Raw genomic sequence first — 64,472 nt, forward strand, 5'->3', positions numbered from 1 at the left:
TTTCTCATCGTTTTAACGTCCGCAACAAGCGTCCGCTCGACCGTCCGCGCATTCAATTAGATTTCACGCGCTATATTTTTCTGTTTAAATGTGCGCAATATATCGCCCCGGCCCGCCTTCGGAGAGAATTTATACCTTCGCGCGAGTGCAAGAAGATAATAAGTGCTGTTTAAGAAACAAAAAGAGCCGTCTCTATCGAGGAAAAGGAACAATACCGTGACGCTGACGTAACGTGTTAGCTTGTCTCTCAGACAGACAACAGATCAGACTGCTGCTTGCTCGTTGCGCAACGCGCGCGCTGGTTTTTGTTAACAAAAAAGAAAGAGGATATGTGAATCGCGCGTCGCTACCGAGCGTAAACGACGGATATCCTAACTGCGCGCGCTCGGCGTTCTCTGGGGAATTAATATAGATAGATTTTAATTACATGTGCGTTTCGCGCGCGCGATTCCGAGAAAATGACCAGAATTGAAACGACGACAGCGGGTAGACGTTGCTGCAAGAATAGAATACCGCCAACCGGATATTAGCTTTGTAGAGGCTGAAGGAGGCGCGTAGTTGTGTCGCGCACACAACGACAACGGAATGCCCGTATCACACTAGCGATTTGGCGATTGCGTTTACGATTGCGTCTACGCCTTTTGACGAATCAGAATAAAAATCGCGAATCGCAATCGCCAGCAGCTACTTTCTGATTGGTCAAGAGACGTAAACGCAAACGTAGACGCAATCGCCAATCGCTAGTGTGATACGGGCAGAACGCCCGTTCCGTTCGCGAAAACACACCGGCTATATCGTGCTCGACGCGCGTATTACGACACAGGAAAGAGACAAGCCTTTATGATACACTTCGAAACGTTTACGAGTCCACGAGGCTTGTTTCGTGCCAATTAATTCATATTGAAGATTGATACAATGATTTAATGGAGAGCAACATTGCAGACGTTGAAAAACGCTTTATCGGCGATACCACAATTTATTGGCGTTACAATATATAAATCGTAATACGTAAACGATGAGATATTCTTTTAACACTGCGCAGCTATTTTCTTTAATGCCTACCTGCGTCATCGGTTAATTCGATAATTTCCGATTATTCATGCAAACCGTACATGATACAACGTGATTCGGTGTAAGAAATGTTGGTGTAAAAAGAAGGCAATTGTTTTTTTTGTCACCGTGTCTGTTTAATCGGTATTGAGATCGGTAAATTGAGATGAATCACGCCGTGTTCTGAACTTCGTCCGGTTGATGCGAACTAAACCTCGCCGATCACGCCCCAAGTTTGAGAGACTCAAGATTCGCGCTGCTGCTAACTGCGCGACATTTAAATAATCTTTATTCAAGGGCGCGTCGCGCGGTCAATATTGGTCGCAGGAAAAAAAAGTTCAGTTTGAGTCAGCGTCAATAAGTCGGCAAGAGGCTCACGAGGGATCATTGTTTGCGTATGCACCGGTCGCTCGCGGGCAACACGCGCAACTGCACGCACGTGCACGCGTGTATGCGTCAATGTATGCGCGTACGTTTATCTACTCGCGTGTATAGATGTTCGTGTGCAAGAATATCGGGTAGAAGGAGGTTATCTGGTAACGCCGGAGACAGGCGGCCGGCCAATAGTTGTATACGAGCGCGATCCACGACTGAATGACCGCGCGATTTCGCTTTTTCGCGCGCACGAGTGTCGATCGAGGAGACACGCCGATCCCGTAGATTCCGTGAAATCTTCCCATAGAATCGTTAAATGAAATAGATCATCGATCTATCTGTGCTGTGTGCTATCATGCCGCAGGAGAGCGAGAAGATCGGCAACGGCGCCGGGTCGAGGATTCTAACGAAAGAACGCTACGGTCCTTCGATCGAAAGTGACGCGGAGGCACAGAGGACCCTCGCCAAGGAGAAGCCCGATGTCAAGAGGCAGGAGGATCTAGAGCTTCGCAAGGGTGCCGACGACATGCCGGAACTCAAGAATCAAGAATTGGAGGACGACGAGCAGATCACTCTGGATCTGTGCGAGCCGCCGCCGGAAGTCATGGAGTACGCCAGAAGGGAGTTAGGGGAGACCGACGAGGTCAAGTGTCAGACGCTGCAGGAGTTCCGCGATATGATCTACGGTAATTCGAGTTGGAGTATTAGCCCCGAAAGTGACGAGTGAGCGTCAACGAGAAGAGGTGTCAATGTTATAAAATCGGCGGTGCAAATTGTTCTACCGAGAGAAAAGTACAATCGCAAAGTTTTAGATTTGATGGGCGCAACAATTGTTTCTTATTATTAGTCTCGGTCTACAATAGGTGTTTTAAGCCCTAAGCCCTAAGAAATTGACCAATCACAGTCAATTTTTCTCCTCAAATTCAACTGTGATTGAACAATTTCTTAAGGCTTAGGGCTTAAAATACCTATTGTAGACCGGGACTTAGACAGCACCATGTCCAAAATATCGGAACATTAGACATTTTAATAAAGATGTCTTAAAATTGCTTTTAAGACGTTTTAAGCGTCGTCTAAAATGGCAGCAGGAGTATGCAGTAAGACGTAAGCAGTAAGCTATTGACCAACCACAGTCGATTATTCTTGAATTGTAAAAATCCCATTAGTCAATAACTTACTGCTTACGTCTTACCGTATACTTCTGCTGCCATTGTAGACGACGCTTTATGTCGCAATTTTGGACATGCTGTCTGGGTTTTGTAACACATTGATGTTAGCAACGATGCTGATGTTTCTGTAAATGTACATATTTCTATTTCTGTTATAATTAATTGGGACATCAGATTTAAAGTAAATCTTTTGAGTTAGACAGATATGTGCAAAAATGACAAAAATTTCGTAGAATTCGCAACGCTTCGCGATCAGGCAGAAATATTGTATTTATATTATTGTTTGGCGCAAACGAGTTTGTGATGTATGCGTTCTTTCGCAGAGAGAGGCGAGTGCATGCCGCACAGGATGGACGACGATTTTCTCATCAGATTTCTTCGCGCTAGGAACTTTAACATAAAGAGCGCACATAAGCTGGTGAGTTATAGATGTATAGGCATTGACAATGACATTTGCGATGAGGCGGACAGTTTAAATCGATGAAAGAGGCGTACGCCTTTATTATTAAACGTATATGCTTGCGTCGATGTGCTTTTTGTCACGTAAAGTAAACGATAAGAGTTTATCGCGTGCAGAAATAGAACGTCGACGAAAAAAGGAAAATAATGTAAATGCATTAAATTTTTTAATGCATTAAAATATTTTGCTCACTATACGTTACCGTTGGAAAATTTATGAAAGTAAACACTTATTGGCAATCGTAATTTTGCAATGTTTTATAAGTCAATGAAAAGTTATAATATAATGATTGTGAGATAATCGATTAACCTACTTTTTCTGGAGTTCTATACTATTTCTTAATAATTTTATGACGTGTTTATTTGATCTAATCATATAACATTATTCAGCTGTTTCCTGTAACGAAAACAGTAAAGAAGGATCTTGAATTTAATACAGATTACTAAACCGGATTGTGTATGGAACCTAAAACTATTTGCATAAAGCTTCTAAAAAATCAACTTTTATATACGAGGCAATAAAAGTTTTACGTCAAATCAATAGCATACCGTCTCTAAATTACTGTTGTTAATCTTTGACATTTGTCGAATCGTTAAAATACTCGCAAACATCGATACGAGATATAAGCATCTCGTCTACGCGCGTCTGAATAACTTCTCGGCATCAAGAAGCAGCAATAAAATTCTTTTTATAAATCTTTTAAAGAGCAAATTAATTTATGTAAAATACGCGCGTGTAAAATTTATTTATGTCCGTTTTAAACTGGAGGATGAGCCGCAAAGTAGGATCATCCTCTAGTCTAAAACGGGCATTAGAGAGAAAGTTGAACATTTTTTAAAAGTTTTACACTTTACTCTGTTGTGCTTCTAAATTTTCCAACAATATATATATATATATATATATATATATTATATATATAGTCCTCTCTATATATACAGAATTAAAGAAATCGCATGAGAGATTTAAAAGGATGAGTTAACACACAAGATTTAATAATATGTACTAGGCTATCGTGCCCGGTAGTGGATTTTTCCGTAATTATGAAATTGGATTTAGAAATTTATAAAATTAGATTTTATAATAAACCTCGCTTGCTTTGTAATTAAGTATACATATGAATTTACACATTTAGGAGCATAAATTTAACAATTTAAATGTTAAATATGTTACGTAGATAAGTGATACTTGATTTTCTTTTCGAATATAATGAAAGACTCCTGTATGCCCAATCCTGCATAATTAGTAATTTTTTCCTCGTTTAGAGAATTGCGTCATTTATGATCATTAGCGGAATTACATATTCAGAAAAATAAGAAAGTGTATTATACCCAGTAGTTATGTCCAATGTAAGTCAACCAAACTAATATAATTGTACCGACAATTTGAATCTATATATATTTGTTTTTTTTCGTTTCTAATCTTATCGCGAACAAGTAGACATAAATCGATTTAATCGCGGTATACATTTATGTCTCTTTTTCTCTTTCTTATATTTTTATTATCTTTCATTAACTTTTATATTATCTTGGATTATTCTGTGTGTAATTCAATCCAAAATTGCTTACGCAAAGTCGTGAATTCTTTTTCGAGTGTGATTAGATAAAACAATGATTGCAGAGATTATTGTGTGTATCAATATTTTCGTTTGCAATATAAAAACGTCATTTTCAATTATTTTGGATGGTATTGGTTACGAAATTTTAAAAAATGTCGAAATAATATTTATGAACCATTGATAGTGAAAATATATCGAGATGAATAAAGCGCGAACACGAAGTGAACCTTCTAGTTGCACAATTATGTCAAGGTGAACTGATCTACCTTTCAAGATCTGAAATACGCGGCGCGCTGGTATTCCGCACGAAAATTAGAATTAGTAAAAGCATGTTGAAAGGATCTAGCCTTTTTACCGAACACTTATTAAGCTGCTTTCAGTAATTGGCTCAACAACCGTGGTACAATTGCGACATTTTAATGAAAAAGTGGAACGAAAATTGGTATGAATTTAAAATAATTTCTTCGTCCAGACCCAGAGCTTTAAGGCGACACTATCGTTAATTTTCCGATCTCCATATGCATAAGGAAACAAACGGGCTATTCATAAATGTATAATTGCCGGGGAATAGCCGATGAATAATTGATTAACGATATAATTTATGCCTGTCTAACGATCAAGAATTCACAATGATATTTTATCTTAAACCGCGATAATGAACGACATGGAATGTTTATCCAACGTACACGAAACCTCGAAAAACACGAATAATTGGGTTGCGTGCTATTGAAAAGCGTATTACTCGAGACTTAGGATTCATACAATTTTAGAGATCACCCGCTATTGAAAACCGTACAATTCGAGACTCCAGATCCGTATAAAAGTGGGTATTTGAATCCGGGGAATTATCTACAAAAAAAACTTTTGAAAAGTAAAATGTCACAATTTTCTTTACCGTGCTACTCGATACTCCATGCAATTCAAATACCGTATTATTCGAGGGGTCACCCTGTATTCCCGCGCGAACGACAGAGCGCGCGAGGTCGATTTCTCTCAAGAAATTTTTCGATAGATAGTGAATTACTACAACTTCAAAGAGGAACATCCGGAGATCCATCAGATGATGAGCTCGACCGAGATGAGGTATATAGGTGACGACAACGTGATCACGGTGCCGCCTTATAGAACCCAGTGCGGTAGACGCGTAATGATCTACCGTTTTGGCAATTGGGATCCGCGCAAATATTCCACCGAGGAGCTCTTCAAAGCCACGGTCGGGATCCTCGAGCTCGGCATCCTCGAACCCAGGGCGCAAATTATGGGCGGCGTCGCCATTTTCGATTTGAAGGACATCTCAATGACACACGCGTGGTCCGTGACGCCTCAGGTATATCGTTATCCATTTTCTTTCTCCTTTTCTTGTTGCACATGGGATCTTTACATTATTCCCAGGTTTGCGATAAATGTATTAATTATGAAATTAAAAGGCGGAAATAGTGTGCTAATATAATCGCACGCGTGTCGGCGATCCATTTTCCAGGTGGCAACTATGATGCTGTCTCTGATGGTGACCGCGTTTCCCATCAGGATACACGCGCTACACATCCTCCATCAGTCGTGGGTCTTCGACGCGATCTTCGCGGTCTTCAAGCCGCTGCTCGATGCCAACATGCGAAACAAGCTGTTCTTCCACGGTAGCAACTACGAGAGTCTGCACAAGCACATATTGCCCGAGTACCTGCCGAAGGTGTACGGGGGCACGAGGAACGAGCTGCCCTATTACAAGTGGATCGCGGCCATAATCAAAGATCAGAAGGTCGTCGAGGAGATGAATAAAATGGGATACTTCGTCACGGACGATATTCGCGACTCCTTCATTCAAAAGTAAAATCGATCGAGTCCTGGGGAGAGAACGGGGGGCTTCAGGGAAACTTTAAAATGTGCATGATATTCTTTTGTATACATGGTATTACTTAGTAATTAGTTCGCACGCTCTTATCATTAGTATCGCCATTTAGTCTCTTATTACCGTATCTTTTTGACTTTTTGATTAAGACACAAGACGTCTTGAATGCGTTTTGCGTAGATCATTTTACGTTATTTTTAGATATAATCTTAAACGTTTTATGTTATTTATATATCCAAGATATATCGTGCTTGTGATTTTGTATTCAAGGTTGGTAGCTAAGGCCTTAAATAAAAGTTTTACCACGATCAAATGGACCTGGAGTAATCACCTGTATCAAGCTACGCGCTTATCCGATATCTCGTGTACACGATACGTTGCAATTGCAGTTATCATGCCTCACCGGTAATGCCCGCGATAAGAATCGCGGGTTGTGTTTCTCCGCACGCTTCCACCTGATGAACCTAATGCTATTTTGGCCCTACGCCGAGTCACTCCCATCAGTCCCATCGACTCGTAAGTTGATTTCCGTTTCCCGCGATTTATCAACGGCCGTTGATCGAAGCGATGTTATTGGGAAACGATCCATCCTACATTGTGACTTTTGATCCACGATACGTCGCGATGCAGGTTCCATCAGTTAATTGAGACTCGGACGCGCGTCGGATTTCTTCCTTCCGTATAGCGAGATCGCCGACGAGTGTGAGGAGAATCCACGAACCGTGACTCGAGCTCGAGAGTCAATTGGATTATTGGCATTTTCAGTAGAAACAGACAAAGTTGATTTCTGTGACGGATTTCTGCGATCCGAGGAAATAAGGATAGCGCGCAATCCGCTCCGGATGGTAAGCGAGTGGTTATACGAAAATTAAGCGAAGGCGTAAAAGGACGATAACCGCAAAAAAGCGAAAAAAGAGTCGCGTTAACTTATTCAGCGGGTAATTGGGATTTAGAGCGAATCGTTGAACGTATCGATGAAAGTTAATCGAATGGCGCTCTTGAAATAATTATTTATTTAGTTGCGCTCGCTTGACCTCAAAAACGGATAACCAAGTTGCAATAATATCCGCGGTTGGAGATCGCGTAAACCGATGAAGGTATAAATTGATAAAGAGAATCTTTCGCAATTTTGGTCGGCGAAATATTCTCGGAATATAACGTCACGTATTACCGTACGCAAAGTTATAAAATTTTCTTAACATGATAAAAAGGAAGGCAGTAACGGGAAGCAAAACAAGATATTCTGCAATTACTGTGAAAAACTGGAATGTAATTAAATTAATGAAAACTAGATTTCGTCGTAGAGTAACGGTTAATAAACAGCTCATCCTGATCTAATTGATACTTTTAAATATTTATAGCAGACGCACACATCAGCGATCAATATTTAATAGCACACGTTTAAAGCAAAGTACAAGTAATTTTTGAAATTGTGAACGCTTTATTAAAAAAATTAAAAGCAATAAATATCTATGATTTAGAAACTATCGATGTCTTCCATTAATTAAAATGATTTAAATGATTTCGTTTCTAATTCAACTTTTTTTTTGCTCGAAAAAAGGACATTTGACTTTTGATACAGTTTGCGTAATTAAAATCAGCTGGGAAATGTTTCTAATTATCATTTTTATTTATTTTGGCATTATTTTATTCTGCTTTTATTATTATTTTTTAAATATAAAATTTTGCTCGCCGTAGTTTCAATCATTCACGATTTGATCATAAAAAATTTCTGGACTAAAAAGAGAGAAGCGATATAGAGTATAGAGCTTATAGTGCCTGAGGGATTCACGCGAGCCAATTGTGCTCGCCTGTCCTAAAATAAGAACTCGGCCACTCCGGGATGAACTCGAGATAGAACCAGGAAGATGAGGCCGCGCGCCGTGCGGGGGGAGGGAGGGGGTGCAGTTAGGTCGGCGGATACATAGGTAGGACCGTAAAGGAGGCGCAGGTAGGGCCTGGCGTCAACTGCTAGGGTTTGTGGTGGTTGATATCGACCCGGGTCGGAGGGTCGTGTAGCAGTCAGGATCGCAAGGCGCACGCCTGGACGTGGACGGGAGCGGTGGCGCGAGAAGGAAAGAGCGGCGCAGGGTGGCGAAGTAGACGGAGATAAATGGACAGAGAGACGCGCGGAGGGTGCTGAGGAGGGTGGAGAAGTATATCAACGTATATACGTACACACGATCGTGGAGGCAGGTCGTGCAGAAGAGGTAGTAGGAACCCGCCGGTAGTAGCAACTCGGCTGGCTAGCGCACCCCACACGCGGGTGCCAGGCGCGCCGTATCCCCGAAAAAGAGAGGCTTGTTACACAGTCCGGCTCGTCTTGGCGGCGCGCATGTGTGCGTGTACGTGTGTGCGTGAGTGGTGCGAGAGTGGTTGCTCGGTCCGAGTGTATACCTGTATCGCGTTATCCTTCGGGTAACAGCTGCGTTAACGGGGCTCGAAGGAATTCTGGCCGCTGAATCGCGTTTCGTCTGGTCGTGTTCCGGTGCGCTCAGCCACCCTGACTGAGTCACGAGCGAGACTACGCTCACCCCGTTCGCCCTCGTCTCTCGGCGAGGTGGTGGAACGCGCAGCGCGAGAGGGATATCGCTCAGGATTTAGGGTGTAAGAACGGGGAGCGTTATCCCGGAAACCACGGGGGCTCCATGTGCATCCACGAGGAGGAGGAGGAGAAGGTAGCCGTGATCGGTCGATCGTCTCCATAGAGGAGGACGCGGCCGGACGCGATGTTGCGGTAGAGTGTGGACGAGAGGAGTAATGTGACGGTGCGTGGCGCGCACTCAGCGGAAGAGGACGAGGACGACGAGGACGACGAGGACGAGGACGACGACGACCGTTAAACCGGCGCCATGTCGCAACGACAGCAGACCCCGACGAACGAGGATTCCTATCTAAGCTGTGGCAGGCCGTCGAACCTGCTGAAGACGAGCTTCAGCAGCGCCCGCCTCGAGAAGCTCTATCGCGCCTCGTCGCTGCAACAGCGTCGCGGCGGCCTCACGTGCTTCCTGATGTCGGCGATCCTGTACGGTCTCTACACGTTGTTGACGCCGGGAATGGAGCTGCCGGCACGTTGCGTCAGCGCCGTATTTGTCGGCCTGAACTCCGCCTTGTTAATCCAGACCGGCTGCATCAAGCTGAGCACGGCGCGGAACTCGGTCTGGTCGGTGGTGCCGTGCATAGTCGGACAGCTGTGGATCGTGCACCTGCCCGCTCAGCTGTTCCTCAAGTCGACCAAGGTCACGCCGGGGGACAGCCTAGCTTGGATGTTGCTGCTGCTCTACCTCCTGTTCGCCACCCTACCGCTCAAGCTGTGCCGCTGCACGTTCCTCGCCCTCGGCAGCGTGCTCGTGTACTTCATCGCCGTCATCGGTCTCTCCAGCACGACGTTGGAGGAGCTTAAGACACAGCCTGTCGATATTCTGGTAGGTAACAGCGTTGTCTCTCGCGTGTCTCGTCGCGGATCAGTCAGATCCACGGATCTTCGAAAGAAAGAGTTGGAATTTGAGGACCGCAGAGAGACAGAATTGGCCGACGAGAGGCGACAGAACTCAAGCACCGCTGAGAGGATTTCTTTAACTCGCGGACGCGTGAAAACACTTGTCGTTTAATCCACGTTAGCTAGCCGAAGCTAGCGTAATCCACCACGTGACCTCTTTCCATTTATAGCGCCCCTCTATAAAGTTATTAAAAATAACTCGAATACTCATATACACTGCATTCTATATTTAATAAGTTAGTCCCTTCGATCGTGCCTAAAAACGGCGATAACAAGCTTAGAACGCGAATATATATATATATGCCGCGGCGTCTACATTGTCGTCAGAAGGGAGACCGGATAGAGACAAAAAGAGAGAAAAAAATCCCCAAGTTTGAATAAAACGTGCCTGTCTCGTTGAAATCATTTCGAAAGTGACGCGAGCACAATTGCGCGCGAGTTAAAAAAAAAAAGAATAAATAGACGGACTAAAATTCCGCGTGCGCGCGCGCGCGTTAATTGCGAGCAAGGGGATGCTTTTCGCGCTTTCCGATACGCGCGATGGACAGAAACGACTGTGTTGTCGGCGCCGCGACTTCGACAAACTAATTCACTGTCAACCGTAGACCGGCGGCGCGTGCACCAACAATCGATCCAAGTTCAACGAGGCGTATCTCCGCCGCTTTTATGAATACGCGACAGACACGGTTGCAAAGAAAAAAAATAATAAATTAAAAATTTCACGTTGTAACTCGCGGGGATTGTTTATTCTCTCGTGAAGAATCAAAAATCGGGTAAAAAGTCGACGTTGAATAGTTCACTCGTAATGATTTTATCTCGTTCAGAATTGTGCTGTTAATTGAGTCGAACACGTACCGCGATAAAATGTCGTTCTGTTAAAACATACGGAGATATCTGCGAAACGTGTGGGCTACGCTGACGACGTATTTAGCAGCACTATTAATTGCAAATCATACTATTTTTTATCGTAACTCTTGACCTTAGATATGCACTGTTAACGTTCAGCGCGACCGACACGAGTTACGCTATACGTTTATCGCACATCGATACGTCGCGCCGAAGATCAAGGATACTACAACTGACTTCTTCTCCATCGCGGTTTTTGTAGGTGTCCGATAATTAGCGATAATTTAACTCATTTGTTTGGAATAGCTTTTTGTGGCAATTATTATACATATAATAAGCATCGTAATAATTATAGTATTTATATATAATTATATTAAAATAATAATCGGAAATTGTGTGTGTGTACATAATTATATAAAGTAATTGTATCGGTGATTATATTCTAATAATTATTACAATAACAATAATTTCAAACAAATAAGTTAAATCATTGAGAATTATCGGGCACTTACAAATACGATGATTAATCGATAAGAGGTCAATTATTGAATTAAAAAACTGGTTGTATATTTGCACATCGGGAATACCTATTGAAACTCTCTATGCCATTGTTAAAGAATTTCTCAACAATTATCGCTATTAACTTACTAGATTCGTTAATCCAACAGGTAATACGGATTTTAACGAAAACGAAAATTGATACATACGCGCGATACGACTCGCTGCGCTTATTACGTGGGCTTGTCTTATCGATCCCGGTACACGATGTAATACCATTGTTAAAGTGATAATAAGTACTTGCGCCGCTATGTATCGTCGGGAAAGTTAAACTCGTATATATATATATACACCTTTGTTGCGAAGCGTGGCATTGAACGCATCGCGCGATAACCGAGCCGTAGTTTGTCGCTCCCGTGTGTCTTGCGTATCTCGCGGTTTCGCAAGTGCACGTGATGCGTCCAGTGAAAAAGATATAGGTATCTCAGGAAGCCGGGAAACTCGCGAAGCGATTGCTTCATCACACTTTCCATCTCTATCTCCCTTTCTCTCTTTTTCACACTGTCTGCAATATTTGCTTTGCAATATTTTCTCTGCCAATCTATTTCATCGCAAAAAATAATGCAATTATTGAATTAAATGAAGCGGCCGCGCTGGAGAGTGTTTCAGACTCGAGAAAACCTTTTATTAAAGCCGTGATCAGACTACGGATTGGGATTGAGATTGGATTGAAATTTGACCAATTAGAGCAAAGTTCACTAAACTTGAAGTTAGTTTTCTTTATTCTGATTGATTAAATTTTAATCCAATCTCAATCCCAATCCGTAGTCTGATCACGGCTTTTATTATTCCGCTGAAATTGTCGTGTGACGCAAGATATCGTATTTAACACTTTTCATTTAGCTGTGATAATCAACTTTTGTTGGAAAAAAGAGAGAGAGAGAGAGAGAGAGAGAGAACTTCTAATATTCAGGGCATGTAAGAGAATGATGAACTGATTACGCGGGTCTGTCGATTGCGTTATGACAGAGCGTTTCAACAGACAATTGGCTTCATCGATCAGTACCTAATAGCGTAGAACGGCTGATGTGGTAAACAGTACAGGTGCATCGGCCGAGGCGTGCAAAACTTTTGGCAGCAAATATCGTGTGAAAGCGAAAGCTGGAAGTGTATAGACACGCGCGTCACGTGGCTCCTGTCGTTAGTAACAGTCGAGTAGAGTTTGGTCAATGGTAGTTTAAAATAGAGAGCGACGAAGATAGAGGCACGTAATGAGAGCAAAATATAGAGTGAAAGAGAGCGAGAGAGAAAGAGAGAGAGAGAAAGAGAGAGAGAGGACAAAGAGAGCGAGAGAACGGCGCTGCGCAACGATGCGAGAGGTTGCCTTTCGATATGCGACGCGCTCGATGCTTTTTCACTGGGATTGGAACTGACTACCGTTCACCAACATGGTGGAATACCATCCGGAAAAGTGACCTCACGATCGAGATATCGACTGGCGTTTGTCGCAGGAAAATACCGTGAAAGATGCAAATATGTTAGCCATTGCGAGACTTTTCTGTTCCATTCTGAAGATAAATGTAGTTGGCTATTTTGTTTAATTTTTTACATAAAATATTGTATTAAAACAGTACAGTTAAATTTGTAGTGTCAAATTATACTTAATTTGAGTCAATTTGAGTTTTAACTATTCCTGTCACTACTGCACCTACTCAATATGTCGTTAATTTAACTAAAGTGTTAATTTAACTAAACCAATGGAGCTAAAATAATACTATTTTGTGTTAAAATAATACATTTTGACACACATGGTTAAAAATATAACAAAATGTTATTTGACTTTAGATTTAAATTTTATCCTTTAATATTTAACAGTATATAAATACTAACATTTCGAAAATATTGCATGCCAAATTACAACTCCTTATAATTCCATTGCCAGATATTGTTTCGCAATTTGTCGTTTAGACGCGACATAAGTAGCCGACGCGCAATTTGTAATCAAGGTCTTAACGAAGGGTCCGTAACAAATTCTCACCAAGTGGCGCGACTAGATTGCTCCCGCGGCGCTAGACGCTCGTAAAATCAGCTTCGTAAAAAATGTCCTGCAGATCCTGACGCTGACGCTCTTCGTCGGCGCCTCTATTTTGGGCGCTTGCGGCTATTGCCTGGCGGAGTTTCAGCAGCGCCGCGCCTTCCTGGAGACCAGGCAGAGCTTGGAGGTCCAGCTGATGATCGAGGAGCAGAGCGCGGAGCAGGAGCGGCTGCTGCTCAGCGTCCTGCCGGAGCACGTCGCGGTCAAGATGCGGCAGGACCTCGGCGCGTCTCTCGACACGCAGTTCAAGAAGATCTACATGTCCAGGCACGAGAACGTGTCGATACTTTACGCCGACATAGTCGGCTTCACCGCGATCTCGTCTACTTACAGCGCCGGCGAGCTGGTCAAGATACTCAACGAGCTCTTCGCGCGATTCGATCAGCTCAGCGAACGGTACATATTTTCACAGTTCTCACTTTAATGATGCATTGGCATTGCTATTAATGAGTCTCTTATGTTAATGCAGAAAAGAATATTTAATACCAATTTTAAGAGCTACATTTTTCTCATTACATTTGCACGTTTTTACTTTCGCTCTATATCGATCTTGCGAGTAAAGTACAGCGCGCACAAGGTGAAAAACGCTGCGGTTTAAGCAGATCAATATTGTAAATTTAAGTCATTTAAGTCATTTAAAGTCGCCAGTGAGTTTGGGATATAGTGGAATATTGAGGAAAGAAATTAAATATTTGTCATCCGCGTAGCAGATTTATTTTTGTCTTCGCCCGACATAATGCATGTTTAGCGAGAGTTCGCGTGCTATCGAATGCTAATCGTAAAACGGCACGGCAAAGTGGTAGAATTCCGTAGCTCGCGCGTTCCATTTCCGCCGGGGATAATGAAAATTGTATGATCGGTTCGACGGCGAAATTGATTCCATCAGTGAGCTTCCCCGTCGATTTTGTCTTCGGCTATTCCGACTCCGTAAATCCTGCCGCAGGGGGAGGTCCTTCGAGGACACGACGGCAATCGATATCGCCGGGGACCAGAATTTTCCATTGCCGCCAAATGCACTTTGCAGTTTATGTGATCATCATCCGTCGTCGCGTAAAATTCTATTTATAGTCAGAATATCTTCTTTTCTTCTTCACCTACCCACACGCACACATATGTCATTAAGAAACGTTTTTCAAACCGATCGAGCGGGCAAAGAAAGTTTGCGACATGGAATCTCATTTACAGATACGAGCAAATGCGCATCAAGATCTTAGGGGACTGTTATTACTGTATAAGTGGTGCACCCCTCGAAAGGCCAGACCACGCGGTCCTCAGCGTGCACATGGGACTGTCCATGGTGGAGGCGATTAAATACGTTCAACAAAAGACGAACAGCCCGGTCGACATGAGGGTGGGCATTCACACGGGTGCGGTACTCGCCGGGGTCCTCGGACAGAGGCAATGGCAGTTCGACGTCTACAGCAAGGACGTCGAGCTGGCGAACAAGATGGAGAGCAGCGGAAGGGCGGGGTAAGAAATGTTCCTTACAAGACCGTTCAGTTGGAGAATGCGATTAGAGAGATGCGTTTATTATAACATTTGGAAATTTTTATCGCAACCGGATTAAAAAAAGATCTTATCCTTCGGTTTAATGTCAAGCGTGCTCCGTTTTATCTTAACTTTTGAATTATTGATATATCGAGAAATATTTCTCGACCGGATGTTAACGTGATCGAGAGCGAAAGGACGATATGACATTCTTATCCGTCGAGAAAGGGCCGCGCGCCTGCACGCTGTAGTGCATAAATAAATAAATGCTTTAAGGAGAGTACACATCTCGAATGCGACGCTGAGCTTCCTAAATGGGGAATTCGAGGTCGAGCCGGCGCACGGGGAGGATCGGGAAGAGGCACTCCAAAAAGCTGGCCTCGTCACTTACTTTATCGTGAGAGCCTTGAAGCCGTTTAAGCCAGCGATAACGAAAAGCCTTGCGTCGCTGGCGGACGCGGAAAACACAACCGCGCAAAGAATAATAGACAGCGCGCAAGACAAGATGGACAATATTCGAGAAGATTCCGAGGAATTTCAGCAACGTCTGAGAAAGAAGCTTGACAGCAGAGGTAAAAAGTGAAAAAAAGTCAGGCATTTTTAGTCGAAGTTGAGGAAACGTTAACATAAAACTCGGCAAACGTGAATTCGAGGGGGATCGGGGGGTGGGAAACGTTGTTTCATTTTAACTCGGTAAGCGACTTAAAAATCCGCGCATGCGTTCGCAAAGTGTTACTCTCATCGGGTGTTGCGAATTATCGACGCGGGCGCTGATTACAATCGACGCTCGAGCGAGCGTGTCGTTGTGTTGATTAACATTCAACTTACGCGACACAAGCGTCGGCGAGATCGCGAAAATAATCTTTTCTTTAGGTATAAAAATTAGGTTTGAAAATTTTTAGAAACATTCGAGGGAGGCCGACAATCCATTTTACGTTTGCAAAATAATCTTTCGTTTCTAAATTCATTAAAGTCAGATTTTTCGGACGTCATTTCGCGAATGAAAGCGACATGTTAGCCTCAGCGGGAATCCGCCCGATAGATAAATGATAAACTCGATGCCAATCGTCGCACATCCGGCTTATTATATAACGACTCAACCTTACGTCTGACGCCAGTCTATGAACATTCGTAGGAGATGGTGGTACCGACCTGAAAGGTCATGCCTCCTGGTTGACCCTACGGTTCAAGGATCCGAACGTGGAGACGGCGTTTCACAGCGTCAAAGAGGCCTTCTCGCCCCTGTCGCTCCTCGGCGGGCCCCTAGTCACCATGTGTGCGGCTCCAGTCTGGAGGCTGCAGCCCTGGGGACCGTTCACGTGGGGTGGCGCGGGAGTGGTCACTCTCTTCGGTGTCGTGCTGGCTGGAGCTACCTGCTTGGGCAGCGCGGTCAGGGCGATGTGGTTCAGAAGCACCCTCGCAGTCCTGATGACGTTCTCCCTCATAATCTTCCTGCTGTTAGACATGGTACGAATTCGGACACCTATGCTGCTTTCAATCTATACTTGCTGCCGCAGCTCGACCGTTCGCACAATTGAATTTTCTCTCTCAATTTGTTATCTTATAGAAATCTCAGATTTATTTTTCTACGAAAATTCAGAGTTATTTCAATAAAAATTTAATAAATGACGCTCATTACAGAATCTTCAACGTTTATCATCGTTGTTTATCTCTTTAGTATTTCAAAGCGTTTAAGTTTTTGATAAAAATGTTTCTCTAGCAGAGAGATATTAGCTCCACGTTATCCTTACTATCCGTTTCGTGTAGACTAACTGCGTGATCATCGACGATATCGAGCCGCCGAAGAACGCCTCGCTAAATAACTGGACCTGGCGATGTCCGTACCCTTCTTATTATTCATACATCGGCGTCCTCGGCCTGGTCGCTATCTCGATGCCGACATACCTCTGTTACCTGACCAAGGCGTGCCTGATGTACTTCCTCGTCGTCGCGCAGTCCTGCATCAATGTCCTGTTCATCTCATCGAGCCTCGACAGGGAGGATGTGGCATCGAACCAAGGAGCCGTGCCCTTTAAGCTGAAATATTCGCTGGCGGCCACCTTGTTCACCATCGCGACCGCACTAGTCATCGTAGCGAGATACGTAAGTGTAAAATATTTCGCTTATTAGAAAGATTTTAGATCGCTACAAGCATCGTCGGCCTCGTCGTCGGCACTTATTCTATCTCATTAGCGACTCGTTAATGTAAAAGAAATTAATATGGAATATTTTAATAAGTAAAATCGACCGATAATCGAAAATATTAATATTGTGTGTGTGTGTGTGTGTGTGTGCGTGCGTGCGTGCGTGCGTGCGTGCGTGCGTGCGTGCGTGCGTGCGTGCGTGCGTGCGTGCGTGCGTGCGTGCGTGCGTGCGTGCGTGCGTGCGTGCGTGCGTGCGTGCGTGCGTGCGTGCGTGCGTGCGTGCGTGAGTGCGTGCGTGCGTGCGTGCGTGTGTGCGTGCGTGCGTGCGTGCGTGCGCGCGTGCGTGCGTGTGTGCGTGCGTGAGTGCGTGAGTGCGTGCGTACGTGCGTGCGTGTGTGTGTGTGTGCGTGCGTGCGTGCGTGTGTGTGTGATTTATGCATGATATTAAATAAATAAATAATAATATTTTTAATTATCAGACGAAATTTTAATAATTTATATAAATTTTATATATTTCTGTATGCTTTTGAACCATTGATTACTATTCGATCTAAAAACGTAATTTTATTCAAAAGCTAAATATATATAATACATTGTTAAATTGATATTTAATTTAATATTATTGTGACGCTAATAAATATTTTATAAACCTACAAAGAATTTATATCAAGAAATATCACCCCAGCCAAGGTTCGAATCTGGATTTCCCTATACTATTCGGAGCATCTATACCAATAATAAATTGAATAAATAGCGAAGAAACTTGCGCATGCTGGAATATTTCGACATTAACGGCGGTCGATTGCTGCAAGCTATAACGGAGACATACATCGGCCGCGGCTTTACGTGCCGATCGATCTACGGTGCGTTGCTGCAGCACGCGAGAATGGAACGACTCGCGAAAATGATGCCTTTCTTCAAGGTCGGCATGTCGATAAAAGAACAATCAATTCTCACGGGTCTATAAAACTGCGCCGACGATTGCCTCGACGATCCATTCCGTGTCGCGTTAAATCAGATATCAAGAGCGGTATGCGGTATTGCGAACGCTTTGAAAATGCAATCCCACGTTATTTGTACAAATTGATCATGTCAATGCACGTTACGTTTTTTATAAATTATATACTTTATTCTCAACGTTCCAACATTAAATTATTTCTGTTAAATTATTACTGAAATCATATCCCACTTCGCGTATATCGGAAAAGTATATATATGAAGCCATAACGCGGTGTTGTAGTTTTCCCGAAATAATCCGACAATTATTTGGGTATTTGGGCGCGAAATGGAAACATAATCCATTTGCGGACGGCGATGATGATGGCAATCGAGAAATTGGACCTCGGGTAGTTCGCGATTTTTGAGTGGGCTTTTCACGGCGCGTTGAATGACACTCTATCCGCCTAGCACGATCCTCTATTTGCTATCGAAAGCGTCGAGTGAGAGAATGGCGAAAGCAATTTCACAGAATTTTCGTCCTAACGAGGCATTTTCCTTGACGGAAACATAATTTGCGTGCGAGTTCCATGGAACGCGAGGGAATTCCGAGTAAAGGCGCTTTTAGTTTTGCTATAAGCTGTAAGCTAATTAGCTATTTTGTAATATCAAATTAATGTAAAAATGTACAACAGAACAATCAGAGATTTAATCGCGATCAAAATTTCAATCTTTCCAGTCGTTTAATAGTTTAATTTAACGGCAATCTTGTTAACGACCATACGATTATTGTGTGCAGGCCGAAAAGGCGCGAAGGATGCTGTACCTGCGAGGGCGAGAGGTGATCGCGCAGAGGGAACGGGCAGCGGATATGAAGCGACGAAACGGTGCTCTAATATACAACATCCTGCCGCCTCACGTGGCCGCTTATTTCCTGTCGCGCGAGAGGCACCACGACGATCTTTACAGTCAGAGCTACGCCGAGGTGGGCGTGCTGTTCGCCAGTATGCCGAACTTCGCGGACTTCTACAGCGAGGAGAGCATCAATAATCAAGGCCTCGAGTGCCTCAGGTTCCTGAACGAAGTCATCTCCGACTTCGACGCCGTAAGTTTCTCGCCCCGTTCATCTCAATACCGCAAAGTTTTCTCGTTTACAGTGATTACAGCTTTCCTTTATACTCCCCTGACTTACAATTCACTCTATCCTGCCCTTAGATCCTCGATCAGAAGAAATTCAAGAGCATCATCAAGATCAAAACGATAGGATCGACCTATATGGCCGCTTCGGGAATATCCGAGGTGCAAACGGTGCAGTCGGAGGACGGCCCCCGGTGGGGCCATCTCGTCACTCTCGTGGAGTTCGCGCTGGAGCTTAAGAAGGCCCTGTCAAGCATCAACGAGCAGAGCTTTAATCACTTCGTTTTGAAAATGGGCATCAATCATGGACCGGTGACTGCCGGTGTCATCGGCGCGCGGAAGCCTCACTACGACATTTGGGGCAACACCGTCAACGTCGCGTCGAGGATGGAGAGCACGGGGAAAGTCGGCTGCATTCAGGTATCGATCAGTAAAGATGCATTAGCAGTCGTTTCTAAATTCTTTGCTTGATAAACACAATTTTTCAACTAGATTTTCACTAAAATCAAACTGTCAAATAATCTTTTAATCCTAGCTCGCCACACTCCGGTCCAGTGAATTTCTGAACATTTTTCGGTTTTGTAGTTTTCATATAATAGCATATAATTTTCTAGTTTTCTTATAATAAGTTCTGTTCAACATTTCATTCAAATCATTTTCTTGACCTGATTATCATAAACATCTTATTCAGAGTCTGTATTTCCAATTTCTACAGAGTACAGGCTTAAAAATATTAATTAGAATTATTAGAATGAAAATAACAATGCGACAAAGTCGAGCGGTCTGACGGATCAAAGTGTGGCGAACTAAGGACTCGAAAATAAGTGTGGTTAGCTAGGATTAAATAAAAAAAAAAAAATAAATAATAATAATAATTTTCAGGTCACGGACGAGACGCGGAAGATACTGGAGCCGTTCGGTTTCGGCTTCGAGCAACGAGGTCTCGTCTTCGTTAAGGGGAAGGGGCAGCTCTTAACGCACTATCTCGTCTCCAAGGACGGCGTCTTTCTCGATCTCGACAGCGATCTGCCCGTCGAACCTACCCACCCGATAATCTATCAGTAATGTACTCGAAGGCTCTAAACTCGAACGAGAAACAAAATCTTTCACCGAGGGTATCAAGCCGGTTGTTCAGAAAGAACCCGTGACGATTTTTCTCGGCAGGTATCGGGCTGGATGTTCTCCAACGTCCGACCTGATAGTTTCCGGGAGCTGGTGAATCCACGAATCGTAAATTAGACGACGTCTCCCTGTTCACCAAACGAATTTTTTTTCAAGGACGTTCGACAAGCTAAGTGCGTATTGTCGTAGAGAACTCTCTAAATGTTAGCATCCTCGTGTCCTTAAAGAGAGAAAATGGCATGCGGAAAGAAGGACGGGGAGGATCGGAAAAAGGGCTCGTGATCGACGCCAGGAGATCGTTCGCGACTGTCCGCGAGTGTCATCGTACGTCGCCATATCATCATTCATCATCATTGATAAACGTAAAGGAAGAAAAGTTTGCACACGGCTGCCGTCGATTATTCATTGTCACACGTTCGCACGCGCACACGCACGCACGCACGCACGCACGCATCCATGCACACACAGGATCACGCGTGCGCGCGTGTCTTACGAACGGCGGGGGTGCGTTGAACTCGTACAGGGTAATATTCGAAACAAAACAAGTAATAGGTTTAGAAAAAAACGCAGCAGGTTTGAAAAGCGCGAATGAAACGATATTTTGATGTCGCCGTGTAAATAGCAATAGATACGTAGGGGTGAACACAGGTGTAATATCGTTAACAGAGATATGTAATATAGTAAGCAGATGGAACGCCGTCTCGAGGATCTGGATAACGTAGAGGTAATTTACTTCGTGTGTGGTAAATCTCATATTTTAGGGCTAAACTTCTTTCTCCAAGTCGCACTGATCGGACACGGTTGCTGACGCGGAAGCTGCACGAGAAACAATTCGCGAATCCTAATATCGTTATTCATAGGCCGGTATTCATAGTCAGATCTTATATTTAAGATCGTCTTAAGTCTGGTCAAAGGTAGTCTTAAGACTCCATCCAACCAATGAAATGGCCGTATTAACATCTTACGACATTACTTAAGACAATCTAGAAATAAGATCCGACTATGAATACCGGCCCCAGACAGCACAATGTCTAAAATCGGGACATAAGACGTCTTACGTCCAGATTTTGGGACATTGTGCTGTCTGGGTAGTATCGGTATCCCATATTAGTGTCCTTCTCGATAATTGCAATAACCCAAAGAATTCTCATCTACAGCTCTTCGTCAGTTTCCGTGTCTGATCTACACACAACTCGAATTCGATCTGCGACATTTCGATCGCCGACATACGAGGATATAAAGAGAATCTTGAGAGAGGTGTTGGCAGAAAAGCGCGAAGTTTTCCGTTCTCACGTCACCACTTTTGGTTATCAATGACGCTTTTCGTAACATGGCATAATTTTATTACCGTTTATTCAATTGCAAATCAACGATTTAGCGCGGGCGACGTCTTTTTAGGAGTCTTAGAGAACTGTATTCTCCCGGATACACGTCACCTGATGTAGAGAGCGCACACGAGATATACGTATATATCGGAGACAGTATATATATTATATATAACGGCGGTACTCGACAAAATGAAAATATAAGAACATTAGGGAACTATAAATGTGTGCAAATATAAAAAAAAAAAAAACGCAACAAGGAAAACGAACGTCGCCGATTACGGTAATAATTTATTTTTCTACAGTCGCCGAGAGTTTATCACAGACCAAGATGACTCGAATACGTGCGTAACGCACACGAGGAACCTTATATGAAATTTTCTACTGACTCTTTCGTTACGTACGACGGCATAAATCTCAGCACAAAAAGAACGTGTTCAAGAGTGTAACTTTGTATGTGCTTACTCGCTCTTGACGAGATTCACGTGACAGTTCGAGTAAAAATTGCAACGCAATTCGCGACGGCGTTGAATGTAACGAGAGGGTTGCGGGAAAAAGAGCATCGAGAGAGAATGAGAGAGTGGGTATGAGAGATTGAATGGGAGTGCAAAAAAATACAAGTAGGTATCGGCCTAAATGTGAGAGAAGCTAACAATAAGCAAAAAGGTTAAAAATGGATCTCCTCATTCGGAGAGAGAAAGAGAGAGAGAGAGAGAGAGAGAGAGAGAGAGAGAGAGAGAGAGAGAGAGAGAGAGAGAGAAGCGATATACTTCCACGATCGTTCCACGAATCGCGTACTTCCATTTCCGGCCGACTTCTCGCCCGCACAATCATGCATGCGCGCAGTAATAAAATACGCGAAATTCGACGTGTACACGCGCAGAGACGCATCGATCGGCACGTTTAAATGTACACACGCGTACGTATAGATCGGAGAGTTATCTTGTAAGATAGCAATAAATGAACTCTCCTTCGCGTACATATACGCTATATATTTTCATGAGTCGATATAGGAAATATGGATGGATTGACGTGTGACGTAAACTATCTATGAAAAGTTGATTAATTAAGAGAAATTAATAGAAACTCATTTTGTAAAATTTTGAATTCTTAATCCTCGAGATTGGGGAATTTTGTAAAAAAAAAAAAATATATATCTTTTACCCCCCTCCTTCGTTTTCTTCGTTAGAAGAGATATAAAGGGCTGTCGTTGCATGGAGAATAAAAAGTAATAGAAGAGTATCTAAAACATTTTTAATCTCCGACATCGAAGATCCTAGAAGAGATTCTACCTCGCAGATTGAATTTCTATTAATTCCTTTTGATTCATTGATTTTTTTTCCGCAGCTGATGTAGGACGCGCAAAATGATCCGCGTGTAATCGTGTACTATAGTCATGTAAGGAGAATATATCACTGTTGATATGTTAGCATTTTAAATGTGACGGAGCAAATTTGGAGCAAGCGAGAAAATAAACTTGTAAAACTTTCGACTTTCTAGCGCGGCAGGCGCAGCTGCACGCGAAAAATCCGAGGGTGACATGTATAAAAACTACGCGAGAAACCCCACTCCTGCGTCGGCGAGATAATAAATGGCGTCTTTGCCTACGAGAAAATATGGTATTATCTTTTTTTTTCCAAACGGATGCTTGTGATGCACTTTCGAGATTTATTCATCGCGAGAAATCCAAGAGATCATTATTATTTATTTTTTTGAACTGTATTCATCCGGGATCCTCTTGGTTGCTGGTGCTTAAGACAGGTTTCGAGATGCCATGGATACAGTTTATCTTAGAGAAGGTAAAACGACTAACAAAATCCTGTAATGAAATTAAGCTACCATAAAAATATAAGACGAGCTTTTTAAACATCCAAGGATTGGCCTAATAAGCACCGGTTTCAAAAGTCGCAAGCAATTTATCACGAATTCAAGAAATAAAGTAACAATCACGAATATTATTTCACGAATATTATATATATATGTATGCATATGAATAAGTTTGAAAACTTCTATCGGCAAATTTGGAACAAAACTTTGTCTCATCCTCTTCAGTTTAATTTTCTCGCAGTTGGTTCGCAAAATCAAGTCTATCTCTTAAGTGTCTAGGATTATACCAATCAGAGACGACAGGAGTAGCAAATGTTAGTATTAAAAACGACGTTAAATATCTTTGTAAATAAATTTCGAACTAGAACTCTGTGAGTTTTGTGAAAGAGAAGTAAAATGAAGCTAATGAAAGAGCACGATTTAGTTGAAGCTCCATGGTCCTGAAGCCTAAAACGAATCCCTTTAATTTCTATTTGTTCGTAATTAAAAAATTGTTAATATCACGCCATGTTTAAGAGATTGAATTACAGAAGAACACAAAGGTCAAATTAAAGCGGCTGCCGTCGGTTAGTAATTTTGTAGCCCTTTTATTTTTTTCCTCTTTTGTTTCGCTGGAAGAAAGGAAAGTAATTTACCGCAAAATGGGACGATCGAAAGGAGGTAGTTACAACGTTTACAAGCAGTATACATTTAGCGTAGACGCGGTTAGACTCGGAAAACGTTTCGGTGAGTACGATCACGGATACATATTGGCACGATTAAATTCAACGCGCAACACTTTTATATCGAATCGACCTATTTTTCGCGACTGACATTGTGGCCGATACTGGACAGGATGTTGAATGGATCTCTAAACAGAACAGTAAGTATTATAATTATATAAATACGGAAACGTATACCGCCGATTGAAAATCTGCGAATGCTATTTACGCGAAGCTCGAGCTGAACGTTCGTTCCACAATTAATTTGCACACTTCACGTCCCTGATTTAATCTTATTATCAAAAATTTATTCTTTAATTTTAATTCGTAATTACAGTCTTCATCTAGACATACAAAGAAGATAAACTTCATAAGATTAAAATATTTCAATTTCCCCGTTTATTATCGCTGCATGAATCGATGGCATCGTCACAATGAAAAAACCACAGAATAATTTAGGTCAGCTTTTTCCAGCTGTCTTTTTCACGTTCCCGCTCTTCTTCTTCTGTATTTTTTTTTCTCGATAGATATGATGATCTATACGCTTGTTTTTCACGTAAATACCGAATGTGGAACTGAAAGAAACTGCTCTATTTATTTTCTCTTCAAATAGCATTTAAAAATGTGACATTTTAGCATTCTCACGTATTGTGTCGCAAAAAACCTTGAAACCGCAAAATAAAAAGGTACAAAAATAGTGGAGAATAGAAATCAAAATGTCAGAGTTGATATAAATTCTAGAGCGAGAGATTTCTTCGATTTCTTTATTAGCAGAAATTTAGGACAGTATACGTCTCGTAGAGTTGGGAAGTGGAATGTGACGTGATGACCTTTTTACCGATTCTGGTTTTGTTGCGATAAGCACGAAAACGTCATCGCGAGATTCATTTTGAGTGTGTCGTCGCGTATCACACAAGTGAAGTAAAGAAAGAAATTTTGTTCCTTACATATATTGTAAGTGCAACACATTAGCGTTACATATATGTATACATCGTACAATGCGATAGTTAAAAAAAGTAGAGAGCGGTAGTTCCGCTATATCGTGACGCGTCTTGCGTATATAACTTTTAGAAATTTCGTTGCTTCGTACAGAGCACAACATCAAAGTAAAGAAGATATTCCTTCGTTACGCGCGCGCGCGCGCGCGACCATAAATATATACAATATATATAATTATGTATGTATATATGTATTTATATATTTAATTATATATAAAACAAACGCGCGACTCTCTCTAGGCTGTACGAAACGAGTTCAAAGATGCCCGTTTGAGCTTTCATAAGCTTGAAACGGAATCGAAATCGATTTTAGGATCTAGCAAAAATAAATGTACCCTTTAGAAAATTCTTTAATGAGATAGTGTATATAACAAGCAAGTCGAGTTTATTTTTGCTATACTGACGTAACGATCGATATGAGATTTTATAAAAATACGCGATATCCTTAACGCGTTGATCGCAAGTATCACGACTGCGGCTGGTGGCATGAGAAACTATTCAGTGTCTCATCGGATTTCGATTCGATTTCAAGCCTCGACCGTATTTGCGACCAAGCATAGACGATAAGCTGACCTCAGATTAATTTTGCATCGTCGGAAGCTCTGCTTAGTTTATCGCGGTACGTTGGTCGTTTCCGGCCCGAAAGCCGGAATTTCCACCGAGTCGTGTTTTAACATTATAAATTTAATTTGCCGGGAATGAGCGCTTCCCGGCCGATTGTCATAGAATAGAAGTCGTGTAAAGCACTTGGACAGTCGTTTAGCGGTTCCCCCAAAAATTCGCGAGATAACGCGTTTGCATGTGCGGCGTCCGTGTGAGATGGCGACTCTGCTCGCGGACAAGGCAACGTAGATTGGCCAAGGGATTTCGGTATTGAGTTAAATAATTAACTAAACGGCTAAAAGAGTTCTAGAATGGTCAAAAGATCGTTTTGTGTCCCTTACTTTCGCGCATCTCAACCGAGACTTTTCTTTCAGATTACATATGGATCCCCGTCCGGGGCGAATATTGAAAAAAAAAAAAAACGCGCTGAAAATTATCTAGGAAAGATTCTGTCGTCTTATTGTTAGTAAAAATTCGGAGATATAATTCCAAAAATACGGCGATCATTTAATTCGCGGTCGTTTGATCTTTATCTCGCGCGAGAATTGCGATTAAAACCGCGCGATTGAATTTTCAAGCGTTCGCTCAATTGCATGAAGCGTATCCTACTCGAGTGTTACCGAGCAGAATAGACAGTTCAACGGATGGCTCGATCGACCCACAATCGTTCTCTCCTCGTCGTCACAGCTGCAATCCGGCTTATATTGACCGAGGATCGCCCCAGTTACCCGTCTATCATCACGGTGCAGTAAAATTTGCCGAAGAACATTTTAATGGATTTCCCGCACTTCAAGTACTGTGGAAAGCGACGTCGAAATGTTTTCTTCGATGACGATACCACAGATCAAAACACAAGTTTATATTCATTACCGAGATACTTAGGATCGAGTGCATTCGTCGATGTGAAAATTCCCGTCAATATAAATTCACGCGCGGAACTATTTTTCAGGAAATAAACCAGCTAGACTCGCAGCAAATATGCATTCTGTAAGCCTTCTCAGACCACGCGACTTTCCCATTTTACATGTTCTCTCCACATCGAAATTCTTTCTCGATTCCAGACCTAATACTATTTATGCATATTCGCAGTATGTGATAACTATATGTATATATATCGCGTATTTCTTGTCGATTCAACGGATCGAATAACTTGTCGATAACGTTATTGTATGCCCTTCATTATCAATTTTGCGTTTATTCTCATGGCAGCGTCATCTTCGCTGAAACTTTACGTTAAATATCTAAATACACATATCGTTACGCGACAAAGACAATAAGACATATCGTATAAAATTGTTCTACAATCTGTCTGATCGCATCTAGAATAAGTCGCGTATCAACAGTCGCCACCGTCTCTTCATTCATTTCTCATTCATACGTTATATTTCGTCATTAAATGACCAATGAACACTCGTTGTCAGTCAAAACGTCATCCTAAGACGTGGACTGTGTCACGCAGTGTCACGTGTCTCTTCCGTCGCTTCACAATACTTTCTCTCGCGCGGGGCGAGTTGAGATCCAGACCCTTTCTCAGGCCTCATCAGACGTTATCGCTGAAGGCACCCAAACGATTGCTATCCTGCGCCGATTCAGGATACCGGCCGGGTGCCAGCAGCCAGCCTCACGTCTTGGCGAACTTGTAGACCACACCGAACACCAGCACGCTCACCAGCATCAACACCATCGCGGTCACCACTTTGGCGAAGGCGTTCAGCCCGCTCTCCGTGGGCTGCTGCGATCTCCCGCTCGGCACGCTCTGTTTCGCGGCGAGACCGCGCGCCAGGGCGGGAAAGGCCAGGCTCTGGGTGAAGGTCAACTTGTGGAGAGACTCCGATAGGGAATACGGGCCCACGGAGCCGCGGGCCGCGGCCCTCAACAGGGCGTATTCCAAATCCAGAGCATCGAACATGCTGTATCTGCTGAAGAAAGAAATATAGAAATATCGTGATTATTTTACCCTACGCGCTATAATTTATATTTCTTACAGTCGTTTTTATTATATTTAATTACTATACACTATATTTTCGGCTACTTTATATAAGCTAGCGTATTCTTAAAAAGCATCGAACTTTCTTTTCTTCTTAGAAATTTTGTTGTTATTTTAAACGCGTTACTAATATAATTGCTATAATTAACTTCAATATTTGCTCTAATTATTTATTTTATATATATCTAGAAATATATATATATATCTAGAACATATATATAGAATATATATATCATATAAGCTATCATACTTTTCTGGCAATTTTTTTTTCAAAATCTCCCTCGCGACTTTAACGAAAAGTCTGGCACGAGTACGACAATTCCGGCGCGAGCTTTTAGAATTGAAATAAAAGCGCAGATGAAGGTGTGACGAAGGAGAGCATAAAAGCCGGGCCTTTATCAAGACGATCCAATGTCTTGACCTCGCACGAGGTTCGGCGTGCTCGCACACGAGATTGTAGGATTGCGACAAGCAAAAAGAGAGCGAAATTGGGGCGCGGTTGATCTCAAGACGGGAGAGGGGAAAAAAAAGCGATTTTCTCGAGGTCCTCGTCGTAGAAAGAACCACTTGACGTTTGCGACGGGGACTCATACAAGTGCGAACAATTCTACGCGCACGTGTGCAATCGTAACGCTAATAGTACGTCATTGACGTATACCTTCCGTACATTTGCATCGTGTCAAGGTCGTTCCTTGACACGAGTCAAAACCAAGTCCGTCATCGAACGCGTGTATCCTAACAAAAGATTATTTCTACCGTTTGGACCTCTGGGACCTTGCTCGCAACGCGCATACGCGGCCAAGGATAAGGTCGGAAAATAGATATTCGCGTTGCCGATACTTTTACGAGTATAAAGAACCGTAGAAGATAATATTTCTTACAATAATACTTGTCGAACTTGTCGTGTGCAACTGCTTCGAAATTCTGTCCACGATGACAGTCTCCGCTGCGTCAGTATTACTAACTTTGCTCATTCATTGTGATTACAACGTAGGGGAAGTTACCACCCTTTGTTTATCGCACACGATTTAACAGATGGTCAAAATTTTATATGTTTGCTATAATTTTTCTAATTATTTTATGCGCATTATCAAAAAGAATAAAAGTATATTATAAATTTAAATGAAAGAATAGAGAAAGATATAAAGAAACAAGATCGTATTTGATAAAGATCAATGGTCGAAACGTCGTGAGATTATACAAATAAATAACTTTTGCCAGTTAGCGTCGAACATAATTTATTTCTTGAAACAAGATCGGTTCATCGGCCAAAGATGTCGGACGGAGCGCGAGCCAAATGCGTGAACGAGCATCAAATCAATTAACCTGCTACTGCGTCTCCTGTCCTGCGAGTGCATCGACACGATCGCTGAACTCGGCATCGATCGCAGGCTGCCGGTGGTCGAACTGGAGGGACTCGGCGGCGCGCGCCGGTCCTCGTGGTCCTCGTCTATCGACGTCCTATCCGGCGACGGCGGACACTTCGCCCCCGCGTTATGGTGGTTGTGATGAAGATAATGCAGCTGCAGTCGCGCGTGATCCGGATGCAGCAGGCTGGCGCGACGCGATTGCTGCGGCGTCATCGCCGGGCTGTTGCAGGTGACACCGCACGGCGACGGCGATGCCTTTAACGCATTTCACAAAAGTTATATATATAATTTTTTTCCACACGATATATGTTGTGACAAATCGCGAATCGACAATTCTCGCGCGCGAGAGGATCTTAATAAAAACATGGTTAACTCTTTACGCGGAAAGGACAGTTGACCATCATGTTTTTATTAAGATTTGCTCTAATTATCATTCTAATTATATACCTAAACATTTTCGTGTTAGAACGTTCGATGCCCGGTAGAAATTTAATTTACGGCGCGTGCAAGAGTGTCTCGAGAATATTTATGTTTGTTCGATTCACTCAAGCACACTCGAAGAGTATTGACCTATTGGCTTTATTGACGTACATGTGGGGATTTGATGAGAAAATATACAGTATCGCGTAAAACTCGCACCTGGATGGATTCGATGCCGCTGTCGTTGACACTTTCCTGCACATCTGGGAATATAAAAGCTGAAGCCTGTCCATCGGCATCGGCTCTGGGCGAGTCGCTGGGCCATACCTGAAGAAGGGGTAGTCCCCCGCGCGTCTCGTTGCAGACTTCGGCGATGACAACGTTGCTCGACGATACCCCGGCATTGAGGCACAAACCCAGCTCTCTCAGTGGTTTCTGCTAAACGACTTACAATTAGCAGTTTTATTTATATGATTTTTGTCATAAATTCTGTATATCTTTTTGCGGAACAAAATTGATTTATTTTGTGTGTTCTTCGCACACACAGAGATTAATTTGTCGAAGTAAAATGTGCTTTGAAAATACCAATTAGAATACAAACGAGATTTACTTATAAGTTTTGTTGTTTGCGGCATGCACTCAGAACTGTATTGACTTTGAAATATTACGTAGGCTCGTATCGTGCGAGAACACCTTGCGACTTTTAGTTACCCGATGGCTCTCGATAATAAATATCGCCGCTGGGGAAACTTGGTAATGCCGTCGTGGCACGAGACAAACATTTTCTCGAGATTTTCTGCGTTCGCGCCTTATAAAAGGCCGATCCTTCACGGCTGGATATTAGCATGTGAAATATTGAAAAGAAATATTTTTAGCCACGGTCGCGACGGTCGCGTTTCAAGAGCAGATTAATCGATCCGATACTCGCAGTTATTTCGCGCTGCCGCGAGCTTTACTTCCATCCTAATGACGTTTAAAAAGAGTATAACAAAAGTAACGGAGAGAATCTCGCGTAGAATTTTCTGTTAAGATAGAAGAATATCTCGAAGCTCCTGACACACGATTGAAACATCAAATCTTTTATCTTGTTGCATAAATAAAGCACAGATTTCACAGATTTCGCAGATTGCTATTGCAAAATAGTGAAAAATTGAAACTTCCGTGCGATTATACGCTATTCTCGGCGTATTTGTCACGAAATATCATGCACGTGCCCCCTCACTTATCGTTCATTCGTAATCTCACAAAATATCTTCGACGTCATATCGGTGATATAATTATATTAATTTTCGTGGAATATGACTATAATTACAGTTAAGAGTCCGATAAATTCCCCGAAAGATACTGTCATTCTTTATAAAATTAGTATCATAATTAATGGGTCACGTAAATTGTTAAATAGTAAATAGTTGTTAAAAATTATTAAGAATATTATCAAGAGATGCGTCCCACAAGTATATATTTTTCAAGTTTATTTAAATTACGTATACATTTTTTGTAAATCCGTTCATGAGCGAGACGTTATAGCGTATCCGTTAGAAGAAGGAAAACTTTGCTAGAAATAAACACTTGTTGTTTTTAAATAAGTCGATGTTATTGAAAGATGCAGATATAGGAGAATATAGATTTTTCTGATAATATTCTGCGATCTTTGAAATATTAAACTATTAGAGTACAACAGACTTTCTATCTTGCTGAAATTGGATGCTTTTATCTGCAAATATATTTTATTAATGTAATTCTTTTATAAATACAACCTTTTATTAATACAATCTGGGCACGTTTGCGGAACTTTTCGAAGTGGATTCCAAACGGAATTGTACCTACAGCTATTTCCTAGATTTTCTATTGTGTTTCCTAAGGAAAATGGAATAATTCCGACCGGAATTCATTCCGAAAACGTTCCATAATACGTGCCCCGGATTAATCTTGGCTCTCGAATGACGTCATTGTGCGCACGTGGAAAAAATAAATTCCTATATGTTAAAAATGGTCCATCTATTTTCAAGTTACTGAATAATGTCGGTCGATATTCGCCATCGTTTAATTTTATGTATGTATTCTATGTATATATTCTATGGTATTGGGTTATGAATCAGGATTGAAGAAGCGGCGTTATCGTTTACACCGCCGTCATGATTTACCAAAATGAAGTGTAAAGCGCAATCTGAACCGTCATCTTTTCATAACTTCTCAATGAATTATTATTTCTACCCTCGCTCGTGCCTCACCTTCGGCCTTTTCGCGCCGGGGCTTATTCGTCGCAAGGGCTCTCTATCCGTCGATCGAACGATCTTGATTTTTATTAAACCCTGCCGACGACGTGTTGTGCGGACAACACGATGGATAATAATAAATAAACGGTTTAAAGTTCAAAATGTCTCGCACGTCTCGCTGACCGAGAATCGCATTCACGCAGCAGGATGGCGCGCGTCCACCGAGACTGGCCGCAAACTGGGGAATAAACGGCTCGCTGGTTTCCGGTGCGCGGCGAGCTTGCAAAGGTCGCCCCGGTGTACAAAAAAGCGTCGAGAGAAAAAGGCGACGGGCCGCAGAAGCAATGCGAAATGGATCGATGAAGCGCGAGCAAGAGGAAGTGCGGTTGCTGAAAAAAAAAAAAAAAAAAAAAAACGCGTATAGCTAGTCCCGAAATCTGGAATCTGTTTTGCCCTCTTTCGAGAGAATTAGAATAAAGAGAGAGAGAGAGAGAGAGAGAGAGAGAGAGAGAGAGAGAGAGAGAGAGAGAGAGAGAGAGAGAGAGATCTCTTTCTAATTCTGAATCGTTTTCTGCAGAATATTTTCACAACAATAAAGAATAATAATATTTCGAATATTTTTCGCTATTCTATAAAAAGAGGGCTAATTCGGGACCCCTCGGGAAATAGAGTCAAGGGCTGGCCACGGAAGAGTGCGAAACAGATCGATAATGTGCGAGCGGGAAGTGTGTCGGGCGATATGACGAGAGTCGTATCCGAAATACACAATATATCTGTTAACAAATCGAAACGAAACACGAAACTCGCAGTTATACCGCTTCGTCGATAGGCGAGAAAAAGGAAAACAGTCGCCGATGAAACGAAAATGTTGAAAACCTGTCGCCCGAGATGTCTCCGCACAATTTCTCCCCTCAATTCCTCTATTCCATTGCCGTTTCTTAATGTTCGCGCTAAGCAAAACCCATCAAACATTTCTTTTATTGCTGCGCGGAATGATTCTGAGTCACGCTAAAAGTCGTAGGGGGGAAACGCATGGTGTTCAAATCGATAATGCAAAGTCTCTCTTTTTAAAGTGCGAACTCGTTTCCGCTGTGATAAAAAGTCAACTCGTCGCAGATGCGAATTCTTTTCCGTAATAGATCATTGTTATTGAGCAATAAAAAGACTTGACTAATTCGGGGGAAAAAAATCACTGTTTTATCAGAATTTTTGTCGCATCTCACTCGACGCATCTGACATTCAAGATCTCCCGCTCGAATCAGACCGCGCGAGAAAAGCGGCGCAAAATATCGAACGTTACTTTGCATATTCGAACGCAATTTGCGTGCCAGATGTGTGTAAATGTTTTTCTTCTTCCTTTTTTTTGCGAGACTACTTCCGCCAAATGGAAGCTGCGAGATGCGTACTTGGCGGCACTCCAAATTGACCAGTGGAAAACCCCGCGAAAGAGCGCGTGGAAGATTGCGATGGGGTAGCTGCGAGAGTATCTTAGAGCTCTTCCTTTCATCTCCGAATTTGATTAATTCAGAATCAACTAGGAGTCGAGAGGTCTGCAATCGAGAGAATATAGACTCACAAAAATGATCAAATGTACTGTACACATCAGTTACATATCAGACCGATTTGAAAAAAAGCAATAAGTAAAAACGACTTTTTACCATCAACATATAAACCAACAAATATTTATCGTCTTATTACGGATATCTTTGTTCTTTTTTCAAAAACAATTCGTAACAATGGTGCAATTTGATTAGTTTTGTGAGTGTATGTCGCGAATCCCTTTGGAATAACCGCAACGTTGAGAGGTCGCGAATTTTAAACAATTCTTGCAAACAGAAGTTACGAAACTTCAAGAGTCGCTCTCAAGTCAAACAACCTAGCGCAAAAAGTTGAAAGTATATTGTTCCGTACCGAGAAACTCCGCCGTAATGCAAATCTCGTAATGCATTTTCCCGAATCCATTTAATCTAACAGCCATGAAATGTGGCAATCAACATGTCGTATGCACCACGCTAGCCCCGGCACGATCGGAAACTTTTGCCCTCCATTAATTTATCTTGCAGATTGACACGTTTTTGGAGCCCTCCGTTGAAAGGTATCTTGCGCGTCGCGTGTATGTCAGTTTTCGTGGGCAGGTTTAATTAATACGAGATCACACACTTTGCGTTGCTTATAGGCCCAGTTTCACAAGTGTCGGTTAACTTTTAACCTTAGATTAACTCACTCTTCGTCTCTTTCTAAGGGGGACGTTAGATTAACTCACTCTTCGTCTCTTTCTAAGGGAGACGTTAGAAGGAGACAAAGAGTGAGTTAATCTAAGATTAAAAGTTAACCGACACTCGTGAAACTGGGCCTTATTCGATCGAACGTTCTACGTGAAGGAACTGATGAAATTTTAACGTAACATACTCCTTTGTGATTCTTTCTGAGGTTCTGAAGAAAGCTAATCGATAGCTAAAAGATAGCTAATCGATTGGAAACTCGAAAGGGTGGCCGTTAATAGTACCATCAGGACGGAGTATACTGATTCACATAATATAACTGCATAAAGAGACACGCTTGTGTTCGTGACCATGACTGTAAGATCTCGTCTTCCTGTCTGGCCTTGGCACGCGTCGGCGGTCGATGAGGGCAAGAAAAAAGGCACGGAGATCGTTTTCCTGGCACGATGCCTGTCTCGACTAAATGAAAAGTTTCCTTGCTCGGAACCATTATACTTTCCGACACTTTTCCGTGCATATTTATTGCGTATGAAAATGTTTTCAAACAATAGACTCACGGTCTCGCAATCTCGCGAATTTCAGACAGATTGATCCTGTCCAGCAAGCCATTTAACTCTATCACAATGGATTTGTATCTTACTATAGATATTTAAATTATCAGAAAGAATAAATATAATTAGAATAATATTATTTACTAGAAGAGTAATATTATTTTAACTTAAGAATTTAATTTCGCGATGTATTTTTATAATTTTATACGGCCTGTTGATTATGATTTAAAAAAATAGGAGAACAAGAGAACTCGACAAAAGAGCTATGAAGTAAAACAAAGTAGAAAGGTATGGCAAAGAAAGTTTCTCACATGGAAATATAAAGCCGTTTGCCGTGTGTGTAAAAGTTACATCAACCTTTTAAATTTCTTTAGTTGCTTAGTGCCGCCCATAAACTGAATTCAACAAGTTTTCATAGCAGCCATCCCGGTGTAATTTAATTCAACATCACAAAATGTATTCCAGAAACGTACCGAAAGCGATAAAAGTAAAGAAATGAAATGCAAAGTAAATTCATTTTGCGAAACGCACATTTGTTACATTTGAGCGAGAAAAATATACTATGTAAAAAAGTATTTTCAATTTATTTCACATAGACGCTCGATTTGTTTTAGCAACAACTGTTATTAAATTGGTTTGTCCCCCACGATACCGAATGTTTGCGTTGCAACAGCAACGGTTTACCGATCGCTCAGGACGTTCTCCCCGACCCACCTGTATGCTTCTTGCATAGTTGACTTTCGATGAGGGACGCGATGGATTTTCAAGCAACAAGCAATCGACGCTTTTATTTTAAACGACACTGATTGTAAAAGCAGTTTGTGCACCGACCGTGTCCCGTAAAATTTTATGTAATAACTTCACGAAATAATAATTTCAGCAAAAATATCGATCACACAAAAAATCAGATCACTTCCCTCAGTCACGCTTAACAAGCGGCTTGATTGACGGAGAAAACCGAGGATCTCGTCTACATTTATATTCCACCTTCAGAAATCATTTTCCATAAGTCATGATCATTTCAAAATGAAATCGAGAGGGGATCAACGGACGCGAGAGAGTTTATGGTATCCACTTCGAGTTTAGAGGAAGGGGCGCGCGTCGCGTCGGCGGTCATCGACAGCAGGCTCCTACCTGCATGCTCCTGATCGCATGCCAGAAGATTCCGGCACGATCCTCCGAGGCGTCCGTTTATGTGGTCCAGGTTTACGAACGGGTGCCCTCTCGCACGCTCGGTCTCCTCGAGGTTCGAACTGTGACTGGATACTGGATCCGGCCGCGCGCGCGGCAGGACCGTGCGGTGTGCTTCGCCGCGCGCGCGGGGATTGCCAGTGGTGGTCCGGCAGTCACGGGTACGGGAAGGGGTAAAAAGCCAGGCGGCAGAGGAAGAGCGGACTAGGGGGTTGTTTTCACTGTGTGCCGCTCGGGGGGTTGAGAGTGGACCGACGCTTATCGGGCGCTCGCGAACCGCATCGGCAGGTGGAAAGATCGGACGTATAGCTTGAATTTTAGCCCGAATTGAATTTTTCAGGAGGAGCCTTCTTTTACGCGGGGGAGGGGGGGGGAGAAAAAAAAACACAGGAAGCCCATCGTACATTCTACTTGGTGATTATTTTATTTCGCTGAATGTGTAACTCGCGTTGTGTTGTGTAAACTTTATCTTCGAAATGGACTTTCCTCTTGCGCGGCATTGGCTGGAGCGTGATATCGCAAATAGACTTCGCACTCCGCGCTCGCTCCGTTCTTTTAAATTATTCACACACACGCACGGACTTTAATTAAATTCTTTAGATCCGAGCTAATTTTCCTATGTAAAGCTCTTTACACTAATATTGCTGCAATTAACTTTTCAATTACATTAACAATTAAATTAAAGCAAAAAGTAGAATGTTAATTAATTTTAATTGAGCAAGAAAAATAATTATGCTGAGATCAATTATGCTAATGAGTTTAATTGATATACGTATCCATCATCGAAAGCCTATAACGAGCAAAGATCGTTTTCATATATCGACATCTGAATTCGATAAAAATCTAATGAGTTTAGTTATGTTTTCCGTCGGCTAATTGAATCTGTTATCTCTTCCGCAGCAGTCAATTCGATTGATTGTTAATCCACGGCGCGTTCCAATTACATTTTGCTAATTAAACTAATTACGTACTCTTACAACAGATGTGAGATGGGAATATCAATGATCCATCGATTGATGTACTTTAATACATTTATCAAATGGCGATTAAATATTTATTTAGATCCCCAGTAAGAACATAGATACATTTTATATAATACATATATACAAGTGATAAATATCAAATTTTAGTCGTACTCTTCACTGATATTGCATTATCTCGTCACGAAATATATTTTACATTTATCACGTGTCTCGGGTTCTAAGAAACGTGCGGATTAAGTCGAACATGGATGAAAGCAGAAAGAAAATTGAAAGATAAAAAGAATAAAATCGGATTTAACAGGGATTTTCGAAGAACGGACGGCAGCATGTCTTTGATCATAAGGATGCTATACTGGGCAAAGACAAAAGTACAAACCTGTCTAGCTCGTATTTTATAATTTTATAAATTAAAGATAAACAGAGAGAAACTTTTACCTCTTATTGAATAAGAAGGTAATGTATGTGTAAAAATATAGATGAAATCAAGTAAACAAATAACAATGAGCGAGTGAAAATGCAAAAGAGTGTTATTGCTGCATCAGGAATCAGACTGACTCAAGGAAACTGTCAAGGTTGACATCTGGAGGACATGACGACATATCGAGAACCTTCGAAATTTGGGACACAAGTTTAAAAATATCTCCTGATCCGGTGCACACACGAGCGTCAAATCCTGATAAACTGAGAGGAAAAAAGACAACTGCGCAAAAGTCCGTCCTTTTCCTGTTTTAGTCGTTGCTCTTCGAACGTCCTGTCCGTTGCATGACAACGTGGCGAAATTAATATGGAAACGCCGAGAGGCGTCCAGAAATGGAACACGTAGGAGGAGATTTAACGCTCGGTTGTCATACAAATCAAAGTGACCCCAACCAATTTTCAAAAACAGTTGTATGCTGTTCAAAAACTAACAGTTTAAGTGGATCGCAAAAAATTCTAGAATTAAATTTAAACATTGTAGAATGTATTCTCATTAGAAAAAATTAACTTTTTGAGTAGCATGTCCAAAAAAATCCTTCAAAAAATGTTCGAAAAAGAGGTGTGATAAGAGGATTAAAACAGATAATAAAACGCGCTGTAACCGGTGAGGAAAAACGCGTATTTGTGATCAAGATAGATGCAATTTATTATGTCACGGGAAGCCCGAGAGAGCTGATAAAGCGTGCCGGATGAATGTACAGAATAATGCATCTTTACGCTTGCCGAGGTACACTCGAAGGGTAGCACCATTAGTATTGTCGAGGGTGTGGGAATGGAGAGGTTGATGGTGTATGGGAAAAACGTGATTGTGCTACCTCAAGAAGAGAAAAGAAAAATCGTGAGAGCGAGGATTGTGCAGGAGGACAATGCGAATTTTGAGAAGAGAATCTGCGACGAGCCGGGAACGTTCAGCAACAAATGATCGCGAGGAATGGAATTGTCTCGGAGAATGCACCGAGACACGAGGATACAGGAAGGAACGAAGAAAGAACTGGCGGTGACAGGATGAGTGTTAAGTGCGCGACAGCGAAACCTTCCGTGCTTTCTAACTGCCCTGTTTACCCTTGTACATCGTTGCGATACAAGTGAAAAGCTTTCACTCCCAGATTCCTCGAAAGGTCCAGAGAACCCCACGAGGGCGCACTTCGAAGTCTCATCGGCAAGTACGATCGAGTGCAGTTTCGCCGGCGCGCGGTGCCTTCGCGATTTTCATCGACTTTGATAACCGGATGCATCCCCGAGGTCGCTAGACTATCGCGATGCAGGAGATACCGGGATCGGATGCACCGTTGGTCACAGGTGGAACGAAATAAATCGAATCAAGGGGGAGGGGGGACGAGGGAACGACCAAGGTAAGACGAGGACGGGACGCGCGGCCACGTGAGGAAGGGGACGTGGAAGACGCGACGCCGGCGCGGCAGGAACCCCGTAGGTCAAGGTCACCACCACCGGCCAACCGGCAGGGGGTGAGCACTGGCCGTTATGTCACGGCCCTGGGAAGTTCCCGCTTCGTAACGCCGCCGGCGACTAGCGAGGCCTCGGTGTGTGCAGGACGATCTCTTCCGACTCCCCTTCGACCCCCGCTGAAATCGATATACCTACACCTATTTCCCGACAGCTCTGCTCCCGACCGGTCCATGGCATGTGTGTGCAGGCAAAACAAGGCCTGCGGATCCTGATGCGCCACGCAATGCGACTGCAACGCAATTTTGCGACTCACGTGTGCCGCGCGTCGCGCGCGTCATGCGTCGTGACTTACAACGATAATTAATTGACCCGAATTTAACGCCGTTCAACGGAAGGGAACCGTAGCTGTCGCGTCACTCGGCGGTACACGATTTTCGCACATAAACGCAAAAGTGATCGATTTTTTTTGCCGGGGGGGGGGGGTTATACATCATCTAAATTGCCTTGATATGCGGACGAGTGGCGTAACGCGCATCATATTACGTCGATTGATGTGCCATAAGTCTTCCGAGACCGATTCATATCCGGTAAATTGAGTACCGGAGACGCGCACAGCCCATTTAGTCTCAAGACGGTCCGAAGATCGACAAGGTCTTGCGATCAGGAGAGATAAATATCTCGAGGGTATAGCGCTTGCGAAATTTTGCATCGCTTACCGAGATGTTCTATCGATCATCGGCAGATAAATATGACGCTTTCAGTTCATTGCATATACGATTTTTTATTTTATCTCGGAGGTGAGTCGCATCTCGCGAACCTTGTTAATAATTTCACTCTCACATCCATTATATTATCTTTTAAAAATATATTATTATTTATATCTAAAAATGTCCTCTTTCAAGAAAAAATCGCATTCTTTTCTATTTATAGAGATTATTTTAGGATTCAGTTTGAATTATTTAACTCTGGCGCGGGGATCGTTGAAGTCCACGCGATGAATAACAAGAAGAGAAATTGCGGCGTTTATGCGGTTTAAAGCGAGAACAGGATCAAGTACGGAGTTTTGCGCTTAGCCGGCGCGATTTAGTGAGGCCGTTCGGTCAACTGCACGAGCTGACTACCGCGCATTCTGCAAGGTGTGTGCATGACAAATCCCTCCTATCCCGCGAAACAGAGAGCGCAGACTTCTGAATATTCAGCAGCACGTAATACTCCTAAAGGACTTTCTATTTTAAGCGTCTCAATATTGCGGGAAATATAAATAACCTCGCCTTGAAGACGTCCGTTTCGCGGAACGATTTCCCCCTGGAAATATCAAATTAAACCGGCGCGCGTAAATTAAAAAGGGAGAAGAAATTGATAAAACGAAATGTATACCGTAATGTATAATCTCCCGATTTCCTGTTTCGGCAAAACACTAACTAATACATTTCTATATTAACCGCGTACCTGTTTATGTATAATAGATTGCGTATAAACGTTGCTCGAATTTTCATGTTTTATGCAAGTGCTGACCGCCGATCGATGTAATACGGCCGCGAGGGCGACATTTACCAAAACCGCGTTGCGTTTATTTCACGACATTATTACGAAAATTCCGGCTCTCTGCCGTTCGCGCGCGTTCTGTGTGGAGTTGGAAAATTTAATGTGTGGCACGTCACGCACATATCGTAAACTGGCATTTTCATGTTCGCTTTGATTAATTCAGTCTCTAAACTTTGACAGTGCGTCGCGTGCCTGATGTGTACCATAACACGTACCGTGTGCGTATGTAGAAACGAGCGACTCCGCGCGAGTCTCGATAAAAGTCGAGCAAAAGTATAGCGAAAATTTATGCGAATTAATGCACTGAATGCCAGACTTATTTTCTCCTCGTTTCTCCGCCTACGCCAGCAGAGTGAAATTTTCACTTTAAAGCTCCGTCTCGATAAAATATTATACAATATAAGCGAATTGCGCAATATTATTATGCGTAATACGTTATTATTTCAATATTAACACCATATTTATAATATTTTAAATATTATAAATATTGAAATATAATTTTAATATTATTTACACGATTACAAATGTTATTTTTTACTAGTTTTATAATGCATTTTTTTAGTTTGAGGTCCCCGATAACCGGAGCGATGTAACTGAAAGTTTCATTGCCGATCATTGGTGATCGGCATTCAACGGTATTCAACGTATTAATCATCGCGCAAATAATTTTTATTTCCAATTTGATCGTTAAATTGTTATCGATGATGCTTGGAGAAGAGAAATCTTGATGATCGATTCGCGATGGCAGCAGCTGTTCGACAACGCGGTCGCACCGATGTATGATCACTCACAATCATTCGATTAATATCTTCGCCGATTTCCTATAAATACGATCCATTTCATAAAAGTCATTTATTACTACGACCATTAAGCTGTCTCTTGAATCGAACGCTTTGAGGCAAGATAAAATCGCGGGACGGTGACCGACCAGATCGATCCTCGCTCGATCGTCGGTCGAGGATGTCGCGATCGAGGATCGAGGATCGGCACACAATATGTCGGATCAACGAGAGATGGAGCCCGCGCGGTGTAGGAACCAGCGATCCTACACGGTGTGCACAAAATATTGGTAGCGGTGATCGGTGACGCTTTGGCCGCGGGCAGAGAAAGCTCACCGCCTCGAAGGCTTCGTCGAAGGCGCCCCGGCTGCTCCTTTTGCCGCCGACACGCCGCGCGTACCATTGCCTCGTCTCTTCTTTCCTTTCACCGCCGTGGCATATGTCACGTCAGGGCCGCATCGATCTGTCCCGAAAGACTCGTCTTTTTCACGATGACGCAGGGTACACGATAAAGCCCCGAGGAATCGAGGGACCAGCCGTCTCTATCCCGCGCCCAAGATTATCGTGGTACGCGACGTTTGGTAAACGTCTCTCGCGATCAGAGAATTTACGTCACCCATCGAATTTAAAATTCGCATAACGTATTGAAATTCCGCCCCTCGAGAAGTTCCGTTGAAGATCCCCGCGCGCGTTAAGTCCGGGCGATTAGATCAGCAGGATCGAAAACTATTTTACTACCCCGAACGTATGAAATTATATTCCAAATCACTCTATTTGCCGAGGACTAAATTATATATATTCGCCGCCGCGCTACGTATCCCATAATAATTTCCTCATTTTTTACACTCGGTGCTATTACCATTGACATTTGTTCTATTCTTTTCTTTCTTTTTTTTTAAGTTCGCCGATTCAGTCAATCGCATAGAATCCATGCCATAGATCATCGCAATTCACTTGGGCGGCAAATTAATTTGACAGCCCTGTTCCACGATCTCGTGGCTGATTGCCGTCGATCTCGCAGATTTTTCTCGAGGGCGTGCCGACGCGACGTGTGATGGCTGTATTCGCCGACGATGGATCCAGTCGGTGGATGACCTTATCGATAACTCGAGATCCTCCGAGGTCTCCGAGCCGCTTTCTAAGCGCGGTCCGGCATGGCAGCGTGGAAGGGATGCGGCCGGCGCGATCACGCTCCGTTCGGCGATCGCAATTACGTGAATCATCGCTGCACTCGACCACCGCCGGCTCGAGAAAACGTAACCTGCCACTCGCTCGACGAGGATGAGTGCGAATCCATCCGCGTGCACTTCCTGCTCTCGCAGCGATCGAGCGAGCGAGCGTGACCGCGGGACCCCGGATCCCGCGGATCCTGATCGAGGAAGTCCATCGCGAGAGGAGGATGTTCCCGTCTCTCCACGAGGGATTTTTCTCGTCTCGCGATCCACGTGACTGATCGCGCCGGTCGAACGCGACGCGCAATGAAATTTGAGGGAAATGTCCGAAGATAAGAATGCCGTTAAGACGCGTTATTGAACGATAATGATAGCGCGTTCCGATACTTTCGCGCCGCTACTTAGGCAAGCTAAGTGGCATTTTGCACGGTCGCTGGTTTTATATCTGGCAAAGGGCAAATTCTTGGCGCGTCGTGTGGATCCGCGACGGATCCCGATGGCGACGATGTCTCGATGCACCTGCCTGCGATCAAATATATACGCGCCATTGTAAGATCGGCACGACGAGAGACCGAAGCGCGGAGATCGAGGCGAAGTAAATGTCGTTATCAAACAGCCACTGATCTTAAGACGCAAGTTTTGTATTTATTGCGGTACAGCCGTGCGTTAGATCGAGACATATACTTTCTAGCGGTTTCGAGTTCACTGTTCGGTGAACATTGTGTCGACGATTGCACCATGTGGAGAGGCGCGCAATATCCGATTATGCTACTGAAAAATACGAAATACGCCATAAAGTCGAGAGATGCTTCATTTTTTTTTAACGCGCGAGCGTGCTATAAAAGCCATCAAAGCCACGACCAGAATTTTTAATCCGACCAAAGGTCGTTCAAGATAAGCCTAAAAATAATTGAAATAATAAAGTTGTGCTAATAAAATAAAAGAGTTGTTAAACGCCGTTGACGCCGTGACACGTGCTTGCGAATTACACGTTCGTCGCGCGTACAATCGCGCATTGCCGCCGTGGAATTCGCAATCGACAAAGGGCGCATTCTCGGCGTACGGGTCAACAATGCTTTCCTCGCCGAGTCATCGGCTCGTAACGAAAAGCGAGGTCCGCGCCGGAATCTGCGGAGAGATTCGCGAGCACCGCTTGGCATTTATCCCGCAGAGTCACAGACGATGGTGAAATAAAGCGCGTTCGCGCGGGCCCGTCCAAAATGCCAAACGAGCCCTTGCCCTCCTCCTCCCCCCTCCCTCCCTCCCTCTTCTTTTCTCTCTTTCTCCCGCTTTGACATTTGAAAAAGAAGATCTGCCCGGACGACGACGCCCGCGGGTGATTATGGCACCGCGCGCGCGGAATTGCGTCGAGAAACACGGCGCCGCCGCGGCCGCTTTCGAGAGATGATTGTGCGATATTGTGATATTTCGATCTATCGGTCTATCATTAACTGCCGCGCGAAGCAACCAACACCCGGTCCATTAAATGAGACTACATTGACGATCGTTTCACTTTCGACCGCAGATATCCACGACGGGGCGACGACGATGACGGCAATGATGATGATAGATCGGGTGCGGTGCAACGCGACGCGCGACGTGGTATTCCATTCGTGTAAAATAATATTGCAAGAAAATCGCAACGGCGCATGGCGGCGTAAGTGAGCGAACGAACGAATGTTTATTCGCTTCATTTCTCGGCGTTATGTAAAAATCTTAGGTCATCGTAGAAAGCTGCCGCGCGCGATGCAGGCGAATTTTCGCGATCTGTCGATCGATATAAACAAATATTACGTAAAAACGATCGGACGTCAGTGATAACGTTAAATGGTATCGTTCGCGCGACTTTCCAGCAATTACGCTCAACTCGGAGGGAACGCTCTATTTTCTACTCGGCGTTCGTACCCGATGCGCACGTATAGTCAGATTCGCGTGTTCGCTGGCCGTGTTCTACGACATTGCCGGAAGCGCGGATAAAATGTGCGAAAGCTCGACGTTGCAAGCCTGATGGTTGCGGTATTCGTGGGATAATTCGAATCGCTGGAATCGTTGCAACATTTCATTTCGCTACGACAATAGAGAGAATTTTTAACGGGCGTATCTGAGGATACGCTTCTCCATCGGGGAAATGACTGGCTGCGGTTTTAAAGTCGATAAACCGAGAGGCGTTTAAGAAGCGTTAATTGAATCCACGATGTGCGAGAGGAAAATATCGTCGTCATTTCTCCGATGGCGTCTCAACGGCGACGCTACCTCCGCAATCCCGGCATTCCAATCGCATCTTCGAAATGCTTCGTCCTCGAAGATGTACTTTGATTTTACTCGCCGAAATACTGAGCGATCTGAAGGCAATTTCATTCGTTATTCTTTCGGCCTTGACAAACTTACATCATCTCTCGCTACTTCTCATCGCTTTCTCGTTTTGTTAACTTGTAAACTTTTCTAAAATGTCAGCGATGACTGTATGTCCTTGTTTGGGTGAAAAAAATCGCGAAAATATTCTCGTCTCGTTCGAAAATAACCAAACCAGAGCTCACTTTTGATTTGCCAATTTTATTAATTTTACAGTGTTTTAAAATGTGCGAGATTCACCAATAGCCATGTGGCTGTACAAAGTTGTCGCTTCGTTTGTGTAATTGATCTAAGGAAGTGCTGTGAATAATAAAATATTTATTAATAATTAACATGCCTTCTTTTAAGTAATCCAACAGCCTACCCCTTGCGGAAAGATATAAGCATCAGATACATTCCCTAATGTTATAAAGAAATATAAATTAGACATATAACGATCGGTTTATCATTCTTATATCACTCGCCATAAATTTTCGCGTCGTTGAACTTGATTTATATACTTATAATTAACAGCAATGGAGATAAAATCGACGAGAGTAGCGAAATATTTACCACATTGCACAAGAATTTTATGTGAGAACGCATAAAGCACTTACAGCCGAAAGATAAGCTGACGCAGATACTTCTCTTTATGTTCCTAGGTCGAGGTCGTACGCTTGGAACCTACCACCGACACTAGATAAATCGTTGTACCTTGTACTTTCATATCGCCGGGAAATTATTGACCAATTACTCTTCCCTTCCTACGAGCAAACATGTAATTTATTAATGAAAGTCATAGATCAAAATATCTTCAAGGAGATATTTAGATTCATAGCTTCGTAGGATTGAATCTGCATCCAACACGATAGCAAAAACTTATATCGTCGCTGCTAAAAGTTGGCATTCTCGTGACATATTTAATTATTTTCAAAAATTATCACGTTATTTTTGAATATTATATCGATCATGATGTTGCTTCCAAGGTGAAAAACATATTAACGTTGAATGTCAAAGATTGCGGTCGTCGAGTCAGCAATTGTTCGGCACCTGGAAAGATGTAGCTCTCGCTGGTTCCAGATCCCACGTCCAGTCGGGTCTGCATCCGTCGCGGTGATATATCACGTTCACGGGGTGTCTCGGAAAACGAGGTGTCTGGTTTCGATACGTATACGTTCCTGGATCAGCCAGAGGTATACGCCGCGATCTACGCGGGCGGCAATGCTCAAAGATGAGAAAGAGGGGACCCGATCGCGCAGCGTCGTGGTGGTGGCAATATAAGGCCCGGCCAGTGGCGGGCCTCAGCCAGTCCGTGAGCGGTACCTACACCTTCAAGGTCCGCGTCCTTGAAGGCATTACTCGTCCTCGCCCGATCCGTGTGCCGTTATCCGAAGAGAATCGCCGTTGAGAAGCGTCTCGCGGCCGAGGTCTAGCCTGGGTCTCCTTCGTAAGAATCGGAGTCCTTCAGCACTTAACCCCCTCCCGCGCCCTACCCCGTCCCGGAAGTGGTGAACGGGTACGCCGCTACGTCGCCACCCCACCCCGATCGGTTACCCTTCATCCCTTCCTGAGCGGTAGCGTTTCGAACGTCAGTTGAACGGGAGTGATTGAGGAGTAAAGAGTTGGGTGGTATCCTTGGAAGCAGTTCGTGGCAAGACGACGACGACGACGACGTGGTCGAGAAGAGGAAGTTTCATTCCCCGCCGAGGGTCCGGACGAGTATGAGGTCCTCGCTGGTGCTGCTCCTGGTAGCAGCTTTCGTCCTTGCCGGTGAGTAACAGATTTCTCTGCCCAGCTCTCTCGCTGCCGCCGATATCGTTCTACATCGACCGGTCTATGCGGCTATCGTATTCTCGCGGGCTAGCATATGAGAGTTCTCCGTGGGTTACTGAATACAATGTATGTAGAAGACGATTTTCAGGAAGATTTGAGAACCGCGCGATCTAAGTCAAATTTTTCCGCCAGTTAAATTATTAAATCAATTATTTTTTGTATTACATTTAGCCTTCGTCTTCTTTAAAAATTTTACAAGATTTACTAAGAATCGCGATTCGATTCTGGAAATGATTCGCGGTGCCGTAGGCGGTGTTGAACGTACGTTCTCCAAAGCGCCGATAAGAATCTCGAATAATTAAAAAGTCGTACATTAATTAAATTATGAAAGATACGTGCGCATGTATCTTTTAAGAAAAGATCAAGAATAAATATCTAAAAAAATGCTAATCAATTGCAAAGATTAATGTACGAGGCATGATGAAATGAGAAGTATCTCGGGTATCGCACAGGTGGACACGTGAGCTCACGCAGAGCCATTCAAGATGGCGAAAGTGCCACTGCAATCTGGCGCTTGACTTCCTTAGTCTATTCTTGTATTTTTCACTTTGAGGCACCATAGCTGGTTTTCCTTCTTTTTCACATCGCAGACAAGCAATGCTCGGGGCGGCAGGAGGAATAATTTAATATAACCGAACCGATCATCGGGACGACAGGTTGCATAAGAGATTAGAGCGTGAAAGCTTCTCGATCCGGTCGGTCCCGGATGGGTGACGTCACTGCCGTGCCCCGAGCCTCTGAAAATGGTGCGGGTGGGGGCACAACTTTCCCTGTTTATCGCTCCGCTACGAAGTGGTCTCGCGAGCTCGGGGAACCAACGGGACCGAAATACTAACTGCCAGACTATTTTCTCAGATGTTGAACAAATTCTGAATAATGTCTCTAAAGAGTTGATGTGATTCAAATATTATTTGAATAAATAATAATATATTCTCAAGTTTGCAAGATCGCTAGACAAATCTTATCTTTCTTCATGTCTGCTTTTTGTATAAAATGCACGGAAGAATTAAATTCTTTAATGAGCTGATAGATATAATATCTTATATTTAATAAAATAATTTTAAGTATTATTAATTATTTATGCGTAGTTCTTTCACTATAATAATTGTAACAGGTGACTATAAGTACTAAAAATATTTACTATAATCTGCCTTTTTTTAGTACAAATTTATGCTATTGTATAATGAATGTTTTTTGTATCCAAAATGTTACTGAATTGTATACATATAATTAATACAATTATAGACAAGATAAAGTGCTTATCACATCGCAAACCACATCGTTTTCTTTTAGAGGGTACGAGCCGAGTTAAGCGGCAGGAGGAGAAAAAGGAAGAGAGTTTCGAGAGCGAGATTTGCAAGGACAAGGATGCAGGCGAGTGGTTCAGATTGGTCGCGGGTGAGGGTGATAACTGCCGCGACGTTATCCAGTGCACGAGTTCCGGTCTGCAGGCGATAAGATGCCCAGCCGGTTTGTATTTCGACATCGATAAGCAGACCTGCGACTGGAAGGAATCCGTCAACAACTGTAAGCTGAAGAACAAAGAGAGGAAGGCCAAGCCCTTGCTTTACACCGAAGAACCGCTCTGCCAAGACGGCTATCTCGCGTGCGGTGACGGATCCTGTATCGAGAGGGGTCTCTTCTGTAACGGGGAGAAAGACTGCACCGATGGCTCCGATGAGAATATCTGCGGTAAGTTAACAGTCAGACAAAATTAGCGGCGCTTTTCAGCGAGCGGAACTCCGATTGCAAAGTTACTAAAAAAAAAAAAAAAGCATTATAACTCATAAGACAACATTAATTAATTATAACTAATTAAAACGATTGCGATCTTCTCGACATTCCAGACATGGACAATGATCCCAATAGAGCTCCACCATGCGACCCCGCCGTGTGTACCCTGCCCGATTGTTTCTGCTCGGAGGACGGTACCACGATACCCGGCGACCTCCCGTCCAAGGATGTGCCCCAGATGATCACGATCACCTTCGACGATGCCATCAACAACAACAACATCGGCCTCTACAAAGAGATCTTCAACGGCAAGCGCAAGAATCCAAACGGCTGTGATATCAAGGCAACCTTCTTCGTGTCGCACAAGTACACCAACTATTCCGCGGTCCAGGAAATGCACAGGAAAGGCCACGAGATCGCCGTCCATTCAATCTCGTAAGAATCGACTCCTCCTAATAACACTGTCATTTCTCTCATTTACATGTCATTTAGAAAATTCCGCCCCCCGATTTGATACTCGTCGCGAAGTTGCCACGGAGAGACCCGTTCGTGCGCAAGGTTCCCAGGACAGCAGGTTCATGAGTTCAGTAAATTGGAGGACAGGTTCACGAGTACTCCTGTTCCCGCACGAATGCGTCATGTCATGTCGCTCATGACCATAGTCATAATTGTTAAAAATCAGAACACGGTCACTACATAAATGCTTACATGACAACTTTGGGGTAAGGCACAACGACGACGAGCGCTTCTGGTCGGACGCGACCGTCGACGACTGGGCCAAGGAGATGGCCGGTATGAGGATCATCGCCGAGAAGTACGCGAATCTGACGGATAACAGCGTGGTCGGCGTCAGGGCGCCGTATCTACGGGTCGGCGGTAATAATCAGTTTACCATGATGGAGGAGCAGGCCTTCCTGTACGATTCCACCATCACCGCTGCCTTGAACAACCCTCCGCTGTGGCCGTACACCATGTACTTCAGGATGCCGCATCGCTGTCACGGAAATCTTCAGCATTGTCCCACTAGGTAAGTATCAATCTCAATCATAAAGAGTCATCTTGGACACGCAACGACAATTGTTCTAAATACGGTCAAATAAATGTTCGCAGATCGCACGCCGTGTGGGAGATGGTGATGAACGAGCTGGATCGGCGCGAGGATCCACAGAACGACGAGTATCTGCCCGGCTGCGCCATGGTGGACTCGTGCAGCAACATCTTGACTGGCGATCAGTTCTACAACTTCCTCAATCACAATTTCGATCGCCACTACGAGCAGAATCGCGCGCCCCTCGGCCTCTACTTCCACGCCGCCTGGCTAAAGAACAATCCCGAGTTCCTGGACGCTTTCCTATACTGGATCGACGAGATCCTGCAGAGCCGCAATGACGTATACTTCGTAACGATGACTCAGGTGATCCAATGGATCCAGAACCCGCGCACCGTCACGGAATCGAAGAACTTCGAGCCCTGGCGAGAGAAGTGCACGGTGGACGGAATTCCGGCGTGCTGGGTGCCCCACACCTGCAAACTGACCTCGAAGGAGGTGCCCGGCGAGACTATCAACCTTCAAACTTGCGTGCGCTGTCCCAACAACTATCCTTGGGTGAATGACCCGACCGGTGACGGCTTCTTCTAAACTGCCCAAGCGCGAATTTCCTTCTCGTCTAAGTCAAATTCCTCCTTTTCCTTTCTTCTCAATCCTGCCGATCCTTTCCTCCCCGTATCTCAACCTGACGTCGGTCGAAAGGTGCGTCGCGAGTCCTTGCGCGGTTCAACTTAACGAAAATCGCCGGAGATCGCCGACCAACGCGTCAGCCAAGTATCCTCGAGATTTTCGAGAGCAACGACGATTATTACGGCGACGAAATACACGGAAGAAACGAGGAGAAAGAAAATCATCGTCAGTCCGTTAGACTCCGGTGACCGCTTTTAGTTGCCGATATTTTTCGCTGTTTTTATCATTGAGAACGATGTATCTGTGATGATTAGTTCTGTTCAGTTGGAATAATACGGAGTCTAATGGACTGAAGATGAATGGAGTAGAAATGAAGCTCTCTTCGCTTCGCATTCACAGATGTCCCTTCAGCAATAACGTTCAGCTTCGTTACACTAGAAATTCGTTACTCTACGCTATAAAATAAAAATCGCTGTATTTTTCTTTCGCGCGCGCGCCTCGTTATCAGCTGGTGATTAAAGTTAACGTTCATCATGCGCCAGCAATCTGTGATAGATTTGATAGAAAGCGACGTCCTCGAAATCCTCGAGGTGACAACGTTGACCGATCATGACGACGACGACGACGATAACGATGACGATGACGAGAGCCACGCGCATACCAATCGAAACCAGGCAGAAGCAAAAGCAAAATGTCGCGCCCCACCCGCGATCCCACGAGGAGAAATCGCGGATCCTTCGATGGCGGCGATCCGCGAGTGGGATATTCCACGTGTAATATAACCGTGTCCCCCTTCGCTCTATCGCATCTCCGATTTCCTCGACGAAAGCCACGACCGATATCGATCTATCGGCGAGTACGCGCTTTCTTCCCGTCGAACTTCCCCTTCCGCCCTGCAGAAATAATTCACGAAGACCGCCAAATCGATTGTTCCCCGATTCGAGGTTTGCTCTTATTTTTTTAAGGGCCTGCCGATTTATATAAATATATAAATATATATATATATATAAATTTATAAATATATATGTATATATATTATATATATATGAAAATTAATTATTGTATGTACAATATATTTGTAAAACTAAGTGATATTACCAACGTAGTGTTCTCGATGAACCTTTGAATAAAAGATTCTGAGAAATTACACACAAAAAAAGGTCTGTTACATTTCTTTTTCCTCCCTCGGTCGCCTCGCGTTATTTATTACGATCATTCGGGTAATGGATTGGAAAGTGGGACATGCTTAGGTCCCGCAAACTTGACCGCCATTCCGGCGGAGGAAAGGAGGCAGTTTATTTTTTCTAAGACAGCAAACGCGAAAGCACCGGGTGTGCACAGAGATTCATCCGTTCATTATATTTCTCGTTAATTCATCGTTAGTATAGAACCGCGAGATTTCAAAGCGTACCTGTTCCGAGTTAATAGAAATTAATGTGCCTCATTAAAATCACGCGATACATGTGCGAGCGCCGCAGGGAAATCCCATTTGTGAATCGTGAATAAAAAATGCCTCACTCGTAAGGACGCGTCCTACACATCCTTTTCTCGGCCAACCAGCATCCAGCGAAGGATCGTCACAAGTCTTATGGCCGATGCGATCGCGTGCACACGTACGCGTGCACCATCGCGAGAGCATATTCCAATTTTATACGCCACGGACCGAGGAGCTCATTCCGGTTTCGTAATTGCTCTGAAAATCTCGCTCGCGTGTCTCGACTGTCGCGGCCTTGATCTGAATCCGATTCATTGTGCGGCGGGCATCGATGACGCGACGAATTAAGGACGACCTGATCCTCCCACGATCCTCGAGAAAACTGAAAGCGAGAGTCCAAGAAAGCGCTCCGAATTTCGAGAGTGATAATGCCAATTATTTAAGGGTTCAATTATTGAAAAGTCCTCGATTTGCTAATTTATTCCCGTTTAATTTGATGTATTACCAAATTCTAACAAACATATAGCACATATGTGCTACGGATGTTCATTATACATATGTATCTTTATTATCCATAATTTAAAAAAATTCGACTAATTATACAGCGAAGTAGATGAGAGTTTGGGAGTTTTTTCGACAATGATTAGAGGCACGGCAAAAATAATTATACATTCCCGGGGATGTATAATTATTTATAACGTTGTACGCGAACTTCCACGCAAAACTCGAATTAAATCGCAAAAATAGTGAAGAGGAGCGTGTCGCGCGCGCATTATAATAATAATTCATTGCTCGAGATGAAGCACAGTTACGATGACTTGATCACTATCTTGGCTTACAAAGTCTGCCTTGTTAATTAAGGCAGATTAACGGCATTACGCTGTCGTTATATGGAAGACATCGCAAGAGCGCGCAAACGTTAGCATTTTGTAATACGTCGCTTCGCATTCTGCCGTCCCACCGTTTATTCCCAACCTACGGATCGACCGGAATCGAGGAAAAAGAAAGGACGAACGTGAGAATGGGAGAAAAATAATGGCAATCTCGTGAAATACCAACCGGCCGCCGACGGTTGCATTCCGATGCAGCCTCTCTGTCGTCGGCCGTTTAAGCGTCGTTTCGAGACGAGGTTAATCAACGTCAGGAGGATTTTGCCGCTGATGGAACTTTTATTCCGCGAGCAACAGGTTCCTCAATCGCGATCGAGCGATCGTAAATGAAAGATTGCGCGCGAAATCGGTCGTACATCGCGCTAGCTCAATTTTTGATTGGAGAGATCGGAGTGTACCAAATATTTATATACATTTCCGCAAAATAATACATTGTGTAAGAAGAATATTACGGCAACCGTTAAACGTGGCCGCATTATTCTTCTACGTTATTCAAATGCCTACTCGCATAATCGGCGTACATTTACACTTTTACTAGCGGCACCGTCTTTGTTGGATAATTTTTTGCGTCACGCGAATGAGAGGTGCACCCACGATCAAATTCCATTTATCCGCGGAAAGCATGCTAATAGGTTTCGCAACAACAAAGACGGTATTCTTAAAGGTAGCATGTCTCGTAAAACTCTTAGCTTCTCTGTGCTGAATTTCTCTGCTCAGAAATCGGTAGAAACAATCGCCCTCAGAAAATTCTTATGCAATAACGGAGCTATTAAAATGTAGTTACATATAAATAGCAATTATTTCAAATAATCAATATTGTTTTAAGGGCGCACATTACGGTAATCTCGACCATTTAATTTTCTAGAACCATGCAACTGTCCATCTCGATCGCAGCCAAATATTTTTTCTCTGCATAAATTAATCATCTCGCTAATTGCTCTGAAAATACAATGCAATTTAATGGACCGATTCACGAGGACAGCTTAAAAGCGAGACGTGGGGAGGCGGCGTTGATCCTTTGCACAGTACCGGATAGGACGAATTTTCTCCTCTTTTTTAATGAAATGCAATGTTTCTCAGTGTCGGAACACTCGCAAACGGCGCTAAACGGCGCAACCTGAAGATCTCGCATAAGCGAAAGTAGAGAAAGCTGTGTATCTCGCGGAGCCATGGCAAGGCCGTTACTGTTTAAAGACGAAACACGCCTAACGGAGCCGTACGTCCAGATGCCAACAATCACGTGCGCGCGGCTGCCAGATGCGCCACCGAGTATTTAATTATTTCGTGTTCGCGCACCGGATCGATTATCTTCGGCGGATGCGATTAAACTTTCATGGGCTCGAGCGCGGACTGTCATTAAGTCCCAAGTTCATCGTGCTGGATTGTTAGTTTTAAAATGACATTATTGCTTCAGTTCGATATGTATGTACATATCCTGCGCGTGATTGCGCAAAAATACTTGATTGCTTTAAAACGCTAAACTTTTTTTTTGCGTGATATTACATGACTCAATTGGATGTATTAGTCTAATTTTAATGCACATTAAAATAAATTTTATTCATCATGTCACATGTTCCAATGCTGCTAAAAATTATGGATATTTTCACGTCTTGTGGATTATTAAGCTCCGAATTACAAATATATATATATATATATATATATATATATATATATTCCAGGGGAAAGAATTTGGAGTAAATTGAAAAAAGGCTACATGTCGGTAAGCCCAATGCAATTGGGAAGTTCGCTCTATGCAAAGTCGTGTACGTTGCATTATTAATAGTAATTCGTTCCGGCGAAGGGAACAAAGATAGGGAATGCAATTTCGGAAACTGGAAGGCAGCGCACCGCTGCTTCGCGCGCTTCCGGTGTTACTAGCGTATAACTGGGACTCGAGCTAAAACAAAGAGCGAGCCGGGCCGTTAAGCCGCTTGCAAGTGCAAGAATCCCGATAATGGAATATTTAATAACTTCTGCTCTCCCGGTCGGCGGGCCCGGCCGGCTGGCGCGCCTCGATAGCCGAGCCGAACGAAGAAACGGTGTGGGTCGGTGAAATTGATTTCTACTAGGTCAGTAGGTGACGGAAGGCGAGTGACGCGACCAGATATTCGTCTATCTGTTTGCCGCGGCTTGTTTTCAGTCAGGCGTATGCAGTATGCAGATAAACATCGGTGGCCGGCCTATCTCCGCGCCATTAATTGAAATTCTCCTATCCCGACGAGATCGGAAGCGGGAAAATTTTCTCGCAATACTTAATTTCACCCAGCCGATGATATATCGCGATGGATGATTTAAAAATAAAATCCACTTGACGAAAACAACAGATATTTTTGTCAACAGAGATATGAGTTTCTCGAAATACAACTTGATAAGTTTGCGAAGTGTGCTTAAAGTACATAATTGCGTATTTTATTTTTATATTAGTATGAGATTAATATTTAAAAGAATTATATAAAAAAAAAGTTTTAAGTCAATTGTGACATAAAACATAATATATATTTTTTTAAAACTCCATATAAATTGCTATATAGAAAAAAATACTGTAAAAAAAAAAAAAAAAAAAAATAACTAAATAATTTTAAATAGATAAAGCGTAGGATAATATACTATTACTGTTGCAAAATTGCTACTGAATTAAAGAAACTGCATTATCATGATATAAAAAAAAAAGTTTCCTTCGAGCCGGATTTGAACCAGCGACCTATGGATTTCTTCTGAATGGAGCTCTAAACCTCTACAGTCCACCGCTCTACCAACTGAGCTATCGAAGGCTTATGATGAAGACAACTTAAATAAGCCAGATCTTGTCGGAGATGTTGTCTATAGCTATCAAAATAAAATATTAATACATTACGTCTTACATATTTAAATTATAAACAATATAATGTAAAATAAAATATTCTTCAAGTCGAATTTAAGTTAATGAAATATGAATATTTTAGAAAAATAATCAATTACAGTCTATCCCGTTCTATGAAGCTATTAAAGATATAGAAGATACATGTATCTGCCTGTAAAAGAATGAATAACAATCTGTTCCGCTCTCATCAACGTTGCATATAGAATATTAAATACTTTTAAAAAAAAATTCTTGGAAAAAAATATTAAAAAAATTTCTCTAAGTCGGATTGAAATCATTGGATAGCTATATATTTAAATATGAGCAATTACAATACACATTCTACTGAGAGTATAAGAGATAATACGTATATACAGGACATTTCAGAAATAGGTAGGCAAACTTTATGAATATATTTTACTCACTGTAAAGATGAAAAAAATCATGTGAATTGCATGGGACTTAAAAATACGTTTTTTCTGAGTATGTTCGTATGACTTTTTTCATACTTATTATGTGTAAAATATGCTACTAAAGTTTGGCCATTTGTTTATAAAATATCCCATATTAGCTCCATAAAAAAGACTGTGATATCAAATCTATATATCTTGAAAAATAAAAATAAAATAAAATAGAATTGATAAACAAATTGATATATCTCAAACAATTTTTCAAACGTGGGTAATCTATGAGTATATTACGTTTAAAAAAAAAAATTCTATTAGAAGACACAATTTTTACGTGAAATAATTCTCATATGATTAAAATGCAGATAATAAAAAACAATTAAAGAGAAAATAAAAATAAAAATCAAGAAGCAAGATATGTTTCCAGCAAAAATTAAATAATTTTCCTTAAATGGATAATCCAATTAGATTAAATTTAACAAGTGAGTATTTGAAACTCGACTTTCAAACGTTGTAGCAAATAACAAAAAAATTTCCTTCGAGCCGGATTTGAACCAGCGACCTATGGATGTCTTTTTTGCATAAACAATTATAAATCAACTACAGTCCACCGCTCTACCAACTGAGCTATCGAAGGCTTGCGGTTTGTTTCTTCAGAGGTGTCCAATTATTTAAAAGAATATTATGAAGGAACTAAAAGAAAAAGATTTCCTTCGAGCCGGATTTGAACCAGCGACCTATGGATGTCTCTTTTTGCATGAACGATGCACCAACTACAGTCCACCGCTCTACCAACTGAGCTATCGAAGGCTGTTGTTAATTGCATTTAATTTCGCCATCATAATTGACAAAAAAAAACCAGATAGCCGCGAGTGTGTCAGCACGCGTGGAACTGTGTAGAAATCGGCGATAAATGCATTTGCAAAACAGCGACGTAAATTTACGACATTGTCGCAGCGGCGATAATCGCTTCTTGCTCGGCTCGGCGTGTTCCGGTGCGTTACCGCGCGATATATTAATGTAACGCTGTCGACGTAAGACAGGTAGAGAGCGTAATAATAAACCGTATCCCGCTACTGGCGTTACATGGAGCGTTCCGCATGGACGAGCGAAATTCTCTTTCCATGCACTCCGATTCCGTCGAGTCGCGGGACCGATTATTCGAGCCAAACAACGGGGATAATTGTGTGAAGCCGCCATTTCCGAGGACAGGGATAAATTGTCAGGTGGAACTCCCCCGCGGCATGTGCATGACCAATTCGACCTGGTGGAAAATCTTGCGGCGGTATAAAATCCGCCCCCGGCAAGGGAAAATCTAATCTGGATGGAAAGTGATTATGCAGATTTCGTGGCAAAGGCGAGCGTGGTTGTGGAAGCGTTTTCACCAGCGCGGTAGAGAACCAGCTGCTCGAAAATACCGAACAAGTTTAGCTGCCGCGCGCGACCTCGCGTTAATCCATTCCCTTTCAACTTTTTCCCGGTGTTTAATTGCGCTTTATCATGTTTATCTGACTTAATTAACGTATACTACTTTGTTCATTGTCTGCCGTTGAAAGACGGAGCACGCCCGCGGATCCCGCTTCGCGGGTCTTCGTCGCTGAATCGGTAGTTCGAAATCTTCGAGTAAGCCGCATATCGTAGGTACTTGCCACACCTCGTCGTATTACCCACGCACATTCCGTCCGCTTTCCTTCGAGAAGAGATTCCGCGGCGTGCGAGTTGGATCCGGAAAAACGGACAACTAATGGACAGTTGGCTATTGAGATGACAGCGTTGCAATAGGGAAAGCATTTCACCGTTCGCGTTTCAACCGCTCTTCCGGCTGTGGACCCATCAAGGCTTCCTCTCAGACAAACAAGGACGCGACCGGAAGATCGATCGAGCGATCGCTGCCACGGCGAAGTGCATTACACGACCTCGAGACCGAGCTCGTCAGTGTCACGAGAGCGCAAATTTCTCGCGATCGATCAAGCGGGGCGCTGGCCTTGTTATCGGCTTCGCTCTGCGGGTTTCTTTCATTTCCAATATTTCCATTAGTCCAGTCAAATTAGACAAAAAAAAAGGCTTTTGCTCGGAAGTGAAGCGGTATCAATGAAATCTTTTTAGGGTTGTTGGGGGGATGTAGAAGAGCTTATTTCTGAGTTGTCGGGTTAATCGGACCGATGGGTTTTTAAGGGGGGGAGGGGGAATGAAAAATTTCGTTTTTTTGCAATAACTCGGCGAATTTTGACCGTACATGATTTACTAACCCCTCATTTTGTAGCTTTTTTAAAGCCCTACAATTCATTTCCTGAAGACCCTAACTTAAAATCAATATTTGTCGAGTTCTAGCCGGTGAAAGTGGGAAAAAATGTATTTTGTCGCGGTTTTTTTGCGTTTATCTCGTTTCCATTAATAGATAAAAATGTGCCGCCACTGACAAAGTTGTAGGGATTAAAGAGACCTACAAAACGAGGGGTCAGTCGTTCAGATTCGTTAAAAATTGAGCCCAGGGAAGCCTCTGGAAGTCACGCTTTTAACGCGTGGCCGATCGTCGCCGGCGGCGCGTGTCGAGTCGAGTGCGCTCGGGACTCGCTAGAACTCGACAAATATTGATTTTAAGTTAGGGTCTTCAGGAAATGAATTGTAGGGCTTTAAAAAAGCTACAAAATGAGGGGTTAGTAAATCATGTACGGTCAAAATTCGCCGAGTTATTGCAAAAAAACAAAATTTTTCATTCCCCCTCCCCCCCTTAAAAACCCATCGGTCCGATTAACCCGACAACTCAGAAATAAGCTCTTCTACATCCCCCCAATAACCCTAAAAAGGTTTCATTGATACCGGTTCACTTCCGAGCTCAAATGTCTAATTTGACTGGACTACATGCGTTTTAATGGCGATCGAGACGCGATATCGGAAGAATTTTCACAGTGAAAGGCATGAGAGCGTGCCGTTTGCGACCCGAGACTTATGCGACTGCCGCAGTTCGTTAATGGGCTCACGATTGATATCTCTATTTAACTTCGCAATACCTTTAGATGATGGAAAAGATAATTAATTCAACTTTTCTCAATTAACCCATTTGTACTTTGAGGTGCGAGCGTATCTAATTTTTTTTTTATTGGTATATGCGTACATTTTTATATTAACGGAAGAATTTATCGACATTATATTCGTAGATCGTTGCCAGATATTACAGACATATATCTCCGTGTGAAGTATCGAGATGTGTGAAGGGATATTTTTATCGACTCACGGATGAAAACAAAATTGGATTCGAGAATGGCACGAGAGAACCTCTCGGCATCTTCCACTGTCGCTTTCAACTTTCAACTCTCTGTAACCATTGCGTCCACCCCACTCGACGAATTCTTTTCTCTCTCTTTTTTTTTAATGTCACTGTATGTACATCGAAGGTGTAACGGGATACCTACGTTTATTACGACACCTCTTATTATCCGCAGGAGGATCTTACGAGAGAGCGACTCGCCAGAAGGCGACGCATAATTGCCCGGATTGAATAAAGCACAGAAGCGTCACGCGATTTTCTCAACTACGAATATAGGCCAGTCATATTAGACATCGAACCTTCCAATTACTCTTTTCAGGTTGCAACCACCATGAATCGCTTTGATTTAAGGTGCTGTAAGTGGGATTAATTTTGCTTCGCATAATTAATGCGCATTAAAAAGTTATTAACAATATTATCAACAAAAAACGCGATTTTTCTTATTTTTTATCAAATATCTCGAAAACTAAGCAAGATAGGGTAACTAACTATACGTATCTTTTTTGTAGAGCGTAAAATTATCTACAATAATGATCTGAACAACATTTATCGTCAAGTCAGTCGTTTAGCTTACACGCGCCGTCAAAGTCCGAGACTCGGATCTCGAAAACCCTCGATTTCATCGTTTTTTTGATGTTGCGTCGGTGATTTTTTTCAGTCATTTAAAATGGAATTAAAAATTCCCAAAAAATCACACATTATCTGAGAACTACAAAGAATATATTTCAGGGTGTAACCGATTTTTTAGACCCTTTTTCTTTAGTTTGTAGCTATGTAAGCAAAAAATTTTGATTTTTTGGACTACTCTTAGTTTTTTGTTGTTTTCAGACCTTAGAATTTATTTGAGACGAATTTTATCGTATGCATCTTGTTGTGGACGAAATTTCCAACAAAAAAGGACTCTTGTATTTTCTTCGTACGACGAACGCTGATTTTTTTATTGACGCGCAAAGTTATCTAATATTGCGCATAGGTCGGATAACGCTTGTTTTACACTAAAATAATTATTTTTTATTAAAATTTACGTAATTTTTCGCATTATTATTGAACCATATTGCAAAGCCGTTTTCAACACATTCTCTCATGTTTACTTATTTATTAACAAATTGTTTATTTAAAAATTATTATAAACAATTAGAAAAACATGTTATAATCGTTGTATTCGTTGTCTCATATCAACTCGAAAAATGTTTTTAAAAAATTTATTCATATTATTTATAATATTTTTATTCAAACATACAGTGCATCTTTTGACTATTTTTCAAAATTACTCTCACTTACAGCACCTTAAATCAAAGCGATTCATGGTGGTTGCAACCTGAAAAGACTAATTGGAAGGTTACCTCCCTAAATTAGTCTAATATGACTGGCCTAATATACGTTCGCATTAGCCGATGAATCACGAACAAAGTGGACTGTGATTGTAATGGATTGTCTCTTCATCATTCTTGCCTGAAGAACTAAATATAGTCAAGTACTGCGGTATTAAATAACAGAATAACGCACCGCACGCATAAAAGACGCGCGCAATCAATTGCTTGATATTGATTGCAGTCCTCTCTAGTAGAAGCAAAATTCTAATAATGACCAAAGATCTATCATCAAAAATATAAATAGCAGACAGGATATTGGCGAAAGAAAATTTAATTTTATCTATCTGTCTGAGCGTGCGAGGGGCATAAACGCATCACGAAAATAAAATGCAATTTGCGACCGAACATAAAACGTCGCGCAAACAGGCGTTATTGGCGCTAAATCGCTGACCGTAAACGTACCGCACTGTACAGCGAGCCGCGTAACGGGATTTTTCAGTCGCGTCGCCGTCGTTGCGACATCGTCGCATTATTCGCACAAGCGGGGTCATTCTCATACTTGTTCACGTACGAGAATATACCGGTCGATCCCGGAGCGGCGCGGCGACGAATCTTCCCGAGATCCGCGCGGATAATACGAAATCCTCCTCCTCATCCCGCCGATCCCCGGCTGCAACACCGACTTCGGCCCTGGATTACATGACGTACGACGTTTGACAGTGAAAGTTCCCGGCGGGACCGTGTTATGTGCCCTCGAGCTGCCATGCAGCGCGTAAATCACCACCGTCCGCCCCGTCTTTCGAGGCTCCCAGCCGCGAGGACACCCGATTCCCGAGCTATTAAGTTCGCGAAATTCCAGAAAATCCACCACGTCAGCTAAATGAGCGATAGATAAGATCGGCGCGTGTCCCTCCCCCCCCCCTAACTCTCAGGGACAGTCTAAACAACGTTTCTATTTGTTTTCCTCCTTTTTCTCTCTCGTCCCGTTAACGTCCGCCGACGAAAATAACCGACGCATCGTGAATCTTCTCGTGCTTATCGAGGGAAGCTATTTTCTCATCGTAGAAGTTTATTTCACTCGGCTACGAAGCGATTGCAGAATCTAATCTAATGACAATTTGGATGCAAAGTAGACAAGGGGAAAGCGAAACTTTCTTGAAAACTGAAGCGCTTCTTCGCTCACGCCTTCTAATTCTCTTATCACTCTCTCTCTCTCTCCCGTAACATGATATATCTTATATAAATCGACCCCAAGCTATCGATTGAACCTACTTAGAACTTGATCCGTTCACTCGTTATTGATATTTCAAAATCTTTCGGGTAAAGTAAATGTAACACTTAAGACCTATGTCTGGACATCTTTATATCATTTTAGTTTTTAAATAACGCGAATTGAAATCAAAGATAAAAATATAATGCAAGAAAAATATTTTCATCATTGATTCTTTGATTTTAATTCGTGTCATAACTTATTCAACTAAAATGATAAAAATGTCCAGACATATAAGTACGTGTCCAGGCATTGGTACATTTATCTTACTCGCAACTCGTCGCTCGTCGCGTGCGCTGCGCGTGTAGTTGGACACTATACTGTATATCTCTTGATTCTTTAATGCGTCGTCTACAATGGCAGCAGGAGTTATACAGTAAGACATAAGCAGTAAGTTATTGACTAATGGGATTTTTACAATTCAAGAATAATCGACTGCGGTTGGTCACTCGCTTACTGCTTTTACGTCTTACTACATAACCCTGCTGCTATTGTAGACGACGCTTAAGATTCGCGTGTTTTTTTCTTTCTTCATCGCTCGAAATGGCGTGAGATCGTAGACTGATTCAGGAAATCGTCAATGATCCGGATCTGCCTGGCGAAGAGCTATGAACTTCGCGGATCGATAGCACGTTCTAGGGACATCCTGACCGCACTCCTCTGCCTCCTCTTGCGCATCGTGCTACGGCATCTCCTCAGGGGCAAGGTCGCCCGTTCCCTACCACCGTGGTGTATGTACACGTGTGCACAAGTGCAGATACATGTGCGCGTACACGCATATGCACAATTCCATCGATACAGATGGACCTTTTGCACGTGGCCGCGTTCAGCTTCTCTCTCCTTTCTCTCTCTCTCTCTCTCTCTCTCTCTCTCTCTCTCTCTCTCTCTCTCTCTCTCTCTCTCTCTCTCTATCCCTCTCTCTTTCTTTCTCACTCATTTTCGCTCTACTTTCGATCCTTCATCCAGGGCACCATGTACCACCTAACCTCGTCCGACCCTGCGGACGAACTGGTGAAAGTGACAAGAGGCAAGGTCGTCCCAGGCCGTCAGGGAATTACAAAATCAGGAATTCCACGAAAACCGTGCGACCGGCTCAAGCCACGTATCGGAGCCCGCCATTCGATCGGTCGATACGAGGATAAATTGCGCAAGGTTTATAAAAATTAAAGATTGAGCATTAAAGAGGTACGGCCTTATAAATGCCGATTTGCGAGATATCCGGCAACGCGGAAAAACATCTATACATATATATACGCTTTCGTGTCAGCATAAAAATGTAACTCTCTCGGGACCGAATGAACAAATTTCAGTATATTTTAAGTGAAAAATGTTATGCGCCTCGTACAGAATTTATAGTTCTCTCTTTACGTAGAAAAATACGCCGCAAAGTTCGACCAAAAAAAAAAAAAAAATAGATATTTAATATTGAATAAATATTACAAATATTTCTGACAAAATGCAATTAGTCAAAAGTTCACGTAATTTAATGTACAAGCTGACCGAAAAAAATGATAGCGCAACTTGCTCCATTTTCCCTTCGGGTGATTTATATCTTCCAGTACAAACAATTAAATTTCACCGGCGATTTCTAACGTCGCAGCTCGAAGAGACGCATATCGCTCTTCTTCACGAAAGCGTGACAAGTGATCACTCATTTGGGTGATCATAAAACGGTTCCAAGATACCTAAGGTGCAGCTGATATTCTGGGAAAATATTGCAATCTCTAATAATAATTGATTGAACGATTATCTTGAGCGAACATCTCGAATCAACTTGTTGCCGCTTATTGTGTATCACAAAATCGACTTTAATCCGCGCGGATGTATCTTCACAATAGCGAAGAAAACGAATTTCACAACCTTAATAGGTGCACTTAAAATACGAGCGTCGCATATCGTCGCACGTCGCTGAGCGAGACGTAATTAGCGGTGGTTAAGTTACGTGGATATCGCGGAGAAATTTGCAGGAATAACGTGGAACCGCGTCCGTGGCAGATTTCCGGGATGTCAAGTAGATTGCGATCTATGATAGCCGTTTGATCGCACGCGCGACGATCGATCAATAGCTTCCTCGTAGATAAAGTCGTGCATGACACGTTTACGCAAACGACATTGAAGATATACGATTGCGGCTTGTTTTCCAGCATGAAATACGATTTTCCGGCGTAAACGGAGCAATAAAGAACGAACAATGGAATGTGTGTTAAAAACTAGTACAAAATATTTTTAACTATGTGGAAGTTAATCGATTTTTTTCCATTTACAAATTATTTTTTATATTTATTTAACAAAACAGAAAAATTTTTATTTAAAAAATAAATAATTACTTTGGTATTATTTTGGTAGGATTTAGCATTTTCACTATTTTTATGTGCTTTGAATCACTTTGACTTCTCTTAAAATGGACATGAAGAGTAGAAAAGGAAAATAGAAATGTGTGTAACGTCAGATTGATCCTTAATTTCTGAGAATACAAGTGTTGCAACCGTGTTATGAAGTAATATACATAAAGAGAGAGAAGATTACGACACAAATATCTTGATATTTTTTTTTGCGACTGAAAATTGCTCTTATGAATGTGGGCGATAAGCCCACAGAAAAATCCACACAGGATCGGCGTTAAGACCTTTATATATCTCGCGGCAAAATTAAAACTAGGAACTTTTGTCATATTCTATTATTAATATTCTGGGCACTCTTTTATTCTTATTTTTTTTTTACTCGATAAAATCCGATATGTCATTCTGTTTTTAAGCTAAAGATGTGTAAGGTGTACCGGCTTAAACCGGCCCTGTCGACACACTGATGGCAATACGATCTAGAGGTCGATTTAGAAAGGTGGATCATAAAATTCGGGTCGCTGTATGAACTTTCTTCGAATCGCGCAACCGTTCCTCCTTAGCGACTCTTTTTCTTAACAGCTTCTCTTGGCCGCGAAACAGTGCACACAACGCACGTTGCAAAGCCCGGGAGAGCTAATTCTGCTTGTATGTACACACGATAATGACCGCAGTGACAATATACATTTTTGAAAACATCGCTTAACCTTCCACGTAGCAAAATCCTTATGACGCTATTCTTCTTTGTCACGGAATGACTCGGTGCATAATAAGCATCCGGTTGACACGTGAATCGCATGAGAAGCGATATACGAAACAAGGCAGACAAAATTGACATCAACTTTAACGCTTAACTTTGCAGACTTCCACGGAAAGTAGAAAATAATCAAAGGCTAATAATATAATTAATATAAAGCGCCTAATTTTTTAATAAGCATAAATATATAATAGGATTATTATATATCGGGTTCTCTAAATTCCCCCCGCGTGAAATTACAAATGCATCTCAATTATCTGTAATGCTCCGATTTCTCTGAATGGTAATACGAGTCTCGATTCAGATTCCAACGCAGCGGCGGCTGTCAGAATAGCGGCGTCGCGTTACCTCGCGCCAAATACGGCCGTGTCCTTCGCGCGAATA

At 42.7% G+C, this 64,472-nt stretch overlaps 4 protein-coding genes and 3 non-coding genes across 13 annotated transcripts in view; 3 read left to right on the forward strand and 4 right to left on the reverse strand.

Moving 5' to 3' along the window:
• Window positions 1-6,768, forward strand: part of LOC143901945 (alpha-tocopherol transfer protein) — a 6,897-nt gene extending 129 nt beyond the window's left edge. Inside the window, exons 1-5 of one of the 3 annotated variants that reach the window (XM_077414589.1) lie at window positions 1-234; window positions 1,790-2,111; window positions 2,918-3,012; window positions 5,622-5,936; window positions 6,090-6,768. The exon at window positions 1-234 is cut by the window's left edge and continues 129 nt beyond it. In XM_077414589.1, coding sequence (XP_077270715.1) covers window positions 1,952-2,111; window positions 2,918-3,012; window positions 5,622-5,936; window positions 6,090-6,437 — 918 coding nt within the window. In that variant the 5' untranslated portion in view covers window positions 1-234; window positions 1,790-1,951 and the 3' untranslated portion in view covers window positions 6,438-6,768. Of the gene's footprint in view, window positions 235-521; window positions 2,112-2,917; window positions 3,013-5,621; window positions 5,937-6,089 lie in introns of those variants that run through there. The other 2 variants (XM_077414588.1, XM_077414587.1) reach the window with 2 other exon arrangements.
• A 2,338-nt stretch (window positions 6,769-9,106) lies between these two features.
• On the forward strand, window positions 9,107-23,786 carry Ac3 (adenylate cyclase 3). Of its 2 annotated transcripts, none has more exons than XM_077414608.1 (9): window positions 9,107-9,880; window positions 13,410-13,789; window positions 14,579-14,863; window positions 15,158-15,453; window positions 16,017-16,348; window positions 16,649-16,984; window positions 18,761-19,066; window positions 19,177-19,518; window positions 19,981-23,786. In XM_077414608.1, the coding sequence occupies exons 1-9, from the start codon at window positions 9,308-9,310 to the stop codon at window positions 20,161-20,163; spliced, it is 3,033 nt and encodes a 1,010-aa protein (XP_077270734.1). In that variant the 5' UTR covers window positions 9,107-9,307; the 3' UTR covers window positions 20,164-23,786. The 2 variants fall into 2 exon arrangements, with proteins under 2 accessions (XP_077270734.1, XP_077270735.1); XM_077414609.1 differs by having other exon boundaries at window positions 16,020-16,348.
• Window positions 23,787-23,943: 157 nt separating this feature from the next.
• LOC143901954 (uncharacterized) lies at window positions 23,944-35,959 on the reverse strand. Of its 4 annotated transcripts, none has more exons than XM_077414612.1 (5): window positions 35,575-35,959; window positions 33,074-33,217; window positions 29,671-29,886; window positions 28,988-29,286; window positions 23,944-27,590 (listed from the first exon to the last, which is right to left on the reverse strand). In XM_077414612.1, exons 1-5 carry the CDS (start codon window positions 35,578-35,580, stop codon window positions 27,296-27,298), a joined length of 960 nt encoding a protein of 319 aa, XP_077270738.1. In that variant the 5' UTR covers window positions 35,581-35,959; the 3' UTR covers window positions 23,944-27,295. The 4 variants fall into 4 exon arrangements, with proteins under 4 accessions (XP_077270738.1, XP_077270737.1, XP_077270739.1 ...); XM_077414611.1 differs by having other exon boundaries at window positions 23,944-27,593; window positions 35,575-35,958; XM_077414613.1 differs by lacking the exon at window positions 33,074-33,217 and having other exon boundaries at window positions 23,944-27,593; window positions 29,671-29,889; window positions 35,575-35,948.
• A 9,658-nt stretch (window positions 35,960-45,617) lies between these two features.
• Serp (chitin deacetylase-like protein serp) lies at window positions 45,618-50,693 on the forward strand. Its single transcript, XM_077414579.1, has 5 exons — window positions 45,618-46,095; window positions 47,452-47,850; window positions 48,006-48,327; window positions 48,620-48,919; window positions 49,003-50,693. Exons 1-5 carry the CDS (start codon window positions 46,047-46,049, stop codon window positions 49,529-49,531), a joined length of 1,599 nt encoding a protein of 532 aa, XP_077270705.1. The 5' UTR covers window positions 45,618-46,046; the 3' UTR covers window positions 49,532-50,693.
• Window positions 50,694-54,568: 3,875 nt separating this feature from the next.
• On the reverse strand, window positions 54,569-54,666 carry Trnay-gua (transfer RNA tyrosine (anticodon GUA)). The gene is made up of 2 exons: window positions 54,630-54,666; window positions 54,569-54,604 (listed from the first exon to the last, which is right to left on the reverse strand). It is a non-coding gene; the product is annotated as a tRNA-Tyr (tRNA).
• A 1,009-nt stretch (window positions 54,667-55,675) lies between these two features.
• Window positions 55,676-55,778, reverse strand: Trnay-gua (transfer RNA tyrosine (anticodon GUA)). The gene is made up of 2 exons: window positions 55,742-55,778; window positions 55,676-55,711 (listed from the first exon to the last, which is right to left on the reverse strand). It is a non-coding gene; the product is annotated as a tRNA-Tyr (tRNA).
• Window positions 55,779-55,850: 72 nt separating this feature from the next.
• Trnay-gua (transfer RNA tyrosine (anticodon GUA)) lies at window positions 55,851-55,951 on the reverse strand. Its single transcript has 2 exons — window positions 55,915-55,951; window positions 55,851-55,886 (listed from the first exon to the last, which is right to left on the reverse strand). It is a non-coding gene; the product is annotated as a tRNA-Tyr (tRNA).
• Window positions 55,952-64,472: the final 8,521 nt, after the last annotated feature.

The sequence above is a fragment of the Temnothorax americanus genome, unplaced genomic scaffold (assembly GCF_048541705.1).
Source record: "Temnothorax americanus isolate GAGA-0224 unplaced genomic scaffold, ASM4854170v1 Scaffold37, whole genome shotgun sequence".
Classification (NCBI taxonomy): domain Eukaryota; kingdom Metazoa; phylum Arthropoda; class Insecta; order Hymenoptera; family Formicidae; genus Temnothorax; species Temnothorax americanus.

Excerpts from the sequence above, each read along its gene's own strand:
- LOC143901954 (XM_077414611.1), bottom strand. Across the intron at positions 29,887-33,073 it reads TCAATTTGGAGTGCCGCCAA|AAACCACTGAGAGAGCTGGG; the intron begins GTACGCATCTCG and ends GTCGTTTAGCAG. Across the intron at positions 29,287-29,670 it reads GCGGCATCGAATCCATCCAG|GCATCGCCGTCGCCGTGCGG; the intron begins GTGCGAGTTTTA and ends AATGCGTTAAAG.
- Serp (XM_077414579.1), top strand. The coding sequence starts at position 46,047 with ATGAGGTCCTCGCTGGTGCTGCTCCTGGTAGCAGCTTTCGTCCTTGCC. Across the intron at positions 47,851-48,005 it reads CTCCGATGAGAATATCTGCG|ACATGGACAATGATCCCAAT; the intron begins GTAAGTTAACAG and ends TCGACATTCCAG. Across the intron at positions 48,920-49,002 it reads CTTCAGCATTGTCCCACTAG|ATCGCACGCCGTGTGGGAGA; the intron begins GTAAGTATCAAT and ends AAATGTTCGCAG.
- Ac3 (XM_077414608.1), top strand. The coding sequence starts at position 9,308 with ATGTCGCAACGACAGCAGACCCCGACGAACGAGGATTCCTATCTAAGC. Across the intron at positions 13,790-14,578 it reads TTCGATCAGCTCAGCGAACG|ATACGAGCAAATGCGCATCA; the intron begins GTACATATTTTC and ends TCTCATTTACAG. Across the intron at positions 15,454-16,016 it reads AAAGAAGCTTGACAGCAGAG|GAGATGGTGGTACCGACCTG; the intron begins GTAAAAAGTGAA and ends GAACATTCGTAG.